Source organism: Pinus tabuliformis, chromosome 6, assembly GCF_031772625.1.
Source record: "Pinus tabuliformis cultivar Carrire ecotype Pingquan chromosome 6, CPIR1, whole genome shotgun sequence".
NCBI classification, from domain to species: Eukaryota; Viridiplantae; Streptophyta; class Pinopsida; order Pinales; family Pinaceae; genus Pinus; species Pinus tabuliformis.
The window spans coordinates 1,884,310,856-1,884,382,944 of record NC_142292.1 but is presented as its reverse complement, the minus strand read 5'-3'; positions in this window follow the sequence as shown (position 1 = coordinate 1,884,382,944).

The following is a 72,089-nucleotide window of genomic DNA, read 5'->3' as shown; positions in this document are numbered from 1 at the left end:
AGAAAAATCAAATTGGGAATGAGTTCCAAGACCAATAATAAAAATGATATGAAAACCATGTGTGTATTTAGAATCAATTATCTGAATGAAGATGGAAATCTAGTGAGAAGTAAAGCTAGACTGGTCTGCAAAAGGATAAGTCAAAGTTGACGGAGTAGAATTTGAAGAAACATTTCTCTTGTTGTAAGATTGGAGATGATAATAATGTTCTTAGAATTTACCTTCCATAAGAAGTGCAAATTTTATCAAATTTATGTGAAATCAACCTTTATAAATGGAGAAATTAAAGAGGAATTCTATATAGAATAACCTAAAGGGTTCTAGTTGTTAGACAACATAAATGATGTGTGTAGACTTAAGAAAGATGTGTATGGGCTAAAGCAAGCACCAAGAGCATGGTATTCAAGAATAGGCAAACATATACAACAACAAGGTTTCAAAAAAGGGACAATTGATAGTTTGTATATCAAGTCTGAAAATGAAAATTTTTTAGTCATTATTGTTTATGCTGATGACATAATTTTTTGATGTATTGCAAAGTTTCTCAGCCAAAAAATTTCATTTGAAATGAAAGTTGTGTTTGAAATATATTTGCAAGGAGAATTATTCATATTCTTTAGTTTGCAGATAGCACAATCAATCAAAGGAATGTTTATTTCTGAAATAAAATACCTCAAGGAGATGTTGAATTTTTTTGGAGTGTTCACCTATTATCACTACCAGGGTCATTAGTTATAAGCTGAGCAAAGATGATGATTCACCTATGCTCAATCAAACAATGTTTAGATCGATGATTGGAACCTTCTTATATCTAAAATCCTCAAGGCCAAATATAATGTAGCCTATTTTTTTGTAACAAGTTGCCAATCAACTCGTAAAGAGAGTAATGTATTAGATGCAAAAATAATTTTTTAGATATTTAAAAGCCACAATGGAATTTGATGTATGGTATCCCAATGGTTATAATTTTTCTTTAAATACATATATGAATGTTAATTGGGCTAGTAGTGTAGATGATAGGAATAAAACAAGTGGTGGTGACTTCCTTTTAGGAGACTATTTGGTTTCTTAGTTAAGAAAAACATAGACATCAATATCAATGCCTTCAAATGAATAAAAGTACATATAATATTCTACGTACTTCACTCAAATTTGATGTAGGAGTTGGGGGTTATGTCTCCCTCACCTCATCAATAGTTTCCTTCATAAGGAATGAAGGAAAATGTCTAAAGAGTTTGAGATAGTTGTATTCCAGGAAGTGAATAAGCTTAGGGGGAGCTACAAGATTAAGAGGTGTATCATGTGTTTAGTGAGTGAATTTTCATTTTATCTCACATGAATTGTATTATCATAATGACAAAGGGGCAGAATTTGGCTCTTGGAATATCCATTAGTATGCATTAGTTCAGTTGTATAGTAGAAAAAATACAACTTAGTCAATTGGCATATGTTGGGGTCAGTTCTGAGAACAATAAAATTCAAAGAAATGTCAAAGTTTTGAGGTAGTTCTAGAAGAGTGCATAGAAAGGTGGATCAGAAACAATGTAGAGAAATGATGCGTAGTTTTTTCATAGAAATAGGTGTGCACAAAATTGGCACAAAATGGCAAACCACACAAATAGGTGCATCGTGAAAAAGTGAAGGATTCATAATGGTTAAGCGTGACTACATATTTGAGCTTGTTTTGATTTGGTTCAGATTAGAAAGAATAGTGTTCATGCCCATGGTAATGCCTACATTTATTGGTTTCTATAGTATTTACCATGGTATCCAATTCTATGTAATTATGTGTAGAAGAAAAAGGGATTTGGGTTGTTGGTTGGTTGTAAAATTCTCTATAATTTTAGAGGATTAGTTGTTGATTCCATATTGGTCGATAGGTTGAGTAATTCTAGTTGATTTCAGTATCTATGTAATGCTATGATTAGACTGGTCAACCTAAGTGAAGTAACTTTGAAATGTTGTAATCTTGGACTTAATGCCCAACTTTATGAGTAAAAGAAGATTCTTGGAGACTATGGTGTTCCATTTTCTATGTCATATAATATATTTGCATGTTTTGTTAGTTATGTTTGACTATGGCTAACCACTTAAAAAAAATATGTTTGGTGGTGTTTTGATAACTATTATGAATATATGTAATTAGGGTTCACATTTGAATTATAGGTTGGGTGTTGTAGAATGTTTGTACATATTGGATTCCAATTCCCCTTGTTGTTGCAGAAGCCTATCCTATAGCCCCCATAGGTGCCTTAGGTGAGGGTTCACCTATTTTATAGGTGTTACAGAAAGGGTAGGTGTCTAGAGGGATTTATTGGTCACTTTTCACACATCAACCTGGGTCAGATCACATAAAAGTGCCAAAAAATGGTTCTATTACCTAGACTAGGTTTCAAGATTGAAGGGTGTCTAGAATCCTAGCAACGAGGAAATCAACTAGTGGTTTAAAGAAAAACTACACGAATTTAATGTCAGTGAAATGGAGAGTCAACATACCATTGTTAATGCATGGTTGCAATGATATGTGTTCATTGAAATTTATGAAATCTCTTTTGTTAAGTTTCTAGGATTATTACTAGAGTGGATCCAAAAATTTAATTACCAAAATAGAGACTAGCAACCAGTTAAGCCTAGAAGGTAGAATCTCGAGCTAATTCAAAAATTACAATTTGTTGATAAAAAAATTTCCTATGCATTCAATTTTTAGTTTGAAAATGTTCTCAAAGGGTATATTACTGAATTTGCAATTGAATATATAGTCTCTTATAACATTGTTGAGAGAATGTTTTTGAAGGGCCCACAAGAAGATACATTTCATCATTAGCTTATTTTTCCAAGATGTTGTTTTGTGATAAGGGTGCTCTAAAGATAGAGTTTGACACTATGAGAAACTAAAACCCTCATACAAAAAGGGTGAGCAGGGGGGTGGCCAAGGAATAATCTGAGGGAATAAGGTTAACGTGATGCGGGAGTAGAAGGAAAAAGAGGATGAAGGAGTTCTTAAAGAAATATGAGCAAGATTATGCAAAGGTATGCCACAAAAGCTAAGATATATTGTGCATGAAAGGAAAAGTATGACAAATTTTCAAAGTGGCATCTTGCAAAATGGAAGTAGGATTTCAGGTAACAATGACCTAAGAGAGAGATTTCCGTTATTACTTGCAATTGATAAAAGTATAATGAAAGAGATAAAGAGATGCCATAGGAGAAGTAAAAGTAGTAGAGACCAGAGAAGCCTTGAAAGAGTATATGTTGGAAAACCATGTGTAGAAGGAGAACATAGGACCTTCGTATTCTATCCCAAGTGTAGTAGAACATGTGCATCTTGACAACCCTACTCAAAATACATGATTTGTTGAGCCCACAACCTTGTGTGCACCAATTGATACGAATGTAAGTTTCCCAAGTAGTGTTTTACATACTTTAGATAACAAAGTGAGTGAAGAAAGTCATACTAGTAATAAGGGTCAGTCTAGTCACCTGAAGGGAAGAATACCATAGATTCCTCCATTGAATCAGATTGTGCAGAGTGTGCCACATCATAAAGTGATTGTACCTAGTTGACCATTATCATAAGCTAGTAGGCAGAAGAAAATGGTGGATACCTCCAAGATGCCTGTGTTTCATGGTTTCGAGACCAAACATCTCAAACAACATTTATTTGCGTGTGAGACAATATGGGCTTCCAATAATGTCAAATATGATGCCACCAAGATTATACAATTGGAGGTTTCTTTCAGAGACTAGGAAATGATTTTATGTATGAAGTATACGAACAATTATCTAGCTAGACAACCAACAACCTTAACAGATATCAACTAAGTGATGGTAAAATAATTATGTAGGCCTATGTTTGCATAACATTGTATCACATAGATTAAGGAGATCAAGCAAGGAAAAATTTAATCTATTTAGGATTACGATCAAAGATTAAAGTTGCTGTTAGGTCAGCTGGCCTTTGAGATCTCAAACGAGTGACATAAGGAGTGGTTTATTGTCTGACTATTGTCAGATATCCAAGTCCCTTTAACTTAGTATAGCATTCAAACCCAGTTAGAGGCCTTGAATATTGTGTTAACGTTAGAAGCATATCCAACAACAACAAGTGGAGATTTTTTTGTGATAGCCTAGATTGAATTGTAGATGGTCACTCTTATAGTCCAACTATAGGATTTAGCAAAATTTAAAGAATAAGACTAGGATATTTGGTGTAGTATTTTCATAAATGACATGCTCCATAGAAATGAATTCCTAGTGATGAAAAATTACATGGTGACTGGTGCATCCAATCCACTTGCATAAGGAAGGGGATTATGGTGTGAGATTTGTAGAGTGCAAGGACATTCACCCCCAAGTTTTCGCTTGATGCAAAAGTATGAAATTTTTGAAAGAACTTATTTTGTGATTTTTACAATTCCATTAATGGTCATGGCATCCATCATTTTCAATATTTATAATTGATGAGAGATCAGACAATGGGATCCTACAAGGTGTAATAGGGATAGGAAGGGATGCCAAAAAAGTATAATCAATGGGGAAGAGGTAAAGATATGACAGTGACATGACTTGGAGGGTCAGGCTGAGGACGAGGAGCATTTGGACAAGGAAGAGGATCAATTGTTTGTTATAATTATTGGAAGCTAAAACATCTCACCATAAATATTTAAATTCGTGTTTGAAATGTACATATTATAGAGCTTTGGATCACACAATAGAGGATTTCCTTTAAATGCTTGCTAAAATTTAGGAGAGGAGGAGGAAATATAATTAGAATATTATTGTAGAACCATGCGGGGATCAGTCACATGTGAATTTTGTTACACATGGAAGTACCAATACTGGGATAGATGTTTCTAAACAAGCTAACACAAACCAATAGTGGGTGAGAAAATTTGTAGATCCTCCAAATTTCGATCCATAGAAGCATAAGACTACTTATAAGAAGGTGCGCAGTGTGTTTATTGTATCAAAATGGGATATTCCCAAGGATAACTTGTGTATGAGATTCCTAGAGTATATGAGAGAACCGCTACTAGAATTCCTAAAGTAGGAGAAGGTCCTATCAAAGGATTTTTGGAAAAGGGTCTGAATTTGATGCAGAATGATGACACCTTGAAGAAGCTTTATAGAATGATTAATAAATGTACTAAGGAACCAGAAGTTGTAGTATCACATTCCCTAGAGTGTGTAGTTCATAAAGTTAAATAGAATAAGAGAACAAGATCATAATTTAGGTTTGGCACGTACATAGGATATTACGATATGGATAACATCATTATTGACTTGGGATATAATGTGAATATTTTTCCTAACTAGACCTAGGAGATGATAGGGAGCCATAAACTGACCTTGTCTGCCACCTGGCTAAGATTAGTGAATTCGTACATGATATTCCCTATTGGAAGGTTTTAAAATGTAGAAGTCAACATTGATGGGGTCAAGAATATTTTGAAGCTATAATGATAACCGTTGACACTGACCCATATCTAGTGCTATTGGGCATTTATTGGGCCTTTGACAATCATGTTATTATTAATTCAAATAAAAGGTGGATGATCTTTAAATTCAATGATGTGCGACTAATTGTGCCATTAGATCCAAGGGAATGAGATAGATATGTAGAGCCTATTCAGGAGAATCTAGATGCAAAGGAATTAAAAAATATCTATAATATAACTACACAAAAGGAGGATTATGTTAACCCAATTATAGATGGTGTATGCAGTTGGTGCAAAATTGGTTTCTGTTTGCCAGAATTTGAAGAGGGACTAGAGAATTGGAAGGATTGGTTGCACGAATTATCTACCAGGAGGTGTGTGCATATCACTCATGCATTGCATTATATTAGGACAGAAGTGCTAGATCCACCTAGGTATAGCAGTTTAATTTATGTTTTGTATTTTGTCCAAGAATTTGAGCAGAAAGTATCTCAACATTTAACGTTGCTATCATTATATGTTTCTTTTAAGGAAACTCTAGTGCAATCGTGGACCATGCATACGTCTATTGTAGACACCTAGTCAAAATGTAATAATTTGTTATGTGTTTAGTTTGGTTTGATTTAGAAGTTAGAGTGGTTAAGTATACTGGGTTGGATTATCCAAAAACCCAGACCAAAAGTTGTGTTCTGGCATGGAATAAGAGGATGGTGTTGTAAAAGGTATGGGTCCATATATTTTTGCACACTTTTGATATCATTCCCAGGAACTGCTACATTGAATTACAAGTTCACATAGTCATAATACAATGGGAGGATATGATCTAGATATTTAAGTATACGTTCAATTTTGCAACTGACAATGATTCACTATATCGAGTACTCAAAGTTTTAAAGGAGAATATATTTTCATCAAAATTTCATACTACACACAGGATGGTACTCATGTGTCTAGCCCATCAACATTTATGACAAGTAAAAGAATATGGAATGTTACAAAATTACAAATGACATTGATGGCAATGAGGATCCAACTGACCTACAAATCCAAGACTGAAGGAGAGCAATTCATAATAGGACTTGAATTAGAGATGGAAGGCTATTCAAAGCCTATTAAAATGATGAAGGAAAACATTGGAGTGAAGAGATCGCAGTGATGACTTTTATAGGGTATTATTTGGATGAAGAGATAGTGGAAAATATATAAAATCTACTAGGAGATTATAAAGAACTATTCCCCAACACCTTTATGGATATCAAGGGCATAACAAGAAAACAAGGTGAAACGAAGATTCCTTTAAAGCTAGATTCTAGGCTTGTGAAGCAAATACTCTATAAACTGAATCTAATCCATAAGTAAGAGATAAAACAAGAATTAGATTGGATTTTGGAGGTAGGGATAACCAAACAAATGGAATACTCAGAATGGGTCAACCTCATGGTGGTGCATAACAAGAAGATGAGAGACATTTGAATTTGTCTCAATTTGAGGAAACTCAATAATGCATGTGCACAGTATCCATTTCCCACCCAATTTACGAATAAATTTCTTGATAATGTTAGTAGCCAAGAGGCATGTTATTTCACCGAGGGATTTTTAGGATACCAACAGATCCTAATTTCTAAAGAAGTTGATCATGAAACTACCTTTACTAATAAGTGGGGTTGTTTTCTAGCTATATTTTGCAATATCATTGTAGAAAAAGTCAAGGAATTTATACACAAGTTCCTGGAGGTGTATCCGAATGACTAGAATGTGTTTATATTGTTAAATAAGCATATAGAGGTACTACATTTGATGTTAGATAGGTGTTGATAGCTATAGATTTCATTGAATTTGAAGAAGTGAATTTTTTGTTCCCCATTTGGCATTTTATTGGGCCTCATTGTTTGTATGCAATGACTATTAGTGGACCCTACTCTGATTGCAATCATATTAGATCTTCCTCCTCCCACTTCTGTTAGGTAATTACATGCCATTTTGGGTCATATTGGGTACTGTTAGAAATTAATTAAGGGATATTCTCGTATAACCACATCCATGCAGAATTTGTTGAAGAAAGATGTACCTTTTTTCTAGACTGATGAGTATCAATAGGCCCTCGATACCTTAAAGGAGAATATGGTCAGTGCACCAATTTTTATTTTTCCTGACTAGATAAAGTAACTTCATGTGCCTGTGGATGCTTCATCTATATCTTTGGGAGCCATTTTAGTGAGGCTAGGAGAAGGAGACTTAGAGCACCTGATTAATATTTCTAGTAGAAAGTCATCTACAGTAGAACAAAATTATACTACCATGAAACACGAAGGATTGGCCATGGTTTATGCTTTGTAGAAGTATTGGCATTGACTCCTAGGGAATAATTTTATGTTATATATAGATCATTTAGCATTGATGTACTTGGTGAACAAGCCCATTTAGGGGGGAACATATGTCAGTGGTCCTTTTTGTTCCAAGAGTATTACTTTGAGGTTGTCATTAATTAAGCTTGGGCTATTGAATGCAGATCCAAATCATTTATCCAAGACCACTACATCAGAAAATGATAGGAATCTAGAGGATAATATACTTGATGCATAATTATTTTCAGTTAGAATGGTCAATCATTATTTTGTCGATCTTTCCTATTTTCTCAGTACAAGGATTTCTCCAACCGAGTACATGTCATACAGGAGAAGCAGTTGGTTGTGAATTCTGTGGATTACCAGCTGATTGCAGGATGTTTGTATATGTTGGGAGATGATGTGATTTTGGACAAATGTTTATTATGACATTAGAGACTGATTATTATAATAGAGATATATGAAGGAGTTGAAAATGTAGTGACTACAATTGTTTGTCCTATAATCCTGATAAGTGAACACCATACACATTTCTTAAATATAATGATTGTTGCATTGACTCATGAGTTTGATATATATCACCAAAGAGTAAACCCTATCATCCTTAAGCCAATGGAGTTATACATGCTTTTAATAGAATCATGGAATTTTCTTTGACCAAAGTTTGTAATGTAAATATAGATGGTTGGGGCCTCAAGATACTTGTAGTTCTTTAGGCCTATAGGAAAAATTGCAAGAAATTAGCTGGATAGACACCTTTCAGGATGTTATATGGAAAAGAATTTGTGATACCAATGGATTTTTGCATACCTATTATGCACATTGCTACTTTTACACAAACAAATGAATTCGATGGCCTAGATTATAAGCTAAAAGAATTGATTTAGTTAAAAGATGATCATATACTTGTAGGATTTCATAAAAATGTGTAGAAGACTCATAAAAGGCTTGGAACAATTGATGTGTTAAGTAGAAGAAGTTTCATCCTGGAGATTTAGTCCTCTTATATGATACTAAATTTTCTAAAACATCCATGGAAATTTTACATGTATTGTCTTTGCCCATATATGATCAAAACTATAACAGATGCATGAGAAATGCAGCTAGAGAAGCTCGATGGTGAAATTTTACAAGGCTTTATGAAAGGGAGTCGATTGAAACTATATACAGACAACCAATCTTCTATATAAAATTGAGCGGGGTCATCTACAAAAATTTCTTTGTTTATAAATAAATTGGTAGAGGTGATAATTTTCATTTGGATTGCAGATTAGATCATCTTAGTGATTTGATGTAGAAAGTAGTAGCTATGAGTCTAGGTGAAGAAACAAAAAATCATTTCATGGAGAACTTTGTTGTGCATAAGGGATCTTATCACGTGTATTTTTCACAGTTGTATGCAATGTGCAACGTTGAGGGCTAGTGCCATACTAGAAGATAGTTGTCAAGCACAAGGAAGACCCATAACAGATGTATGGGGAGTTGATTGGTAACTTTAGCAACACGTAGAAACCCACCAATAATAGAATAGGAAGATGAGCATGTAGATTATGTTAACGAGTTGACATGCTTACAAAAGAAATGGTATCTTATCTCCTCAACTTTTCAATGAATTCAACAAAAACATGAAGGTGTCTTTGTGATTTCAGATATGAGCATTATGGTTATGGATTCCACGACTACTAGATCTAAGTATGTGTCGGTTGAGCCATTGCCTTGGTGAACTTAATTCTTATAGTGGTTCAGATCAAGGGAGTTGTAACTAACATCATTTTGTAGTGTGTTCAACTATCTGTATAACACAGGGTGGTAGGTTTGGTATTCCATTCTATCAGGGAGGTAAGTAGATTTGTCTAAGAGGGAAGGGAGTTACCATTGTTGGGAAATACAACATAATGTACCACTAGATTTTTTAAGTTGTTTTAGAAAAGAGAGGGTGGGTGTATATGTATTGAGCATTGAGATGTTAGGAGTTTTAATGGAGTGAATTCCATTTGATGAGGAGATTTTGAAAATTCTGGTTGTAAGTGAGACAACTTATAGAGATATTTTAGATGAGGAGGTATCATTGAGTTAGAAAATTTATTAGGTCACTTCCCATAGCCCACATTTGAGAAAGGATTTCAAAAGGGAGCATCAAATTAGCCAATTATGTGTAGACTGTAATTTCTAGAAGGAATCATCCTTGCATGTGCTGAGATGTGGCATGTAGAGGTTTGTGAAGGAAAAGGAGGCCTTGACCTCTATAATAGACCATGTCACACAAAGAAGCAACAACATTGGAAAGATAAGTGTGAATATTTAAGTAACATAAAGGAACACATTCAACATGAAATTTGGAATAGTAGAAGGGTTGAGTGGCTCAAGAAAAGCCACAGGTGAGTGTTGGGGGCTTATTGGGCCAGTTTTGAGAAGAAGAAAAGTCAAATAAATGTAAAAAAAAAATAGGTATATTTGGAAATGTGTGCAAAAAGGTGGAGCAAAAACAATGCAGAGAAATGATGCACAATTTTGTGGCAAAAATAAGTGCACATGAAATTGGCACAAAAAGGAGAACCACACAAAATGGAGCAACACACAAAAACGAAGGAGCCAAAATGGTTAATTTTGAATAAATCTTCGAAAATGTTTTATTTGGTCCATATTAGCAACAATATTGTGTCTTCCCATGGTAATGCCCATGATAATTATTTTCTATAGTATTTTCCATGGTATCCAAGACTATGTAACTATGTATAAATTAATAGAATATGAAGGGATTTAGGTTGGTTGGTTGGTTGGAAAATTATCTCTAAGGATAGATGATTAGTTTTTAATTCCCTACTGGTCGTCGATTGGTTGAGTAATTATGGTTGGTTGTTGTATCTTTATAATGTTATGATTATGTTAGTGAGATGAGGTGAAGTAACTCTGCAATGGTGTAGTCCTGTGCTCAATTCCCATGTTTATGAGTAATATTAGATCCTTGAAGATTGTGGTGTTCAATTTTCTTTGTCTTGTATTATATTTGCATGTTATGTTAGTTATGTTTGATTATGGCTACCCATTTTAACATTTTTATTTATGTCTAGTAGTGTTTTGACAACTATTATGAATATGTGTAATCGATGTTAGCATTCAAATTATAGGTTGGGTGTTGTATAATTATTGCATGTATTAGATTATAATTCCCCTCATTGCTATGAAAGCTTGTTTCCTACAACCCCCATAGGTTCCTAAGGTGAGAATTCACCTATTTTATAGATGACACCAAAGGGGTTGGTATCCTGTGGGGTGTCTTGATCATGTGTCGCACATTAACCTAGGTCATATAACACAAAAGTGCCAACAATATAAGAAGGGAAATATTTTGTTTTTGGACTAGCCATTAGACCTATGGTAGCATATTGGTAAAAAAAAAAAAATTTGGTATTAGTATTTAGAGAACATGCAAGAAAGGGGAGAGTGAGAATAAAGTGTAGTTTACGCAATAGGAACCCTTTTCCATTTATGTCAAAGGGGTAAATTGAGAAAACATTCAAGATGGAGAGTGACAAGACATAGAGATCAAGAATGTGAAAAATAACAGAGGTGGTCAAGCCCAAAGCCATCCATGACCATTGATATCTAGTTTTGTTTCCATCAATGCCAAATGGAGCTATTGTTGAACGTGTTTTCATTGATCTTATGTTCAAGGGGAGAATATGGAGTGTTCATGATGTCATTGATGCAATCATTGGTTTGAGTATCCATTCTTATTACTTGTTACCAAGGGTTACATCAGTTTGGGTAATTTATTTTTGCAGGAATTTTTCCTCATATTTCTTTGTGGAAAAGAGCATGAAACATGTCTAGTTAGATAGCCCTTTCAGATACATTTCCAATAATATATGTCACTTTATCTAACTCCCTAACAACAAAAATAAAATTGAGTTTGAAGTTCAAAAAGTTAGGAATGATATTAATCGCTCTTGTACACTATGTGGGTCTAAACATGATTTTCATTTATAGGAGGTGAGGGGGTCCCGGATACTACCCAAGTAGCAAATGGCTAGGACACCTGGTGACAGTTTATGAATTGCAAGGGGAGGCTTAGCAATTTTTTAAAAGCACCTTTGACTGACACGCTATACCAGTGGTTTCCTTGATGAAAAATTGTAGGTGGACCCCAGATGATGAGGATGATAAATGGAAATGGCATGGAAAATAGGTGGTAGCAATGATGATATGGACGAAGAAGCTGATATGGTAGATTGAAGATATGATATCTGGCAAGTGAAATTGTCACTTTTGATGGGCCGGATTGATAGTTGGAAAGTGACATGTGGAAGGGACATGTGAGTGAGTGGAGATGTGGCAAGCTCTTAGTGGTGCCAGTAGATGATGTGTCAAACACGGTAGTAGGTAATGTGGTAGTGGACCCCATTTGAAAATCTCAATCTTGAAGCTTTTCCTTTGGATTCCTGAAGGATTTCTTGATATCTCAAGATTTGAGAAGCAAAGAACATTAAGATTTGAGGAGGTTAAGTCCCTAGTCATCACTGATGGTCATAGAGGGGGAAGTAGGCTATAACCCATGGACTAAGAACCTATCGAGCCTATCAAGCCTATCAAGCCATTACACATCAGACCATCTGCCCTATCTCAATAATGTTCCAACTTTCTATTATCCCAACTACCAAAAAAGTTGACACACTTGGCAAAAAAGGTGGCACAAATGACATGGATATTAGGCAGAAATGTAGGTTACATGGTAGCATGAGTTGATGGCTTCTGGAAAGAAGAATGAACACTGTTGGGTGGTCAATATTCCACATGGTAGCATGATGACATGGTAGATGATATAGAAAATACATGACATGGTGGCACATTGGGGTGACACATGGTAGATGATGTGGTAGTGGACCCCATATCAAAGAATTAGCTTCCATTTTTTTCATTCTGAGTATTGGACGTTTTCTTCATACTTTATATCTAAGAGAGTCGTTTAAGCCTACTGTATCACCATAGATTTTTTGGAGCCAAGTGTTAAGCACCGTGTTGACTAGACCCATTAACAGTTCTCCATTTGGCCATAACATAGCATAGAGGGATGTGGGATCCCTGATGAACAAGATTTAATATAATCATTTAAGCCTTTAGTCTCACCACAGGACATGTGGGGCTAGCTTTGAAGTGTCATGGGGACTAAGCACATCAACCATCATCCATCAAGCCACAATAGAGTACAGATGGAAGAGGAATTCCTAATTCCTGAGATCTGGTGTTATGGCTCTAATACCACTTGTTATATATCTAACCTAGAAATATTATAGATCTGATATAAAAATATAAGATAATGCAAATAAACCCAGAAATAATATGAAATGATTCTTTATTGATCAAACCCTTAAGGTAGGGCAACACCATACATTCACTCCTTAAGGAAGGAGAACACTCCACAAGCCATATGCATGTTCATACAATAATCCTTGACAATATTCCTTGACATGGAGTCTCTAGCCTCTATATAAGCCTCATACATACAATGCCATGGGTCATTACCATGGTTGCCTCATACCATTAAACTAATACCATGGGCTGTTACATTATTACTAACTACTTGTGGTCCCTTACATGATATGGGTTAACCACCTTATTTATTACTATGGCCCATCCCATTATTACATTATTACCTTGGGTACCTCCCTTGGTACCACATATTATCCCCCCTAGGTATATAACATCTGGTAGACCTGTTAAGAATGTTGCTCTCACCATAGGTCACACGAGGATAGGCATAAGCAATTAGTGCAATTGTGAGAGGTTGAAATATTGATGTCCTAAGCACCAAATTTATTAAATTGTGCGAAAAGAGTCTGATTCTTGCATATATAAAAGGAAACTAAACAATGTAATATGGTGAAGTGTTCCTTATATATGTTATGGTATGTGAATATAGTAGATGGTTAGATAAATGGAATTTAATGAAGAAAAGAGGAAGTTGTGTTGAGGTAAGGAGATAGGTCTGAACGAAAAACTAAAATGAGGGAGTGAGAGAAGGAAAATACTAAGTGAAAAATATGTAAGTGTAGATTAAGTGTGCATTCTAAGGCCATTGAAAATTAGAGGAAACATAGATCTAATTCGAATATATATGAATTAATACAAATATGACATAGCGAGTGTAGGGGAATGTTGAGTAGATGGAGAGAGGGAATATTGCCTCAAACCTAAAGCTATTGTATGAAAGAGATGTTGTAGATCTAAATCATTGAGATATAAGGGAGAATAGACCAAAGAAAGAAAATAGATATGAGGATAAAGTTTTTGTAAGAGTTATTTTATGATAAGGGATCCATATATTTGATTATGAAAATGAATGAAAGAGGGATATAAGTGGCTAAATCAAGTTGGTTCTTAGAGATCAGGGGATGGGAGTCTCCTTTAAGTTGGTTCCTATAAAGATTAAGGGATTGGTGCCTCTAGCAGGTTGGTTCTTGCTTCTATAAAATGGGTGCTTGCAAGGAAGAGGGGTTGGCACCTTCAAAATATAATGTAAATTGAGGTTTGTGCTTGCATTTACATATAATTAAAAGAGGATTTGTGGTTTTCTCCAATATGGGTTTCCACATAAATATTTTTTGTTCAAGCTTTCTGTGACTGACACATTGTTGTATTGTTGAATGTGTTTGATTGAATAAATAATTGTTAAAATTATAAAATACTAATTCACCCCGTCTCATACCTTCCTAGTTTACAACAATATTTAAGATTTCCGCTAAGACCAAGAAACAAGAATTCAACATAATAATTGGACACAAAATTGATAGGATAATTAGCTATGATCTTAAGTGCTTTATACTCATTTAATACATTATAATTATTGCAAGTGTAATTTTAATTAAAAACATTAAGAATAATGATATAAAATATGAATTTACATAAGAAACACAAATATATTTGGACCTTCCCATATGTTTAACAAAACCAAAAATAGCAAGGACCAAAATAATTTTACATATAAAGTAAGACATATGCAAAGATTCCATCCCAAATCCTAGTAAAAGAAGAGCTTATATATTGTCTTTGATTTAAAAGGAATTTCAACTAAAAAACTTTATTTAAAACAAAAAAGGAAATTTCCATATCAATAAAATGTTGAAGATGATCCTATTTAATAGAATATTCATGAAATTTTCATATCTCTAAAGATGATGTAATTTGCGTCCTTGTATGGTAGAAAATGAAACACACCTCTGAGTTTAGATAGACCAATGGACACAACCATTGTTGGGCTAGACCTTCTTATGGAAATAGAAGAGAAAGTTATAAAAATAAAATAGAATTTGAAGGCTACTGAAGATAAACATAAAATATATGTATATAAGAGAATATTAAAAAGGGAATTTAAAGTTGGTGATCATGTATTCTTTAGAGTGAAGGAAATGCAATTTCATTTAAAATAGGTAGTTTTTTAATGTTGCCAGCTAGATATTCTTGACCATTTGAAATCCTAGAGAGAATTGGGCCTAGTTGCATATAGGATTTCATATGCCAACATCCATGCATATGTATAATTTGTTTCTTATCTTATTTCTTAAAAATTATATTCTGAATGCTCACCATGTAATTGATTGGAATATGATTCATGTGGAGCCCGATGGATACTTTGAGGTACAACGAGTGCAAATTTTGGACAAGAAAGTAAAATTCTTTTGAAATCAAGCCATCAAATTGGTAAAGGTGCAGTTGGCCCATTTGATTATTGAATATGCTACATGGGAACAAAAATATGGAATGAGGGAAGAGCACCCTCATCTTTTTAGATAGTCTATATATAGATATATAAGATGGAGGAGAATGTAACTCCCCATCTTGATCCTTAGATTATAAATAACATGTACAAACAAAACTTAGGCTTAAGAGATGGTACATATTAATTAGGTTGGTGAGATGAGGATTACTTTTGGGGTTGGTTTTCCAATGTGCATGCGTATTTATTTTCTTTAATAAAATACATTACTACTGTAGATCAAGTCGGGCAAGAAGAGTATGGGAGCATTACACACCATGAGTATTAAAAAGGGGGATTTGTATGACTTTAATTATCAAAGTGGACATTTTTTTAATTTAAGTAAATCAAGTGACTTTACGGGATTCCATGTGTCAAAGGAATGATTTTCACATAAAAGTAATGTTGGCTTATTGGGGCCTGACCCAGGTTCAGAGTTAATATAGCCAAACAAATCACAGTACTACTAGCCCTCTCAGCAACATTGCAAAGAGCGCGGACTGAGGTCTCACCTGAAGTAGTAAGGAAGAGTGATAGAACCAGGTTTCTGCACCTTGGAGATGTCTGATGAGTTCAAGTGGTCCACGGCTTGACCCTACACACAATTCCCTACGCGCACTTTCCCGTACCTCACAGCCTGATATACTGCCTTCATGCAGCCCTGCTGAGGGGCTGAACATCATGCTCTGTGTTATTACCGAAGACCTCAATGGTATTCCAACATTATTTAATTAACTTTTCCTACTTGAGTGCTTTAATTATACTTAACAATATAAACCATTCATACAGGTGAGCACAGTAAATAAATAATATATTTGCAAATTATATCAAACATGCATTAACCCAAGAACAGATACATAGAATTATGATAAAACTTCTCTTTATTAATTCCTTCCTCGGTTACAGACTCAACTCTGCCCTATGCACTCAGCTGCAGGGCTCCGAGCACTCAGCTGCGGACTACTAGACCTTTGCGCACTCAGCTGCATAGCCTTCTCCTGCTCTACGACACAAAGACACACTTTACACTCGTGACTCAATCACTTAGACTTGTTATTATTCTCTACCGTTCTCCCTTTACACTTAGAGCCTCACTCTATTTATACAATCCCATGGTCCGCATACCATGGGTAGGTCTATCCAACCAACATTACATTACAAAACTAGGGCACACAACCCTATGACTCTATTATACTTTTACGCCCTGCGCCCGCAATTCGCAGAGCTTTACAACAAAATTCGGTCAAAACTTGGGCTTTGAGCCCCAAAACATGCCTTGCGGCAATTCCATGCCTAACAGGCTCCCAACACAAACATCGTGACTCACCCTCGGGTCACTCTCTCAGCGCGACGATCTTTGCACAGAGTCCCTCTCTCTCGAACTGCGTAGAGGTCAACAGTGCACTAAGCTACTGCTTGCTGGATCTATTGCATGCGCTCTTTCGAGACCTCTATGTCTGGAGTGCTTCTCTACATTAATGTGTGCATCCCATGTATGTGCACAATCTTTCCTTCGATGTCTAACGTGATGGTGAAGGCCTCGTCGATCCAAGGCTAGACGTGCTCTTTGAGAACTTCCTCCTTGTGTTGTGCCATGTCCACCTGCTCCTTTAGTGCTTTAGCTTGCTTCATCCTTGCAAGCCGCTAGGTGAGGACCACTGTCTGCACAGTTCCTCAGACATTGGCATACTGTTGTTGCAGTTCTCATGCCTCTGTCTCTAAGCGCTGGATGTTGCGGTCCTCCTACAAAGTTATGAGGACTTCAAGTGATTCTTCCAACATGCTAGTGCAGTCTCACGCTGCACCTACGATTTCCTCCAATCCCATTGTGATAGCGCTAGCGCGTTGTTCTCTGACTTCCAAGGGAGTGGATGACTATGCATTTAATTGCAACTTGACAATTTGAAGAATCTGCTCCAGCTGAATCTTTGTCATTTCTTCCCTGGCCTCACGGACTCCTACTGCTAACTTGTGGATCCGCACCTCCGCTAGTAGATCTGTTGTGATGGCCAACTCCAGGATGCTTCGGCGAGTTTTTCCTATCACCTGCACCAGTTTTTGATTTTGCAACACCAATTCGTCGCGCTGCGAGCTGAGTTGTTCCATGTTTATCTTCTGCTCACTGAGGACTTGGAGCACGCATCTCTCCCTAGCACATAGCTCTACCGTTATCCCATCCTATAATAGATATAATGTCTCATACGGAAGGGTCGCTAGATTAACCCTAAGACCTTTCATCGTGCTAACCAAAAGCATGTCGTCCTCATTTGATCTCACTAGAGCCCCTTCTGGCAACACGATGGTGTTCATCATCCACGCGTGTAACATCTACCCTGCTGCCATGATCTCACTGTGAGGTTGGTTGAAAGGGTACCAACCTGAGGGGGATGTGCCTGTAAGTCCTGCAACTAGACTCTGAGGGCCCCCAACATAGTCTGGTGCTCTTGCATGAAATATTGAAGAGTCTCATTTGTGACATTGTGTACCGTCTCACCGATGTCATGCAAATCACCCTCAATTAGGGTGATCAAGTCAATGGACAATTTCGAGGTCTTGGCCTTCTTCCTCAATCCTGCTCACTTTGTCGGGTGTTGGCACTTCAACTGTGTGGACATGGTCCATGGGTCCGCGCCTCCTTCTTATATTTCTGCTTCCTTTGCTGCCTGCCCTTGCGAAGGCATTCCTTCGCCCTTGCCTGCCTTCACGACTGCTTCCTGTGGTGGTGCTGCTACTGTGGACTTTTCCTGCTTGGCTGCTTTCTGTGCCACTTCCCGCGCTTCCCGCACATCTATTGCTACTATTTCCTTCCATTGCTTTTTAGCCAACTGTGCAATGAATAACTTGGCATCGTCTTTCTTCTTTTGTGTTGCCGACCTCTTGAGTTCTGCAATGTCTGGGGCGCGCCATTCCGGAGGCCATGCCTCCAAGACATTGAAAATGGCATCGTTAGTGGCAAAAAAAGGTAGCTTCATCCACTAGTTCGTCGGACCCTTGTGCGCCCTGATATAGATGTTGTGCATGTCTACCTTGAATTCTGCAAAACTCTGCAGACTGTTGTAAACCGTGGGTGACAACCATGGCTTACGATTGATCCACATTGATATGTTCATCTCCATGAGCACCCAGAAGATATTGTTTTTGCGTATCCTTGTAGCATCCTTTGTGCCCCAGAGCGAAGCGTACTTCGCGGCCTCTGGTAAATCTTTGTCAATTATGGGGAGTTGACTATCATCCAGTAATTCCCCATCCATGAGCACTAGGGACAGCAACAGCCATGCATAGTGGAAGTTTATACCCTGCTCCTAGGCTTTTCAAAAATTATTTAAGAATTCCATGCAGAGGAATTCAGACCAGTTAAACTAGACCCCCTCCGCGCACTGCTTTGCCAGCGTGACCACTGGCACAGGTACCTCGTCTGCGCGACATTTGTGCATAAATTTTCCTACGAGGATTTGGGTTTCCATACGTACTAGTTTGTCCTTGATGCTGGAGATGGCGTAACCCCTCTTCTTCTTTTCTAGATTGTATTTTGTCTTCATGGCCTCTGCGAGGGCCAAATCACTACCCTTTCCTTCCGATATGGTCACGGGGTCATTTCCTTTGTATGGAAGTCAGGAAACACAATGAATCAGTTATGTCATGATGGTGATGGGATCCTCCAGCCATAAATACCCAAATGGTTATTGGGATGTGGTGGAAATGCGGCACCCAAAGTAGGTTTACCAGCTCGACCTTCTCCACTCCACGCAAATACTTCGGTGACTCTAATGCTATCATCACCCCCGTGGTGTTATGCTTCATGAGGTTTCCAGTCTCAAGTTGATGGAACTTCTCGTGGTCAGCGAGGTCCCAATATTCGATTTTCATGGTTAGTATGTGGCCCACTTGCGTGCCTTCAAACATAATGCCATCTGGGAGGAGTGGGGTCTGGAGCAAGCTCTTAGTTTCGTCCAGGTCCTTGGGCAATTTGGCCTTCCATTTTCGCAGGGGGACATAGGCAGGTAGTTTTGTTGTAGAGTGCCTAGACTGAGTATCCACCTCCATGCCTTCATCTTCTTCTTCTACGATGGTAAGATCCTACAAATATTCTTCTTCTTCGTCTATTTCTATAGTGATAGCTTTCCCTTTCTCCTCCATCGACAGTTTTCTGCGCAACGGGTTTCGCGGGGACACACATATGGGAAAGATTGCTTGTTTATCCTTCTTGGATCTTGGCATGTGCAGTGATTTTGGGATTTCTGCCACAATCCCGGCACCTTCTAGAACATCCCCCATAGTTAGGGCATGCACGACTTCCTTGGCAGTCACTTTTGCTATCCCCATACCATCCTTAGTTGTTGTTATTATATCTGTGATGCAATCTATCACTTGCGAATTCAAGGGCTCAATCAATGCTCAGCTCACAACACTCAGGGTTCTGCTCAATTGCTCAATTCGTAAATGACCAAGTGTTGTTTGGTAGGCAGAACTTTGTATTTTATAGTGCTTTTTCAATTCGAATAGGACTGTTCCCCCCAATTCCAGTTCATTAATACTTTCTTGGCGGTATATTTTCCCAAATCTTACCCATAAATCACATCTTAAATGCCTGCCACCCACTCCATTTGGCCTCAAGTTGAGCATCCCATCATGAATAGTGACTTCAATGGTTACTTTTTGGCCAACCCCTATGGTAGCGCAGCCCCCCATGCGCTGTCGTGGACCTTGTGACTCTTTGCTTCTGCGCACATCTCCAATATCGCGCAGCCCCTGGGAAAAATAGTTTATAGTCCCACGCTCCCTTCCAACTTCCTGGAGCACTAAGATTGTCCTTCCCTTGGCTACTTAGGTGGACACGCCACCCGTGTGGAGTTCCATCCTGTCCTCCGTCATGGTTCCTTGAGAATCCCCACCTTTTATTGTTATGGTCGGCATCGCGCACTTCACCATTTGCAATGGGCTACCCTGGTCACTATACTTAGCAATATGCGGTCCAAGACAGGGCATCTGACTAATCAATTCACGATGATAGTTCTCAAACTTGTCAGTATGATTGTATACATCTTCCCTTACCCTCCTATTTTTTCAGTGAGAAACTCTTCCTTTCTCTCGTCCTCCAGCTTCTTGACTTTTGCGTCAACCATCGTGCTTTTCTTTCTTAACCGTACCCTATCTTCTTCAAGTTCTTGGGGTCTAAGGTTTCCCTGTTGGATTTCTTCCTCAAGTCCCATGCATTCCGTTTCTTGCGGTTGTGTGATTTCTTCTTTCTGGGCTTCGCGAACCATCGTATCTATGGGTGCTGCCATGCACGGGCTAGGCTTTGTATGATCCATAGGTATTACAACTTTTGCTTCATACTTTAGCTTCAGAAGTGCTCGTGTAGTCAGGGTTTTACACATGGTCCTATAAGCCCATAGAACCGTTAGTACACATAGGTCCCAGTTAGTTCGCTTCACATGGTGGACCGTGTTCAGTACTTTGGGTACTTTTTCAAAAGCTTCTGCGTGAATATGTTTCTACATGCTTGGTCTTACCATACTTCTTGGTTGTCATTTGTGCCATTGGCTTGCCCATCCCTACTCATCGATTGTGTTTCCTATCATGCGGATAGTGTGCCTTCATGCAGGTTGCATACCATACAGCCCATCTAGACAGGTAGGCGTGCAAGTTGTTTCGTCCATCATGCTTGTGTTTCATCTACATCTAAGGCTTCCCAAATCATAGGCACATCATTCTTCTACATTCACACTAGTTCTCAAAATTCTGTTGGTGCATACCCCACCACCTTGTAGCCATAGTGCATAGTACCCATTTCAGAGCATCAAACCGTTGTTGTTCCGACACTTCTATTTCAAATTTGTTCAGGAAATCATCCACCTCTGTCAACCCCTCATACATAGGCAGATATCTTACCTCTGTTGCCATGCAACGCAGTGACCTTATCATCATGTTGCAGTTCAGCGTGGTTACCTCGTGTAACCGGTTCTACCATTGTTCTATTTCTGAATTTGAGGTGCAGGAGCTTTCGTGCTCCCACGAGAGTCTGCCATCCATTGTTGGATTCACCCAGTCCTTCTCCCACGTGGTTATCTTGTAAATACAGTCTATATCGTCGTCACTATCGTAGTCACACACCGGCTCTGTGTAGTGCGATCCTTCCGCAGGGTCTAAAGGTACCACTACGCGCAGTGCCTTTTTCTCAAAAATCATCTTACGTTGCTTTATATTTATTACTCCATTCATGTCAGTGGCCCAATCTATTCCTAGTAGCACAGGATAGTGATTGCTGCCATCAAAAATCTCTATCACTTCGAAATTTGCGAGCATGCTCGCACCTTCGATATCTACCATTATTCCCTGCAATCTCCCCATAGGTAGGATCTTTTGTTGATTCGACATTCACAATTGAATAGGAGACCATTGCAATGTAGGCCTTCCCATGCGCTCCCATGTCTACTTTGGCAAGACGTTGGCATCTGATCCTAGATCCAAAATCACTTGATCCATTTCATATTTCCCAATCTGCGCGATCAATCTCATCTCTCTTCCTATTCACGTTGTGTGCTTCCCGAGCTTCCAGACTACGTGCGATTCTCCTTGCGCAGTCCCAGCACATCTAGTTATGAGTTATTGTAGCCACTTCACAGCCTTGTTGTCACCCATCAGCTTCATGCATGTCTCCAAGAAGGTAGTGAGCATTGATGGGTCCATGTCCAGTTCCAGTTTGTCTTTACTACCTGAAGTGGAGGCCTCCGCGAAGCTCTTCTTTGCTTCCATGAATGTCTCCTTAGCGCACTCCAAATAAAATTATAGTTCCTTTGTTGGAGCCTTGCAAACCTAGGCATTCTCTTCAGGCTGCTTGCCTTTGTCATCTCTTATCGTAATACCACTTCGAAGCACGATATTTACATTCGGGTATTCCTCGCATGGCTCAGACCTTATCGTTTGCAGGTTCTGAGTTAGGAGAGGTTTGAGTGTTCCTTTATCGTGCAACCTCGTTATCAGCATGGGATAGTCCTCTATCTCATGATCAAACTAGGTTTAATATAAGCATGATGGTCTCGTCAAATTTGTATAATCGTTGGCATAATGCCCTAGCCCTCCGCAATTGTAACATATCATTTGTCTGCGATTTCTTCCTGGTCCCATTCCACCTCGACCTCGTCTGTGTCCCTGAAATCCAGTGCGCACCATCCTTGCATTTTGATCAAGGGCCTGTGTTTCGATTTGAACCCTGTAGGTAGGAGTCTGATCCATGATCAGTTCATAACTTCTACAGGTACGCTCATCGTGGCCTACTAACCTATAGAAATTACAAAACAACTGTTGGGAACTCTGTGTATACTTCTGCAATAGATGAAAGTTATCTGTAGCATGCTTCTCTCCTATCTGACAAATCACACACAATAATTCAGGCACCATGCTCGGTCTTGCTTGTGCCTCTAGTCTCAATGGCATTAGTCCTCCTCCCATCAGGTAGTTCGTGAAGACTGGACAATGGTCCTTATCATGTCCCTGGCCCTTGCATTTTACGCACCATACCTCCTCACGTGCTTCTGGGTGAGTTGTCATGTCTTGTTTCAAACTCTACATCAGGCACAGTTTTTTCAATTTCACGTGGATCTATTGAACTCCCAGGTTAGGATCTTGTATTGAGGTCTCGTGCAGTCTCATTGCAATCTCCAAGGCCTCGACCTGAGTGGGTAGCTTTTGCTGTGATATCGCATTTCTTAGATGTGGCGTTAGCAGCACTACAAACCATTCACGGTGTTGCCCATCCATCAAGTTCATGTTGGCTTCATGAATCATACCCTTCAGTCTCTGATTATCTCCCAGGAGGTCTCGCCTAGAAGCATCATGATTTCCTTAAATCCGATGATCAATTGCGTCTTTGACTTTGGTCTGCTAAATTCCTTGTTTAGCGCAACTTGGATATCCGAGATCCCTACATTCAGATTGCCATTGGAGTTCTTAATATACCAAGTCAGTTCACGATCCTGCAAAGTGATGACCAGTGTTTCTTTCTTTACATTATCATCTGTGACTCCTTGCACTTCCCATACAACCCTTACCATGAACCAAAACTAGTCTAGATCTTCCTTCCCTACTCCTTTGAACAGCAACAATTTTATCGCGCTTTCCATATTGAACTGTGGTGGTGGCGAAGGTGGTGTGAGCGAAGACAGGGGTGAAGATGGTGAAATTGGCGGTGGTGTAGGTGGAAGTGGTACGTGCGAAATTCATTACTTTATCAAAATAACTGCACTTCTTGGTGAAACCTTTGCGAGCTCTTCCTCGCTTTATCGCAGAGGTGAAATCAAGGAGCTAGTTTCTAGTTCTGTGCTACCTTCATTTCTGTAGATCCTCCCACTTCGCATAGCCCCAAACATCGATTTATTTACATAACCCACTTTTCACACAGTAGTATTTTAATCCAAGTGTTCAAATATTTAATGTACTTACCTCACAGTCCTTTGAGGAAGCATCGTTTCGCCTCGCTATAGCTGACCAAAGTATGTACCATGAACTCGGTGATAAATCCCCCTATAATTCAATCGAGCGAGTGATCCACAACATGCGATCTTATCTTTTGATGCCTCCAGTCTGCGCACTAACTCTGGAGTCCACACAATAGGTTTGTCGAGCCTACACCTTCCCTGACTGTCTGCTAGCTTCGCGATCCACTCGTATAACTCAGAGGGGAAGGATGCAAAGAAAATTTGGTGGATTTCCGTATATAAGTAGCAATCTAACCACTCTTCCTTCGATAATTGCATATTCCTATTTTCCTACGCCGTGAACTTGTGAATCTTCCTATCCAACCACTCTTCAATTCCTTTCTTTATCGGATTCCAGTGATACGACATCAAGCATATCTTATGTAGATCCCGGTCCTGGCAACGGAACCATTTTTTGTCTTATTGGGGCCTGTCCCAGGTTTAGAGTTGATTTAACCAAACAAATCCTGGTACTACTGGCCCTTTGAGAAACAGTCCATAGAGCATGGACTGACGTCACCCGAAGTAGAATGGGAGGGTGCTAGAACAAGGTTTCCGCACCCTAGAGATGTCTCATGAGTTTAAGTGGTCTTCAGCTTGACCCTGCGCGCAAGTCCCTACGTGCACTTTCCCATACCTCGCAACCTGATATACTGCCTTCTCACATCCCTATCGAGGGTCTGAAGCTCGTGCTCTGCTTTATTACCCAAGACCTCAATGGTATTCCAGTGTTAGTTAATTAACTTTTCCTACTTGAGTGCTTTAAGTATACTTAACAATATGAACCATTCATACAAGTGCACGTAGTAAATAAACAATATATTTCAAATTATATCAAACACGCATTAACCCAAGAATAGATACATAGAATTATGATAAAACTTCTCTTTATTAATTCCTTCCTCAGTTACAGACTCGACTCTGCCCTGCGCACTCAGTTACAGGGGTCTACGCACTCAGTTGTGGACTACTAGGTCTTTGTGCACTCATCTATAGAGCCTTCTCCTACTTTATGACCCAAAGACACATTTCACACTCTTGACTCAATCACTTAGACTTGTTATTATTCTCTACCATTCTCCTTTTACACTTAGAGTCTCGCTCTATTTATACAATCCCATGGTCTGCGGACCATGGGTAGGTCTATCCAGCTGACATTACATTACAAAACTAGGGTGGACAACCCTGTGACTCTGTTATACTTTCGTGCCCCGCGCTCGCAATTCGCAGAGCTTTACAACAAAATTCGGTCAAAACTTGGGATTTGAGCCCCAAAACATGCCTTGGGGGGATTCCATGCCCAACAGGTAAGGATGTTTGTGCTATGGAACAAATATTCTAAAGGATCTTATGAGGGGAAAAGGGATTGGACACCTTGATAGAAAATGGGGGACAACCCTATGAGAGATGGGAAAAGTTTCCTAGTTTGGGGGCCTAAAGGATACATGGAGACCCTTGAGAGTAGAAGGAACTCCTAGAAAAATAGGAATTGGATACATCCGTGGATGGCAAAGTTCAACACCCTAGACGTAGTAGCAAACCCTAAGGGATTATAAGTGCAGTGAAAGGGGTGCTCTATTTGGGTGTGGGGTTAATGGGGGATGTGAGCTTGTTGGTTGGAGGTTGTTTGGGTTTGGTACATTGGCATTATTTATTTATGGTACTAGATATGTACTTACTTTTCAGTAAGCTATTCCCCTATGGATTTGAATCCTCATCTTGGGGTTGGACCACTATTGAGAGAAAATGAGTAGTGTGCTATATGGCTGGGAGGAACGTTTGTTTACAAGCAATTGGAAAATTTTATGATATAAGTGTTATTGTTAATATTTATTTTAATTATGTTGTAATTAATTATGAATTATTTTAAATTAAAAAATGTTATTATGTAATTATATCCCTGTAGGTGGGAGCATTGAATTATAGAGTGTATTAGACATGCATAATATATGTCACTAGAAGTAAATTAAATTTCAAATTGCCAAAAATATAGTATAGAGTGTCACATGGGTATGATAATGTCCCATAAGGTGGATGAAAGTCATCAACATATGGTTGGGGGTGTTACAAAGGGGAAAGGGTATGCATATGCCCTCACAGATGGCTAAAATGCACTAGCAGGTGGCTGGTGGCATTACAACCTGCATCAACTATACGATTTTCTCCTCCTAGGTATCACTATATACCAATATACCATCCAAATAGAAAATAACAAATGAATCTATAAAATTGGGAAACATGTCATTCATTAAATTCGTAAACATAGTTTGTGCAATGTATAGGGTGAATGACATGAACAACCACTCATAAAAACCTTATCTAGTTCTGAAGGCAGTCTTCGAGGTATTTTCTTATCTGACCCAAACCTAGTAATATCCTAAATTTAGGTCCATATTGGTGAATTTATTGGCTTGTTGAAACTAAAACAACAAATCATCTATTCTGGCTAGGGGTACCTATTCTTGAGTGTAATTTTGTATAATGCCCTATAATTCATACATATCCAGTAAGTCCCATACTTCTTTGGCACAATGATGATGGGCATCTCACATAGTGAGGTGGTTGGTTGATGATACCCTATTCTAGTAGTTGTTGCAACTACTTCTTCACCTCACTTGGTTCTATAGTGTAATTTTTATGTATCCCAATCTTTGGGAATTGAGATTCCAACAATAAATGGATCTCATTCTCCACTTCTTGGGTGGTAGCCCTTTAGGCTTACAGAACACACCTCTTTATGCCTATATAAACTCTTCTATTTGTTGTTTTTTTCCTTCATATACCCCTGAAACGATGAATTTACTCTCATTGACTCTTCTATAGACTAATTATCCCCTAAAATTAGTAAAACATACTTCTTGTTGGAACTAATTAGTTTCTTGGCTTGGTTATACTTTTTCAGTGAAATTTTGGACTTTCCCTCGTGCACATTGATTATCAAGGATTTCACATCTTTGGTGAGGCAAAACTTGTTGGATCTTTGCATGACTATTGCATCCTACATGTACATATAGGGACTCCCAAACACGACTTCACATAATTAAGGGGAACTATGTCTAATTCTACTTCTTCTATAAAATAAACATTGATAGCTAATATGACTTTGAACTATTTGGTTACCTTTATTTCTGCATCCTTTTTTACCCATCCTAATGGATATGGACTTGGATTATCATGAACTTCCAATCCCAATTTTCTTATCTATTCTACTACAATGAGATTCACTTGTGATCTTGAGGAAAAGCCTCATTTTTTGTCTTTTTGGAATGTGCATTTATATGGAAGAGTCTAGTCATTTCCTTCTCTTCTTGTTGTCGAAGACTGATCAAATTCACCTCCTTCTAAACTAATTTACATATAATATCCTCATCCACATCTAAGATAATTTGCACTTGATTTATTGAACTAATGGTCATGATATTTTTCTTCTTATGATCATTATTTTTGTTTTTTATGTTGAGCTCTGTCTACAACTTCCAACACATCTCCTTTTTATGACTGTAAATGTTACCATGGTTGCTGGGATATTTGAACTTGTTTGTTGTGATTGTTGTATATTTTTTCCTTCCCCAATTTTCACTTATTCTTCCCCTCCTTGGCAGCTTCCTAGTGATCCTTTTACTTTAGCCTACTTGATTTCCTCTTATGTTGGCTTTTGTTCTCTAGGTACTACGTCGGTACACAAGTCATTTCCATTGATCTAGGTTTGAAAAACATTACTTATTTCCATAGATGGAAACATAAACCCCTAAGATACTTGAGGATTATGCCTAGGTTCTTTGGGGAGATACCCAACATTATGGCCATATTTCTAAATCTAGAGAGTACTCCTATACACTCTACCCTATCTCTACTTGAAGTAATGCCATTGAATTTTCTCATCCTCTACATACCCAACAAGGTAAAATGATGGCTTTACGAGGGTTTTTAGATCCTCCCACATAACCATTAGAGGAACTCCATTCAATATCAGGGTCCATGTGTCGATTTTTGACTAGGTCATTGAATGACCCTCTCAATTTAGTTGAGAAAACAAAGTATTTTGTTCTTCGTCTATATGATGAACAATAAAATAAGCTTCTAATTGTTGCAACTAATGATTTAACATCAGTGTTAATATCATCTTGATACAACTTTATTTCAACCTTCTCTTCCATTTCGAATAGGGACTATGAATGGTTCACAAAAATGGAACTAGATTAACCCTTTTTGGGTTCTTTCTTACACTAGCTCTTTAAGCTCTTCTTGATATGTTAATTTCCCCTATGCTCTATGATGAGCCCCAAAAATGTACAATTATTTGGGCTCATTCAACCTCCTAATTTGACTTAATCCACCATTATCATTGGTTTATTGCATGTTTTTGATTATTTTTATGTTAACAGAGTGAATTTGGTTAGTCATTATGCCAACAAGTCTAATGGGTGCTTTATGTAGCCTTTTTGGTCAATTTGGAGACAAAATTGAAGGTCTTAATGAGCACTTGGCAGCCAAATTCGTGGGAGAACAAGCTAGAGGATTTGTAGGAAGGTTTCCCCCTCATTTATGGGCCCTTACCTCGAATTCTCCACCATCAGCTCGGAGTTCAAAGGCCACCAAATCAATGAGCACAAGGGCAACCAAGCAAGTCAAGTAGGACTGCTGTTAACTACAAGTTTTGGGCAGCCAACTCCCTAAATTTTAGGAGGACTGTTGGGTCCTCAAATTGTATAAATAAGAAGGTTTAGGGCCTCATTTTGGTTATCTAGTGGGTAGTCATTTTGTAGCCAGTTAGTCATTTTGTTTTAGTCATTAGTTAGCTAGTTTGTAGTTCGATTTTTATGCAATAGATTAGCTTTGCTTTCAGCTCATGTTCAAGTTCTCCTTGTGGACAGTTTTGATGTAACTCTTCATTCTTGATTAATAAAGATGAATCCAGCTTCGCACCAGCTCTAAATCTCTCTTGGGAGGCTGTAGCTCTTGGGGTTGGGCCCATCTCAAGCGCTCAGTACCTCCCTTGTTTATCTTTATGTGTTTGCTGCGTTCTCAAAATGAAATCTTCTCTTTAGATCTTGCTTTGTTATTTTGGTTGTTTTTTATGGTTAAAGTAGCTTTTTATGGTTAGAATCGATTGGTAGGAGTTTGTCATGCATTTAGATCTTTTTGAATGTTCTTACTCACGTGATGTACATGGTTCTCTTTCCAAACAAAGCTGTTGTTTATTCATTTCATTGACAGTTGGATTAAGTTAGCTAGGACTTGGTTTGTTTGCAAGGATTCATTGATTCATTTGAATGAGCATTGTGCAGGGCATCCCTATCAACTTCATCACCTCCTCGTTCATCTGAGCCTCATCCAGATCAGCTCCTCCATCACCAAGTCTGTTTCCTCATCTCCCATCTGCTCTTTTGCCACGTAACCCTACCTTCTTGCTTTTCCATTGCCTACACCTTGATTGATGCAAGTCAGCCTTCCACATCATCTCACCACTCCATCCATCAGTTCCTGGGTCACTTCAGACCCCCATCCCACCTCCATAACCATCCATGCATCTTCCATCAACCATCCATCCTCAACCATCCCATTTCGAAACATCCTGTAGAAGAATTGCAGAACATCCTGTAGAAACCCCTGCAGACTTCATGTAGAAGTTCATAAACACGGTTGCATGTCATCCAGACTTTGTGAAACTCTCAGAAAGAATGTTAGGGATCCCTTAGACCCTCTCTGTATCATCCCAACCTTTCCCGAAGCATTTCATCCCTTGATCCATCCCTGCACAGTGGAAAACTAGTTAGAAGCACATGCATGATAATTTCAACAACTTAAGCAAAAATACAAAAATATGTTTTCTTCAGATAGTAATAACTTAGACACATGCATTTTACCTTCTTAGAAGTAATGGCATCTCTTTCAGTAGTTTGCATGCTCTCCTTTGCATCGGTAGGACTAGCTAGTAGAATTAGGGTTTACTAGGGTTTTCATGTTTGGTTGGCTTTCAGTTCGTTTTTGCAAAGTAGATTAATTTCCTCTGAGATAGCCTTCGTCCATCATTTAGAAAGCTTCTTCTGAGAACATATAGAAGTTGGCTTGAGCCCTAGCGGACTTGTGCCAGCTGACCAAGTGATAGTTGCGACAAGAGCTAGTACTTGTGCATACAGCACCGTCGCTTCCAAGTTTGTACGAACTACCGGGTTGATAAAATTAGAGATAGGAAGCCCCAGGAGTTGTAGCATTATTGCTACAATATTGGAGCCCACCATCTTTTTGGCGCCGTTGCCGGGGAAGCGTCAGAGTATTAGTAATTGTTGCTTTTCTTCTATTTTCCACCACAATCTTCTGCTAAGTAGTTTATTTCATTTCCATTCTGCAAAAGTAGCATAGACATTTCCTTCTTTCATAGATTAGCATTTCCTGCTTTCATAGATTAGCATTTCCTACTTTCGTAGATTAGCCTTTCATTTCTGCAAGCGTAGACTAGCATTTCCATTCCTGCAATTTCATTTGAGAAAAATAGATTAGTCTTTTCCTGCTTTCATTTCAATTCTGCATGTTCATTTTAGCGAGATAGTTAGTTGCAGTTCAATTTATTTCAGTTTTGCAAGTAGAAGTAGAAAAAAAAAAAGCAAAAATCAAGCAAAAAGATTTCATTTCATGCCTTGTAGGAGTAGAGATAAGTTAGAAAAATGATTGCAAAACACCCCCACTGCTTCACACAGCCTTCTCTCTTCTTCGATGGCTGTGATTGAAGAACCCCTAGGTGGACAACAAGACATATTTGAAGAACCTCAAGGGGAGAAGAAGAAGAAACCATTCCTCTGGAGCGAATGGCTACAAGCAGAAATGTTGGGAGCAACATCTTGTCCAAAGATGAATTTGAAAATCAGCTGGAATATTTCAAGAGTGATATGAGGCTGTTTCTTGCCATGCAACTAGATACCTTGCGGATCCAAAAGAAGCAAGAGGAAGCCAAGAGGGCTTTGGTCATTTTTTGTCCTAGGTGCACTAGAAAGCATCCTAGGAACGAATGTCCAATGCACTCCCTAGAAGTGTGTTTCATCTGTGAAGAATACCATCCTACAGATCAGTGCCCTTCCTTACCCAGATTCAAAGCTGCATATCAGAGAGCCAAAGGAGCCACTGAATCACTCTATTACATGAACCAAGGTTGGCCGCATGGACCTAGATCTTACCAGCAGGAACTACAAGGGACACCCAAGACCTATTATGACCCCTATCAAGCCACTTTCATGCCTTCTTGGGGTCCCCTGCTCATCCTTCCTGGTTCACACCTCCTCCTTGTTCCTTCACAGATCCATATTATGCCCAACCAGCTGCTCATTCGTTTCACTCTTATGCTCAGCCACAGCCTCAGTGGAATGCACCTTATCAGGAGTGGAGGCCCCAGTACAACTCTCATCCCGCTCATTTTCCTCCACCACCTGCTCATCCACAACCATTGCCTCCTCCTCCACCAAGGCAACCCCAAATGCCTACCCAACCACAATGCCATCCATCTCCATCTCAAACTCACACCTCCACTCATCTACCCGTACCATTTCAAAAGCCATACAATGGAGTAGCTCAACCTAATTGCAAAGCTGAGGCACAACATGTGCAAATGACTCCTCTTGAGCTCAATGATCTTCACCATAGCTCAGGGAAAGCATTGCAAAAAAGAGATCATCTTGAAAGCATTGAAGGATCACATCCAGCAAAAGAAGATTCAAAAGAGGATATCAAAGAACCATGGGCTGCACTTGATGAAGAGAAGACATCAGAAGCAGAGATAAAGAAAGATCCCTCATGGTTACCATCAAATCTTCCATGTATTCAAGAGAAAGATCAACAAAAAGAGGAAGATGAGAAAGTCATGTTAGAAGGTGACATGAAGAATGATCCAGATCAGCAAAACGACCAAGGATATCAAAGCTATATTGAGATATGGTTTCAGAAGGTGACTAAATTGCAGCAGTACTCTCTTCCTCAGCTATGTTTGATCCCTTCAGAGTCAGATCATTTGGTCTCTGAGATTTGGATACCTATCAAAGCATGCATTTCGAGCCTTCACATCATTTTGTCTCTAATCTCGATGTGCACATGGCCCCATTGGAAGTATTCTTATACTTGAGAACGATTTTGTTTTTCAAGTAGGGTAGGGTAGAAAAAAAAAAGAAAAAAGAAAAAAGAGAAAAAAGAAAAAGAAAAAAAAATGAAAAAAGAGGAAAATAGAAATCTAAGGTGAAAACCCCCTCGGAGGCGCCTTAGATTGGCTCATTGATTGAAAACCTCCATGAGGCGGTCAATGGGTTGGAAAAAAGAGAAAAGAGAATAAGATCTTTGGGTGAAAACCTCCCTTGGAGGCGCCCAAGGCAGGCAATTAGGGTGAAAACCTCCATGAGGCGCCCTAGTTGTTTCTCAAAAAAAAAAAGAGAAAAAAGAAAAAGAAAAATAAAGCTAATCTCCATTGAATAAGTTCATGTTGCAGCAATGACATTGCAGGTTAAAGAAGGACGTTTCATGACAGGAGGAGCACTCAAATCAAGGTCAGAGGACTCTTTCTTGTGCCTTCTACAGGAAGCTCTGTATTTCTACAGGAAACATCCTGTAGAACCTTTGGACGAGCCAAATCCAATTTCAAAAGTGAATCTGATGGTGGGAATATGTTTATTAGGCCTACAAGCACTTGTGTGTCCATCCCTTGCCTTCATCCATCATTTTTTCACCTCCTTGTGCTTCTCATTGTGCTTCTACAGGAACTTCCTGTAGAAATTGTGGGAAACTAGGCATGCATTTCAAAAAGTGGTTTGGCGAACATGGTAGCTTCCTCAAGGGTTCAGAAGTCCTCATGCAATCTTCCAACTCCTCCTCCATCATCTCCATACCTGCATCACAGCCAAAATTCATTTTGTCATCCCATGCAACCAAAATGCAAAGTGCCTTGAAGCAAAAACACATAGAGCAGAATTTGTTTATGCCATAACTTGAAAACCATGCATCCATTTGAAAAACCGTTTTATGGGGAATTGTACAAGGTTGATGACAACATGCCTGAGCAGTTTCATGCAATTCCGGTGCACGGTTTCCAAGAAATCAACCTCCATCACCATCAGCCATTTTTGCATTTTCTCCATATCCGTGCATCCGTTTCAAAACCTGTTTCATGGGGATATGCATATGGGTGATGGTAGCCTACCCAAGCAGCTTCAGCCGATTCCGACGCACGGTTTCCGAGAAATCGAGCTCTGAAATATTCAGCTATTTTCCATTTTTCTCGAAATCCGTGCATCCATTGATCACGATTTTGCTATGGGAGATGCATAATGATGATAGGAACATGCTCAACGAGTTTCAGATCAATCCGATCTACCGTTTGGGAGAAATGGCAAAAAGAAGTTCTGGTTTTGTGACCATGCAGCAGCAGCAGCTTGAACGGGCAGAGTTGAACGTGGAAATGATTGCATGCAGCTCAGATCCGGCCAGAGGACACCTGCACAAGGAAAAGCAATCAAAAATCATTAGCCAAGCCTCATGCAATCAAAGGATCCAAGCATGCAGCAGCAGAATCAGAGCATGCAGCAGCAAGAAGCTTCACAAGCAGCCGTTTGGCTTCAGGTACGTGACAAAACCTATTCCTCTATTGCGTGAATCTAATTCAAGAACTGCATGAACGAATGGAGTGATGGAATTAAGCCACGAATTTAGGAAGGTTCACTTGATGTCCAGTTCTCTAGCAAGTCACGCAGCATGCATGGGTCAGCCATGCACGTGAAAGTCAAAAAACGGACAGTATGGGCAGTCTAACTCCAGTGCAACGGAATCGATGAGATTTCAAGTAGAGAACGAATAGTGACCACTGCAGTTCATGATTGCAAAACAGTCGCATAAGCCAGCACACGTATGTGCCACCTCACTCCAAAAATCACGCAGAAATCTGAGCGCTCAGCTGAAACTCACGAACTGCTGGTCATCTGCACTTGCCACATCGTCAACTGAAGTTTCCACAATCTATTAACTTTTCATCCTCCACCAATCTTTCTCGGCCATTTTTCAGAACCCTTCGGCTTATCGGCATTCTACAGGGAGCACTGTTTCGTTCTACAGGAAACGAGAGCCGCCTACAGGAAGGCGTCTACAGGAAAGGCAGAGAACAGCTCTGCGGAAGGAAAACCCATAATTTTCATTGAATTTGGAGCTCCAGACGAGATACTGTGATTGTCTGCATGAAAGCTTGGGTTGCGGAACCTTGATATCAATTGGAGGATGACCTTGAGAAAGGGGTCTATCACCATATTGTTGGCTTGTTTTAGATGTTGTGACTAATTTCAGCAGGACCAACAAATACAAATGGCCTATTAACATTTTGGGAAACTTTATCACTTCCTTTTCAAGAAAAATATCACAAGTTCAATTCCATTACTTCCTATTTCATAAGAAGGCATTCTTTCACCTTTGATGCTGAAAATTCAAGGATGTCCAGTGTTTGGTCTTCTTTAAGTTCTTCGATGTTTCAAGTTTGAAGTGAAAAACTGGTTATCAAGCATCCAAAGTATTAGAAAGATGACAGTTGATGATGAAAATTCAGTATATGTTGGTGGCCTTCCATATGATTCTACTGAAGATTCCATTCAAAGGGCCTTTGAGATTTATGCCACTATTATTGCAGTAAAGGCTCTATCCAGATATTCATATTCCAGATTTGCCTCATCATGCATCCTTATCCGAGATAGTTGGGCTTCTACACATGTGAATTTGACATCAATACACATCTCTTCTCAAAACGATTATTGCTTATCAACGGGAGTTTTTTGCTCTAATATCGCTCTTAGTCCGGCAACATATGGCTTATATTTATTTGAAACGTGGTACTTCTGGGCTTTCATCGATATATGTATACTTCATTACTGTTGTAATTGTGCATTATTAGGACTCTATTCTCGGCTTGAAGAGTGCGGCGGTGTTATTGTTGGACCTAATCAGATATTGGTCAGGTCCACTAGTGGTCCCTGGTGCCAGACCTAATATCAGAGGCATCATACACTGCATTATAAGAAATTATCAAGGTGCCAATGTTTCAGGAAATCTTGGGCAGCAGACTTAATTGTCAAGCTTTATTGTTTATGATCATTACTGTCTGGATTGTGATAAATTCTATGCGGAGAGCCTGATGATTGTGAATGACCGAGAGTTTGGGGGTAAATGCTATGGATTTGTCACTTTTACTAATCCCAGAACTGCAGTTAATGCAATCAATGACATGGATGGAAAGGCAATTGGTGGGAGGACTGTAAGAGTGAATGAAGTAAAGAGTAAGTCATCAAGGGCCACATTTGCTCGAGAAAATCACTTTAGGGACAGGATCAGAGATAGAGACAGAGACAAAGTACAGGAGGAGAATGAGCTGCTGAAACAGTAGTTACAGCTATAGGGAAGTCATAACGAAGATAGGCCCTCCATTTTGGGAGAACAACAGCAGCAAGAAGGGCCTCCAGCAGACAAGGAAACATCTGATGAACAGCAGAGAGAGGACAAGCAGGCTAAGACAGTGCTGACTGTTTCTACAGGAAGACAGAGAACTGTTAGCAGACTGTTTCTACAGGAAGTTAGCAGACTGTTTCTACAGGAAGCCAGCGAACTGTTTCTACAGGAAGTTTGAAAAGAGGGAAGCCAAAGGAGAAGTCAGCCGAGATGTTAGCCAAAGAAGCCACCAGGGCCATCAAAGATGAGGGGAGAGAGTTGGTTGCTCAGAGGATGAGCAACACTTTCAGTAGGGGGGTGATGATGAGCCCCAAAAATGTACAATTATTTGGGCTCATTCAACCTCCTAATTTGACTTAATCCACCATTCTCATTGGTTTATTGCATGTTTTTGATTATTTTTATGTTAATAGAGTGAATTTGGTTAGTCATTATGCCAACAAGTCTAATGGGTGCTTTGTGTAGCCTTTTTGGTCAATTTGGAGACAAAATTGAAGGTCTTAATGAGCACTTGGCAGCCAAATTCGTGGGAGAACAAGCTAGAGGATTTGTAGGAAGGTTTCCCCCTCATTTATGGGCCCTTACCTCGAATTCTCCACCATCAGCTCGGAGTTCAAAGGCCACCAAATCAATGAGCACAAGGGCAGCCAAGCAAGTCAAGTAGGACTGCTGTTAACTACAAGTCTTGGGCAGCCAAGTCCCTAAATTTTAGGAGGACTGTTGGGTCCTCAAATTGTATAAATAAGAAGGCTTAGGGCCTCATTTTGGTTAGCTAGTGGGTAGTCATTTTGTAGCCAGTTAGTCATTTTGTTTTAGCCATTAGTTAGCTAGTTTGTAGTTCGATTTTTATGCAATAGATTAGCTTTGCTTTCAGCTCATGTTCAAGTTCTTCTTGTGGATAGTTTTGATGTAACTCTTCATTCTTGATTAATAAAGATGAATCCAGCTTTGCACCAGCTCTAAATCTCTCTTGGGAGGCTGTAGCTCTTGGGGTTGGGCCCATCTCAAGCGCTCAGTACCTCCCTTGTTTATCTTTATGTGTTTGTTGCGTTCTCAAAATGAAATCTTCTCTTTAGATCTTGCTTTGTTATTTTGGTTGTTTTTGATGGTTAAAGTAGCTTTTTATGGTTAGAATCGATTGGTAGGAGTTTTTCATGCATTTAGATCTTTTTGAATGTTCTTACTCACATGATGTACATGGTTCTCTTTCCAAACAAAGCTGTTGTTTATTCATTTCATTGACAGTTGGATTAAGTTAGCTAGGACTTGGTTTGTTTGCAAGGATTCATTGATTCGTTTGAATGAGCATTGTGCAGGGCATCCCTATCACCTTCATCACCTCCTCGTTCATCTGAGCCTCGTCCAGACCAGCTCCTCCATCACCAAGTCTGTTTCCTCATCTCCCATCTGCTCTTTTGCCACGTAACCCTACCTTCTTGCTTTTCCATTGCCTACACCTTCATTGATGCAAGTCAGCCTTCCACATCATCTCACCACTCCATCCATCAGTTCCTGGGTCACTTCAGACCCCCATCCTACCTCCATAACCATCCATGCATCTTCCATCAACCATCCCATTTCGAAACATCCTGTAGAAGAATTGCAGAACATCCTGTAGAAACCCCTGCAGACTTCCTGTAGAAGTTCATAAACACGGTTGCATGTCATCCAGACTTTGTGAAACTCTCAGAAAGAATGTTAGGGATCCCTTAGACCCTCTCTGTACCATCCCAACCTTTCCCGAAGCATTTCATCCCTTGATCCATCCCTGCACAGTGGAAAACTAGTTAGAAGCACATGCATGATAATTTCAACAACTTAAGAAAAAATACAAAAATATGTTTTCTTCAGATAGTAATAACTTAGACACATGCATTTTACCTTCTTAGAAGTAATGGCATCTCTTTCAGTAGTTTGCATGCTCTCCTTTGCATCGGTAGGACTAGCTGGTAGAATTAGGGTTTACTAGGGTTTCCATGTTTTGGTTGGCTTTCAGTTCGTTTTTGCAAAGTAGATTAATTTCCTCTGAGATAGCCTTCGTCCATCATTTAGAAAGCTTCTTCTGAGAACATATAGAAGTTGGCTTGAGCCCTAGCGGACTTGTGCCAGCTGACCAAGTGACAGCTGCGACAAGAGCTAGTACTTGTGCATACAGCACCGTCGCTTCCAAGTTTGTACGAACTACCGGGTTGATAAAATTAGAGATAGGAAGCCCCAGGAGTTGTAGCATTATTGCTACAATACTGGATCCCACCACTCTAACCTTCATGTTATCACCACCATATTCTCAAAATATCCAAATACTATTGATCAAGCCCACCATGAGGAGTCTCACATTATGATTTATATATGTGACTTGTGCTTCCAATCGTGTGAACCTCTCCTCTCTTGGGTCTCAAGTGTTATTCACAATTTCATCGGTCATGATTGGGGTTTTCTTACTTTTGGCTTAACTGATCTAGATCCCTTTCTATTCCCCACAATATACAAAAATAAAAATTATCTTGTACCAATACAATCTATAAACTATTGTGGATTTTCCACCAGATAGTTCATCAGAATAGATCTACTAAAATATATTAGGAAATATGAAATCTACACTATGAGGGTTTTTTGTCCTTATATTTATGGATCTATTAATTACTTATTGTGCATGGATGCAAATTATAATTATGTATAAAATGGAAAAAAAAAAAAATAAGCCACTCACAAACCACAATAACACAATATATGACCTCGGAGACCCTCCTGGGAGAAAATGAATCTAAAAGTTGAGGCCACTATGCACTCTCTTTCTCTAAATGGAAATGGGTGCAAATACAAAGAACTAAGACATGTGGCATGTGGGATGATATAGATCACAAACCCTCTTGTTTCCTCTATCATTATCCACTCTTGGCTACTCTACATATTTATGGAATAAAACACACTTGAACAAAATGGAACTCTCTTTTCTCCTATTGGCCTAGTTGTAACATTGTTTGATAGCCTACTAGTGGTTAGGTTTGTATCCTTCAACTTTTAACTAGAGTTGAAATACTGACTCTTCTAGAGTCTTCTTCATCATGATCACATAGCTGACCCCTTTTCCATGAATAATGGAGGTTGGTGTCACATTCTCTCAAATTATGGTGATCAATTTTCATAGATAAACTTCCAAATGGCATAACTTTCTCATACAAGCTATGTTTTAGGTGATTATAGTGTTGTTGGAAAGGTATTAGCATGCATATTACATAATATAGGTTCATTGTATGTTTAGGACCACAAAAAGTGTTGATTTAAGGCCTCAAAATTCATCTTGATGTTTTTGACCTGAAATTTTCCAAACTAGGGTCGTTGGTAAAAATGGTCCTATGCACTGATTCCTCCACTTTTTCCACCCTAAAACCATAAATATGGATGAAAAATAATATAATGATCTATGATAGGTTTGATCCCCAAAAATTCTTGATCATATTCATGTCACACTTATCTGCCAAGGATTAATTTAAGAGATCTATGTTGCCATTTGAAGCCTCCATTATGGTATACTAATGAAAAAATCCTAATTTTAGATTAATTCCCACCCCCACCAACCCACCAATGCTTTGAGATCCACACATAATGCTCAAAACATTATATTGGCACCCATATTCCACTCAAATGTCAATAATCTTATATATAGGGAATTTTTTTATGGCTTATGGCCTTATTAATTGTCTTTATTCCATATAATCTCCATTAATAGAACAATGGAGACATTTTCCTCCAATTCCCAATATCAACTCCTTAAGGCTCATCTCTACTATCTATGCCATTATAGGAAAAATAATATTCCATTTAAGTGCACCATGTGTTGGTTTGAAGCCTTGTTCATTGCTATGAACCCCAAAAGCTTCATTTATAGCCTATTCTAATTTTTTCCTTACAGTGATTAAGTTCTTGAAACCCATATGTCATGTGAAGAACCTCTTAAGTGAACCTATATTACCATTGGTTCCAAAATACCCCATTAGAAGGGCTATGTAGTGATTTGCATTATCAATTGTTGCTCAAACATTAATTTTCTATTCTTTTGAAAAAAATAGTTACCTTGGGAGAAACATAAAATATAATAAAATAAACATGTAGAAATCTGCTTGAACTTTCCAATGACCTAAAAAAACCTTAAAAATTTAATGTTAGGCTAGAAAGTTATTGCAAAATTACTTAAATTATATTTTATAACAAAATTTTTAAATGCATGTTATTAGCACTCGCCCATTATGCAATATGTGTGTTGTTGACACCCACTTTAAAAATTTCATGATTTTGTAATAAGCTACAAAATTCCTACTTCTGTCATGCTTGATCGGCCATCAGAAAACTTGTTTTCGCCATCCTCGAACTTTTGTTTTACAAAAATGACCGAAAGGGGAGTACGACTCAGATTCTTTATATTTGATATTACAGCCACTATTTCTACGATATATATTTATGGCTATGTTACTTCATTTGAGTAAATTTGTTTGCTACATATTTGTTATGCTTTCCATTGTGAGAAAATTTTTACTCCACTTTGAAGTCCTTCACGACTCAAGGGACTTTATGAAGCTTTATGGATGCATCAGTAACATTAAAACAATTATATTTTAAATAGTTTCTATGTATAAGGTTCAAACAATTTGGTGCAGTTAATGCATATCGCAATTTTGTATACATCAAGGCCTTAAAATGGATTGAGCGTTATAGTGTTAACAATGGTGCACTTTCTATATGGCCATTATATGAATCTTTAATGTAGTGGTTGCATTTATTGACATAATTTTGCGATGGGACTATTGCAATTGAATATGAATTCGACATTGTATGCTGACCAAACTTTGCTATTGTAACACGGTGAATATGTTTGTGGATTGTTCAATGTGACTTTTCTCCTATGCGATCACAATGGTTCATTCATTAATGTTATAATGTTCGTAAATCTTGGTGAATTGTATGTACTAGGAACTTATGTAATGTCAGACGTTGAACTTCAAACATTGGTGCCCTTATCATATCATTTTGTGATGAGTTGATTTTATATGTTTTATGAGATAATGAAATGGGAACTATGTTGAGTTGAATAGAATATGGTTTTGGGATTGTGCATGGCATGAATCTCACTGCAAAAGCTTCTGGTTGATTTTTAGGTAAATAAAATGTATTTTAAGTTGAATGTTGGGAAAAACTTAGTGACGGGGATCATTAGAGATTAATAAATGGCTATGGAAATTGGCAAAGGCATTGGAAAAAGGAAAAGTGGAATTTATTTGCATTTTATTTACGAAAATAATGGAAAATAGGAGGAAAGGGAGATGAAAGGTCACATAATTGCATGAGAGGAAAATTGAAGGAAAATAGAGGAAAATGAAGAAAGTAGAGCCCTTAATGATAAAAGGCTTCTGAGGATCAGTTCACAACCTTTTTTCAGTTTTATCCCGGAGCTCTCTCCCTCTTCTACTCTTGCACACATAGATAAATCTTGGAGCAAGCTTGGAGCACTCTAGTTTTCATTAGATTTGGAGAAAGATGGCAAAGAAAAGTGCGAAAGTGCAAAGGAACAGGTGGATCAATAGCTACAACCAAATTGATTTGCAGGTAATAGGTTGCATATCTGATTTTCCTTGTTGATTATGGATGCATGGTATCTGCATGTTATTATCTGGTTATGATCCATGATTGGCATGGACGATTGTTTTGATTGATAGTGGTTTTTCCTGTCCTTTCCATTTCATGGAAAACCATGGTGTTGTGGGTTTTTCCATTGGATTTTTTTTCTAATTGGTGCTTTTAATTCATTATGGTTGTGGGTTATAACAAACACTCTAGAAGCCTTGGAACAACTTGGGTTAAGTTACTAGTCCTAGAGCCTAGCTTGTAAAAATGCTCTTAAGCCCTTGTTGGGTTAAATTACTAGTCTTGGGGACCGGTTGAACAAGTTCTGTAGATCCCTGGAAGGCTATGAGTTGAGTTAATTGTTCCTTGATCCCTAGACGACTGAGCTAGAGACCAATCTAGTTGGTGTTAGTAATGTCTAATCATGAGTGGAATCATTGGTTGAGGGTTGAGGGTGTTTGGCCCTTGCAAGCCCTGGTTTGGTTTTGTTTGATTTATTCTATGAGATCTCTGACTGATTCTTGGAATATGGCACGAGGATGATTGGAAAAAAGAGATATTTGGTTCTATCCAATCTATGGTCGCGTGGTACATGTAAGTACCTGACTTGGTTGGTATTTTCCTGTGTTAATAAGATTTATTCTTCCATTATGATTCATGTATATTTATTGGAAATGTGTTGGTGATATTATAGCGGAGTTACCATGGTTTATATGATGGTTATTTTCTGGTTATATGATTTTCATATGATATGTATCTTCTATGGATATTTTCATGAAATGTTTAGATATTGATGAGTGATGCATGTATGGATTGATCAGTGTTGCTGCACCTATGTGGAAAGGGCACAAAGCCTTCTTGGTGATTCTCGGTTGAATCTCATAATTTTATGATCAAATATGCATTTACAACCTGTAGCTTTCTTGTTGCAATACGTTTGATGAAATGTTTGTCATGTTCTAGGTAGTCTAGGTCAAATTCTACCTCTAAAATTGTATATGTAGCATCGTTCTCACACCATTATTGATTCTAAGAAGTTACAAGAAGTTATGGGAAGTGGTATGGAGGTTGATCTGGAATCTAATCTCAAAGCGCGATATCACATGCTCCTAGTTGAGAAATTTAGGTTGCAACCACATGGATGTAGGCTTGTGCATGCAATTGGAGGCTTCCAACCACATGGAGGGCTTGTTGTGGGAGCAGTTGGGGACCAAAGTCAGAGAAAAGGGTATCCATCTTAGATTTGGCCACCTCAGGTCGTTACTCAGTCTCTGAGTGAACTGATCCTATAAAATGTTATGAGATTTCATTTTGTCTTTCGTGGTCAACCCACTTCATTTATGGAACCTAGGAGGTGAACTCATGTCATAGTGGTTCCTCTTATCATGTTTACCCTGTATGTTTGTGAAACTAGGTAAATGTGGGAGGGATGGGTTACAAATTGATATCCGAGCTCTCAGGTTCAACACTTGGATTGGATGGGAGTAATGTGTTTTTCATGCATCCATGTTAGTTGTATATGTGTTCGTTATGCATGCAATATGATTCCATTGTTGTAAGTAGCGTCATCATGTAGAAGTTGATGATGTCTATGTTGAGATGACCGATATGTTGATTTCATTATATATATATACATATGTTTTGCTAATCTGGATTGATTTTTCAGATGAGATAGCCTCCTTGAACTTCACCGAGGTATGTTGATTATGGATATTTTTTTATCTCACATGGTATGCTTGTAGGAAGTAGAAGATCAAAGATGACAAGCCAAATGGTGGACTATAGTTCATGTGATTCTCCCTACATATCAGATGAACAAATTGGTGATGAGTTCTCCCCTCACATAGAAAATACATTGATAAGTTTGAAAGAAAATATTAGGAGTTGTATGGAAGATAATAATAGGATCATTCAGTCATATGAATGACTTGTTAGGGCATAGGAAAAGAAAGAAGAAGCTAATGTAGTCATCCTTCAAAGTCTATCAGATTTGCAGAGATAGGGACTAATTAGGATGGATTGGAGGAAATGACTAATGAGGCATATGGCAATAGGTCTCATTTAGGAAATAGGTTTGATAGGGATGATACACTAAGAGATGGTAGGTTACTGGATACACTTAACACGAAGGGTAATGATCGTGTATTTCATTCTAGTTCTGGTTCAGAGAGACAACATCGTCATCACCATCACCATCCATATGGGAGGAGTGAGAAGTAGTACTTTCCAGAGGAGTTCAAGAAAGCAAAGCCTCCTACATGTGAAGGGGAAATGAAGAAGTCACACGATGTAGAAGCTTGGTTTCTTGCGATGAATAAGTTCTTCCGATTGCATGATTACTCAAAGAATATGAAATCCACGATAGAGACTTTCAGTCTCAAAGGAATAACAAAAATTTGATGGGAAGACATGAAGAATGTTAGAAGAATTCAAGATGAAGATTTGACTTGGAGTGATCTCAAAAGACCTTTTAGGAAGAAGTATCAATCTGAAAGATACTATGATGATAGAGCAAAGGAATTATATGAGCTGAAGATGGGATCTATGACCGATAAAGAGTATCTTAGCATATTCTTGGATTTATTTAAATATTTTCCTTATCTTAAGGAGGAGAAAGGAAATATTTAGAGATTCATCATTGGGTTGCAGTATCATTCAAAGACATGATTGAGTTCGATGGGCCTAGATCATTGGAGAAAACAATCAAAAAGTTGAAGCACTATTATGAGAAATTGAAGCGTAAGACTAAGTCTAAGTAGGATTGGAAAGGTAATGAGAAGAATAAAGGAAAGTGGGTTAAGAAGAGAGGAAAATATAAATATATAGATCGAAAGGAGAATGAAATACCACACAAGAAGTTCAATGCAGCTAAAAGAGGACAAGGATTTCATTCTGAGGAGCAGAAAAAGGGTGATGGAATGAAGCCTTTACAGTGTTGGAATTGTGGCAAGGATCATCACAAGAGATATTGTCCACAACATGAAGGTGGTAGACCGTAGATTTATACTGCATAGGAGGCACAGGAAGTTGGGTATGTTGGACAGAGTATTCCTCGTATTCATGCAGCTTTCGATGATAGGAAATTTGATCATCAAGAATCTATTATTGAGATGGAAGGTAAGCTTTGTGATCAATTTCTTTATATTTCTATTGACCCTAGATCTAATTATAGTTATGTCAGTTCTGACGTTGTGGATACGTGTTGGTTGAATAAAGAACTGCATGCCGAGTCTTGGTTGGTGAAATTGGCTACAAGTACTAAGCAAAGAGTTCATCATTAGGCAAGAGCTTGTGAATTTGAGTTGAATGGCATGTCTACATCAACACATCTAACTGTGCTTCTACTGGGATCATATAGTTTGTTGTTGGGTATGGATGGGTTGTACATTCATAAGACTAAGGTGGATTTCTATGATAAGGCTATTGAGTGCTTGAATGACTATGGAGAACGAAGAATCTTGCAGGGTAAGAAGAAGTCGACATTGGCAGGGATGGTCACAACTATCTGAGAAAAGAATAGTAGCAGGAAATGATGTGTAGTGTTTGTAGTTCATATTTCCAATGATAAAGGTAATGATGTTGAGGATGTTGAGGTCTTGAAGAGGTACCCAGTTTTGCAACAATTTGCGAATGTATTCCCCTTAGATATTTCCGAGTTACCACCTAATAAGGAAGTGGAATTTTCTATTGAGTTGATTCCTAGAGCAGCACCAACATCGAAGGAACCATGTAGGATGAGCACTCTGGAGTTAGTGGAACTAAAGTTGTAGTTGAAGGAAATGCTTGACAAGGGTTACATTAGGCCAAGTGTGTCACCTTGGGGTGCACCAGTGTTTTTTGTGAAGAAGGATGATACTCTCAATTTATGTATTGATTAGAGGAATTCGAACAAGGTGACAATCAACAACAAGTACCCTTTTCTGCAGATTGATGACTTTTTCGATCAGTTGAAGGGAGAAGAGGTGCTCTCAAAGATTGACTTGAGATTAGGATACCATTAGGTACACATCAAAGAAGAGGACATTTACAAGATTGATTTTTGCACTAGGTATGGGAATTATAAGTTTGTTGTGGTTCCTTTTGGTTTGACTAATGCTCCAACTAATTTCATGTGCTTGATTGATAATGTGTTATGTGCTTATCTGGACAATTTTATGATTGAATTCATTGATGACATATTGATATATTCTAAGAATGAGGAAGAGCATGTGAAACATTTGGTAGCAGTGTTAAAATTATTGAGAAAGCATCAGTTGTATGCTAAGCTAAATAAATACAGTTTCTTTCATATATAGGTACATTACTTGGGGCATGTGGTTTCCAACGAAGGTATAATAGTGGACCCATAAAAGATCATAAGTATTATGTACTTGGAAACTCCTTGGAATGTGGATGAGGTTAGATCATTCATGGGACTAGTACGTTACTATAGGAGGTTCATCGGGAACTTCTCACAGATTTCCTAACCTATTACATCTTCGCAGAGGAAAGGAAAGAAAATTGAATGGATAGAGGAATGTGAGGAATGTGCAGCACGTTTTGAACATTTGAAGTAGTTGCTTACAAATGCTTTAGTTTTAAAGATTGGAGATCCAGATAAAGAGTTTGTGGTATGTACAGATGCTTTCAAGAGAGGAGATGGTGGGGTTCTATTGTCGGAGGGACAGGTAGTGTGTTATGAGTCAATAAAATTGAATGAGCAAGAGAAAAATTATGTGATGCATGATCTTGAGTTGGGAATGATCATTCATGCATTGAATATGTGGAGACACTATATTATGGGCAAGAGGTTCATTTTGATGAGTGATCACAGTGGATTAAGATACTTGTTTGAACAACTAAATCTGAATGCTAAGAAAGCTATATGGTTGGCTATTCTCAGTGCATTTGACTTCGAGATGAGGTACATTAATGGAAAATGGAACATGATTGTAGATGGTCTTAGCAATATAGTGTAGGTAAATCACTTTACAGCTATGAGTTCATATGGGAAAGATTTACAGGAAAATATCTTGCAAGGAGGATAGCAGGATGATAGGTACCAGTAGCTTCAACACAGGTTACAACAACAGGTTACAAGTGAACAGGATGTGGACTATCATCTCATGGCAGAGGGCTTGGTCATATTTAGGGACATGATCTATGTGGCATACAATAGTGAGCTCAAGAAGATTATCTTGAGGTAATTTCATGTTAATCCATATTCAAGTCACTCCGGATATCAGAAGAGATTAAGAGTGGTTTAGTAGCTCTACCATTGGCCGAATTTGAAGTAATAGGTGGCTGAGTTTGTTGCAATAGGTTTGGATTGTCAACACATAGAAGCAGAATGTAAACATCCACGTGGCTTATTACAACTGATTTTAATTCAAGTGTGGAAATGGGAGGTCATTTAAATGGACTTCAATACATTTTTTCCAAGGACATCTAGACACATGACTCTATCAGGGTTATGGTTGACAAGTTGACAAAGGTAACGAATTTATTCCAGTGAATTTACATGTTTCTATCATCATGGAAATAGTGAGGTTACATGGTATACTTAGAAATATTGTCTCAGAGTGAGATGCCAAGTTCACTTCTAGGTTTTGGAAAGAGTTATTTGCAGGTTTGGGGATAGAGTTGGCCTTCAATACATCTTATAATCTATAGATAGTTGGAAAAATAGAGAGGGTCAATAAGATTCTTGAGGACATGTTGAGAATGTGTCTTATGCACCAACAATGAAAGTGGGAATAGTATCGTACACTAGTGGAGTTTTCATACAATAATTGATATTAGGATTCACTGAATATGAGTCTGTTTGAGGCACTTTATGGGTGGATTTGTAATACTACTATCTGTTGGAGTGATCTAGTGAATAGGTTATTTATTGGACTAGACATGTTGGTAAAGATGGAACAAGAAATACAAGTTATCAAGAAGAATCTAAAGGTAGCACAAGATAGGTAGAAGATTTATGTAGATCAACACTAGATGTTTAAGGAGTTTTAGGTTGGGAAACAGGTGTACTTGCGCATCAAGACCAAGAAGAGATCCTTAAGGATTGGGTCATGTTCCAAGCTGGCACCTCGGTATTATGGGCCTCTCAAGTTTCTTGAGAGGATTGGACTAGTAGCCTACCCACTTCCACTGCCTCCGACAATGAAAGTCCATGATGTTTTCAATGTGTCATTCCTTAAGAAGTATGTTAAAGATGTTTATCATGTGATTGATTAGTCTATATTTCATGTTGATCCATAAGGAGAATTCCATCTAGGACCTTAGTGTGTTTTGCAGTGAAAGATTATCATGCTCCCAAATCAAGCAATCAAGTAAGCTAAAGTGTAGTGGAAGCACTTTGGGCTCGATGAAGCTACATGGGAGATGGTTGATCATATGTGGGCTATGTGTCGGGTAGTGGATCCCCCCATAACATGTTTTTGGGGCTTAAAGCCCAAGTTTTGGTCAACGTAATGTAAAGACCCCGCAAAATGCAGGTGCGGAGCGCGAGAGTCTAGGGTTATCCGCCCTAAAATAATGTAATTTAATATAGAATGTGTCGACTTACCCATGGTCCTTGGACCATGGGATTGTATAAATAGAGTGAGGCTCGAAGTGTAAAAGGCAGTCTAAGTCTTAAATTTGAGAAGTGATATGGTTTTTTGAATGACGAATTCGCTCTGAGTCTATAAGTCTGAGTCTTGGGTTGTAATAGTAGGAAGAGGCTCTGCAACTAATTGCGCAGAGGCCTGGTAGAGTCCACAACTATGTGCACGGACCCCTACAGATGAGTGCGTAAGGCAGAGTTCGGATTGTATCTAAACAGAGGATTAATAAAAGATAAGTTGATTTTGGAATATTTTGTGTCTATGCTTCTGGCATCTTTATGCATCTCTTTACAGTTTATGATTGCGCACACTTGTTATGAATGTTGAATGAGTAATGAGAATATTGGGCCCACATAATTAAGTTAAGATATATAATAAAAGCATAGTAAGGAATAAGGATCTAGACAACACCTCTTCATGCTCTTTACAGAGCTACATGGAAGCAGTTGCATAAGTTGCAAGGGACAAACGGTCGCACGAAGTAGCGCAAGCGTGCAGGTTTGGCTTGCGAACTTCCCAGACTTCATCAAGACATCCCTAGGGTGTAGAAACCTTGTTCCAACACCCTCCCATACTACCTCGGGTGAGACCTTAGTCCGCGCACCAGCGGACTGTTGCTGAAAGGGCCGATAGTTTCGGGATTTGCTTGGCTAAACCATTTCTGAACCTAGATTAGGCCCCAACAAGCCAACAAATGGTTCCGTTGCCAGGACCGGGATCTACCTAAGGGATGTCTAATGTCGTGCCACTGGAACCCAACAAAAAAGGAAATTGAAGAGTAGTTGGAAAAGAAGCTTGACGAGTTCGTGACACAGGAAATCAGAACTCTGCAGATATCTGAGAAAAGGTGGCTAGATCACTACGTGTATACAGAAATCCACGAGATGTTTTTCGCATCCTTTCCTTCTGAACTATACGAGTGGATCGCAAGGTTAGCCGAAAGCGAGGGAAGGTGTAAGATCAACAAACCGATAGTGTGGACTCCAGAGCTAGTGTGCAGACTAAAGGCATCAGAAGATAAGATCACGTGAGTTGTGGACCATTGGTTCGATCGGATAATAGGGGGATTTATCACTGAGTTCGCGAAGACACAACCATGAGCTATAGCAAAGTAGAACAACATTTTCTTAAGGGGCCATGTGGTAGGTATAATAAATCCTTGAATACCTGGATTAATATGCTAGTATGTGAAAAATGGGTGATGCGAATACATTAATGTTTGGAATGATGCGGAGTGGAAATATCTACAAAGGTACCGAGGAATTAAGAAACAACCCCTTGATTTCACCTTCACGAGAGAGCGAGGAAGAGCTTGCTCGGGTTTCTCTGAGAAGTGCAGTTAGTTTGATAAGGTAGCGCATTCTGCAGTTATCACCTCTACTTACACCAGCAACCGCTTCACCTACTTCACCTCCATCTTCACCCACCCCACCTCCACCAATCCCGCAATTCAGCATGGCGAGCACAATCAAGCTACCCGTGTTCAAAGGAGTAGGGAATAAGGATCCGGACTAGTTCTAGTTGATGGTAAGACCAGTGTGGGAAGCAGAAGGGGTCATGGACGACAACATTAAGAAGGCTACATTGGTGAGTGCACTGCAGGATCATGCGTTGACATGGTATATCAAGAATTCTAATGATCACCCAAATGCAAGAATATCAGAGATCCAGAATGAACTAAATAGAGAATTTAGCTGGCTGAAATCAGAGACACAGTCATTCATCGGAGTTAAATAAATCACGATGCTTCTAGGCGAGACCCCCTGGGATCTAGATCAGAGGTTGAAGAGTACGATCCGCAAGGCTAACATGACATGAACGGATGCACAACACTGCGCATGGTTTGTGGCGTCTTTGACACCACACCTGAGGATGACGCTATCACAGGAAAAGCTTTCAACCCAGGTCGAAGCATTGGAAATGGGGATGAGGTTGCATGAAACATCGATACAGGATCCAAGATTGGGAGTCCAACAAATCCACATGCAACTACAGAATCTATGCTTGGAGATGCAGACTTTGAAGCCGGATAGGGTGGCATGGCAAGAGCTGTTAGAAAATTATATATTACGGAGCAATGGAACACATAAAATATTGCAGAAATATAAACACAGAAAACGCACAAAACAAGAGAGACACAGATATACGTGGTTCACCCAGTTTGGGCTACGTCCACCCCAAACAGCCAGTCCTTCCTTTCTATTATCCAGCAAAATGAAGAGACACAACCTACAGCAAATCCGTTGTAATATCCTCTGTTTTCTCTCACAGTCTCACCTCTCTGTTTCTCACTCACTGAATACACATCTATATCACAGCCTCAAATACAATACCCTCATACAAAGAGAGGGGTTGCCTTCTAGGGCAAAAAACCCTAAACTAAACATAAGTTCTACTGTCAGATCATTCGCCTAATGAACGACCCAGATTGACTAGAAATTAGTATACTTTTACAAGGCAATTTTACAGCTGTTTTTAGCTTCGGGGGCGCTGCCCCCAAAACCCCTCGCCAGGGGGGGGGGGGGCTCCCAAAGGTCGCAGCCGCCCCCCCTGGATCCCCCCTGCAGCGAATATTTTACGTTTCGAACTGGGGTCCTATGTGGCGATACCTTTGAATATAGAAGATAATCAGGCTCCACACCCAACAATCTCCCACTTCGAGACTGATTGTAGCAACTCCACCGTTGCTCCATTTGCTGGGCAATCACTCCTCTTTGGACCTGGTTGTTTCTCATCTTCATCGTCATCCTTGAAGACCAACTGAAACTGAGCATATTCTCAGTTTCTCCCTGGTTACAACTTTTGTTAGCATATCTGCAGGATTCTGGCTAGTGTGTATCTTTTCCAGCTTCAACTCTCCATCTTCCAACACTGATCTTATGAAATGGTACTTGAGCTGTATGTGTTTAGTCCTGGAATGAAATGCTGAGTTCTTTGCAAGATGAATGGCACTTTGGCTATCACTGTATAACGTGCCCATATCATGCTCCTTACCCAATTCACCCATAAACCTTTGTAACCAAATCATTTCTTTACTAGCCTCTGTAGCAGCAACATACTCTACTTCTGTTGTTGAAAGTGAAACAACACTTTGGATTTTTGAAACCCAACTGACAGCTGTTCCTCCAACAGTAAATACATATCCTGTAGTGCTCCTCCTGTTATCTCTATCACCTGGCATATCTGCATCAACATATCCTTGTAGGGAGATGTTTGAACCACCAAAGTATAATGCTTGATTTGCGGTACCTTTCAAATATCTGAGAATCCATTTCACTGCCATCCAATGTTCCTTTCCTGGATTGTTCATGTACCTGCTTACAACTCCCACTGCATGTGCAATATCAGGCCTTGTGCAGACCATTGCATACATTAAGCTTCCAACTGCTGATGCATTTGGAACTTTAGACATATAATCCATGTCTTCTTGGGTCTTTGGGCACATTTCCTTGCTAAGTTTGAAATGGCTAGCAAAAGGTGTACTAACTAGTTTTGCATTGTGCATGTTAAATCTTTTCAACACCTTTTGTATGTACTCATTCTGAGACAATGTTAATTTACGATTTTTCCTGTCTCTAGTTATTCTCATACCAAGGATTTGTTTTGCAGCTCCCAAATCCTTAATTGCAAATGAATTTGCCAAGTTTCTTTTGAGTACATTTATTTCCTTCATGTTAGATCCTACAACAAGCATGTCATCCACATACAATAACAATATAATATAGCTGCCATCATTTTGCTTTTTCAGATAAACACAATGATCAAAGTGACATCTAGTATAGCCTTGTTCATACATAAACTTGTCAAATTTTAGATACCACTGCCTTGGAGCCTGTTTTAAGCCATACAAGCTCTTCTTCAACCTGCACACTAGTTTCTCCTTCCCTTTCACCTCATATCCTTGTGGCTGCTGCATATATATATCTCTTCCTCCAAATCCCCATGGAGAAAGGCTGTCTTTACATCTAACTGCTCAAGATGCAAATCTTCAGCTGCTACAAGACTTAAAATAGTTCTGATTGAAGTCATTTTAACAACAGGAGAAAATATTTCATCAAAATCAATACCTTTCTTCCGTGCAAACCCCTTCACCACAAGTCTAGCTTTATACCTCTGTTTTCCTCCATCTTCTTCCTTCAGCCTGTAAACCCACTTATTCTTCAATGTAGTTTTTCCTACAGGAAACCTGACTAAATCCCAAGTCTGGTTATGCCTTAAGGAGTCCATCTCTTCTTCCATGGCTACCTCCCACTTCTTCCTGCTTTCAACTTGCATTGCTTCTTCATAACATTCGGGTTCACCAGAATCAGTCAACAATAAATAATATAATGAAGGAGAGTATCGTTCAGGGGGTCTACTAATCCTGGTAGATCTTCTAACACCACTTTCAGGTGTTTGGGGTGCCTGTTGCTATTGTGGTGGTTGCTGTTGTTGATTATTATTATTTTCAAGCACCTTTACCTTTTCAGTGATGTCATCAAGAACTGTGTATTCCTTGTTTTCATTTTCTTTCTTCTTTTCCTGCAACTGATTCTTATACAAGACCTTTTCATTGAATATTACATCTCTGCTCCTAATGATTTGTGATTTTCATAATCATATAAGCGATAACCAAAATCATTAACACCATATCCAATAAAGGTACATTTCTTTGACTTTGCCTCAAGCTTTGTTCTATTTTCTTTATCAATATGGACAAAGGCCTCACAACCAAAAGGCTTTAAAATAGAGTAGTTTATCTTTTTACCTGTCCATGCTTCCTCTGGAACACCACCATCCAAGGAACTTGAAGGCCCTCTGTTTATCAGATAAACAACAGTATCTACAGCATCTGCCCAAAACTGTAAAGGCAATCCTGCATGCAATCTCATGCACCTTGCACGCTCCATGATTGTTCTGTTCATCCTTTCTGACACACCATTTTCTTGTGGTGTTCTTGGAACTGTCTTCTCTCTGCGAATTCCATGCTCTGAACAGTACCTATCAAACTCTTTGCTGCAATATTCACCTTCATTGTCTGATCTAAGACACTTCAATTTCTTTCCTGTCTCAATCTCAACCAAAGCTTTCCATTTCTTGAAAGTATCAAATACATCATATTTATTCTTAATACAATAAATCCAAGTTTTTCTAGTTGCATCATCAATAAAAGTAACTTAATAACGAGAGCCACCAAGAGATGATACCTGAGCAGGTCCCCATACATCTGTATGCACAAGCTCTAATTTTTCATTCTTCTTTTCTTTCCCAACTCTGAGAAATCTGACTCTCTTCTGTTTTCCATAAATGCAATTCTCACAGAAGTCCAAATCAACATTCTTCAAACTTGGCAACAAATTCCTTGAGTGAAGAATCTTCATCCCCTTTTCACTCATGTGTTCGAGCCTATGATGCCATAATGCTGCATCTGCTCCTTTGGAAGTTAAAGCATTAACAGAGTTAGAAATACCATTGCATAAATACAATGTACCAACCTTTTCGACTTTTGCTATTACCAGGGCTCCTTTGGTGACCTTCCAAGCTTTATCTGTGAAAGTTGTCACACAACCTTCACCGCCTAACTGCCCTGTTGAAATCAGATTTTTCTTTAGATCTGGAACATGCCTTACCTCCTTTAATAGCCATCGTTTTCCATTCTGCTGTTTTACAAGAACCTTACCCATTCCAACGATTTTATAGGGTTTATCATCACCCAGATGAACTTGTCCAAAATCTCCTTGAACATAGTCATGAAAGTATTTCTTATCAGGTGTGGCATGGAATGAAGCCCCTGAATCTACCACCCAGGAATCAGTAATATTTTCGAAAGAAAGAATCAAAGCATCTTGTAACACCTCACCTGTCACATTTGCTTCATGATTGTTTTCTTGTTGTGCATCTCCTTCTTTTCCCTTCCGAGATCTACAGTCTTTCTTTAGGTGTCCTTTCTTTCCACATTTCCAGCACACTATCCCCGATCTGGACTTGGATCTGCCTTTCCTTGATTTACTGCGATATCCTGAGCTCTTTCCTCTTTCCATTTTTCTTCCTCTAGACTCTGCACTCAAAGCATTTCCCGATGTCTCATCGGAGCTTTTCCATCGCATTTCCTCGCTAAGGATAGCACCGACAACATCATCAAACTTTAAAGTACTAGATCCAGAAACGGAGTTACTAATGGCCATTACCAAAACATTCCAACTTTCTGGTAATGAGCACAAGAATAACAGAGCTCTAACTTCGTCATCAAAGTTTACCCCTACAGAGCTTAATTGACTTGTAACTGTATTAAAATCATTTAAATGGTTTGCAACAGATCCACCTTCCGACATATTCATATTAAATAACCGTTTCATAAGAAATACCTTGTTTGAGGCCGAGGGTTTTTCATATAGTTTCGACAACGTCTGCATCAAACCCTCTGTCGTGGTTTCCTTCGAAATGTTGAAGGTGACTGACGCAGCAAGACACAACCGTATTGTCCCGAGTGCCTTTCTATCGAGAAGGTTCCATTCTTCGTCTTTCATACCCATCGGCATATTTGTTTTTTCGCCCAATGGTAGGTATAGATCTTTCTGATACAGATAATCTTCCATCTGCATCTTCCACAGCGAGAAGTTTTGGCCGTTAAATTTCTCGACCCTAAACTTACCATCTTCCGCCATTGCTCCCACTCAAACCAGGAACCCTTCTTTCCTACGAGTTTATCAGCCAAATAGACCTTCGGCTCTGATACCAGTTGTTAGAAAATTATATATTACGGAGCAATGGAACACATAAAATATTGCAGAAATATAAACACAGAAAACGCACAAAACAAGAGAGACACAGATATACATGGTTCACCCAGTTTGGGCTACGTCCACCCCGAACAGCGAATCCTTCCTTTCTATTATCCAGCAAAATGAAGAGACACAACCTACAGCAAATCCGCTGTAATATCCTCTGTTTTCTCTCACAGTCTCACCTCTCTGTTTCTCGCTCACTGAATACACATCTATATCATAGCCTCAAATACAATACCCTCATACAAAGAGAGGGGTTTCCTTCTAGGGCGAAAAACCCTAAACTAAACATAAGTTCTACCGTCAGATCATTCGCCTAATGAACGGCCCAGATTGACTAGAAATTACTATACTTTTACAAGGCAATTTTACAGCTGTTTTTAGCTTCGGGGGCGCTGCCCCCGAAACCCCCCACCAGGGGGGGGCTCCCAAAGGTCACAGCCGCCCCCCCTGGACCCCCCCTGCAGTGAATATTTTACCGGCGGCGTTGCCACCCCCATTTCGAACTGGGGTCCTATGTGGCGATACCTTTGAATATAGAAGATAATCAGGCTCCACACCCAAAAAGAGGCGCACGAAGAAGTGTGGTGCATAAAATTCAAAGGCCAAGGCCATGACAAAGACCATTGTCTGGTATTCGTGAACTACTTGGTAGGAGGGGGCCCAATGCCATTGAGACCAGAGGCATATGCAATGCCAAGTGCGACACCCACATTATGGTGCACAATCTGTCAGATAGGAGGAAAGCACATGACGGATAACTGTCACTTGTTACAGAAGTATACATAGACTCCCTAGCAACTGTTTTGTAATTTTTGTAGATTGGTGCCCATGATGAGCATACTTGTCGCAGCTACGAGTTAATGATGGAGCAAACCCCAGCATATAGAATGCAGATAGAAACGTCAAGCCTCGACCCAGCCGCGGGGATGGCACCCGCTGGATTTTAGGGCCGAGGTCGAGGACCAGGAGGAATGGGATCGGGAAGGGGCCGCAACTAGTTGATTTGTTACAATTGTGGAGGACTAAGGCACTATGCCCACGATTGTACAAATTGTGCAAACCCGACGAGAGTATCATGTTCATACTATGCTCAGTTTGATCATGAAATGGTAGATTGTCCTATGTTGATCACACAGATGTGTGAGAAAGGGTTACTCCAGCCTACTCCGACTCAAAATATTCAAATGATAAGGTCTAAACCACGCGAAGAAGACCAAATGTGAATATGGTGCTCAGAAGTAGCATGACCAGAGGGGAGGATAAGGGGAAGAAGCATGAGGAAGATACATGGGTTTGCGAGGCCCCTACAAAGGAACCTGAGTTTGAATTAGAATGCGCAAAGGAGACGTTCATGGAAGCTAAGAAGAGCTTCGCGGAGGCCTCCACTTCACATAGTAAGGATTAACTAGAGCCAAGAATGGATCCTTCTATGCTTACTACCTTTTTAGAGACATGCATGAAATCGTTGCGCAACAATAAGGTGGTTAAAGGACTACAAGAGTTGATCACTAGGTGTGTAATGTCGGGTGAAGCGTGTGTAGTCTAGAAACTAGGAAAGCATACATTGCGCACCAAGAGGGAAATGAGATTAATACTGCAGATTGGCGAATATGAAATGAATCAGGTAATCCTAGACCTGGGTTCGGACGCGAATGTGTTACCAAAGTAGAAATGGGAACGCATGGGTAGGCCCGCATTGCAGTGGTCCCCTATTCAATTATGAATGGTGAACCAACAGAAGATTTTTCCCATGGGAAGGTTGCAACAGGTAGCAGTTGATATCGAAGGCGCGAGCACGTAGATGGACTTTGAAGTGATAGATATTTTTTCTGACAATGATCCTTATCCTCTATCGCTACGAATAGACTGGGCCACTGATATGAATGGAGTCATCAATCTGAAGAAGCGGAAGATAATATTCGAGAAAAAGCCCCTACGCGTAGTAGTTCCGCTCGACCTAGCCGAAGGAGCGCGCTACACTAAACTCGTGCGCGACGATGGAAGGGACAATGAGCTGGATTGCATCTACAAGATAATTGTGTGAGATCAGGATTGGGTGAATCCGATTGCAGATGGAAGAATCTCATGGGAGCATGTAGGTTCCTACACGTCGGATTCAGACGAAGAAGACAAACGCTGGCACAATTGGTTGAATGAAGTGACAACGCTGAATTGAAACATGATGACTAGATCACTACATTGCATAACAACCTAGGCCCGAGATCTACCAGCATATGATGGATTGACAGTCGTGGATGACTTCTTGAGCAAGTTTGAGAGTGCAGTACCAGAACAACAGTGGTTCGATGTGTTGAAGTGGGCACTGTGTGTGACACCTGCGAGTTAGTGGGGAACACGTCAAGGAACTTTCGAAAAATGGCACGGTTGTAGGAGGATGATGTGGCTATGATTTGGGAAACCACAACTACGGATAGCAGATAAATACGATGGACGTGATGACCCGTGCACACACCTTGCAAAATGGACCAAGGCCTATGGAGAAGAACCTCAGCCTAAACGGGTACACTTATTCTACCATACCCTGGATATCATATGCATGAATAGTTATACCACGACGAAACTCCAACATGGTATGGGTGAATGGGATGTCTTACGTGAGGGATTTTTGTTAACATTCACATTTGAAGACCGATGGTCGAATACTGTTGACGACCGGCTGCAGGCCGTAAAAGCTGCCATCTTCGAGATACCACAGGAACCATGGGAAGTAGTTCAACCAGCATGGGCAACCCAGTTAAGCAGTGCCCTAGAATGTTATAATGTGCAAGTAGAGGAGGATGATGATGACCCCCGAAATGTTAATATTCCAGAAACTGAAGGGTGTCGCGAAGTTAGAGGAACATCAATTGAGGACCCCAACATCACTGCATCACTAAAAATAAAGTAGGTAAACATTGGTGCAGACGTGGAGTTGAAGTACGCGACACTTGGGGACTATTGGGATGATGCGACGGTAGATAAGGTCGCCGAGTTACTCCATGAATATTAAGATTTGTTCCCAACCAAAATCACAGACTTAAAGGGGATCATTAGTGACTTAGGGATGATGAAGATCACTCTGAAACCGGACGTGAAGCCGGTTAAGTAGCAACCTTACCGTTTGAATCTGAAGTATAAAGAAAAGGTCTGCAAATAATTAGACAAAATGCTTGCAGCCAGAATTATTGAACTAGTGGAAGAATCTGAATGGGTGAATCCCATGGTAATACAAGAGAAAAAATAGAAGGAAAAAATTAGAATCTCCGTGGACCTTAGGAAGCTTAACAACGCTTGTGTTCACGCTCCATTCCCGACACCATTTATAGATGAAGTATTGGAGAATGTTGGCGGACAGGAAGCTTACTCATTCACGGATGGCTTCTCAGGGTACCATTAGATCAAGATCGCGTTGGAAGATAGGAGCAAGACAACCTTCACAACCGAATGGGGTTGTTTTCAATACACCATTATGCCCTTTGGACTCAAGAATGTGCCAGCGATATTTTCACGTGTAGTGGTGGCCGTGTTCAAGGAATACATTGAAAAGTTCTTGAAGGTCTATTTGGATTATTGGACTATATTTGGGTTTGTTAAACACCATATAGCAAGCTTATGTTTGATGTCGGATACTTGCTGATGACACCAGATTGTGCGGAATCTTAAAAAGTGCACCTTCCTCGTCCCCTTTGGAAATCTGCTTGTCCATGTGGTCTGCAAACAAGTCCTGATGGTGGAACCTGCAAAGATTTCCATTATTCTCAATATGGAAGTGCTGCGAAGTGTCAAACAAATACGCGCCACTTTGGGGCACACTAGTTACTATAGAAAGTTTATTAAGAGCTATGAACAAATAACAACACCAATGGAACAATTATTAAAAAGGGACACTACATATTATTGGATGATGATTGTAAGAAAAGTTTGGATGTTCTCAAGGAAAAAATGGAATCTGCTCCCATCTTGGTCTTCCCAAGAGGGGACATCGAATTTCATGTACATGTTGATGCATCGTGTATTGCGCTGGGTGTTGTACTTACATAGGAAGACAAAGAAGGCGTGGATCACCCCGATCGCATTCACGAGTCGGTGGTTGTCCAAAGCTGAAAAGTACTATTCTACTACTGAGCGTGAAGGATTGGCAATAGTATATGCACTCCAAAAATACTGCCACTATTTACTTGGTGGGTACTTCAAGATGTATACTGATCATTCCAAGTTAAAATACCTGGTGAACAAGCCTGTGCTGGGGGGCCACATATGCAAATGGCTGTTACTATTTCAAGAACATGACTTCGAGGTCATCGTAAAGTTGGGACACCTAAATGTAGGACCAGATCACCTTTCACGAATTGATATTGGAGAAGAGCCAACAAATTTGGAGGAAGGACTACCTGATGCACAACTCTTTGCAGTGCGTGTCGTGGATGACCACTTCGAAGACATAATCCATTTCTTAACCATAGGGAGTGCACTGCAGGAATATTCAGTCCAGCAGAAGAAGGAATTGGTGGTATGCACGACAGACTTTTCTGTCATTGCAGGGAAGCTCTACAAAATGGGAAACGATGAGATACTGCGAAGATATGTACCTGATTTTGAATGAGGACAAATCCTCATGGAAGCACATGGCAGGGCTGTAGGAGGACACTATGCAGGACGGGTGATGGCAGAAAAGATTCTTCATGCTGGGCTATGGTGGACAGCCCTATATCAAGATTTGAAAGCATACTATTGGGCCTGCGACATATGTCAAAGGAATGTGAAAACATCACGAAGGGATGAGATGCCATTCAATCCATAGATGATGCTACAACCATTCGAAAAATGGGAAATAGACTTTGTGGGGCCAATCAAACCTCAGGGAAGACGGGTGCGTGCTACATCATCATTGCGATAGAGTACCTAACTCAATGGGTGGAAGCACAACTGGTTAAGGACTGCACAACTGCCACATCTGCAAAATTTTTGTTCGACAATGTGTTGACACGATTTGGATGCCTGAAAATTTTAATGAGTGACCGCGGAATGCACTTCCTAAATGAAACTATCAATGCACTCATCGAGGAGTTCCAAGTGTATCATCAACAAAGTATGTCGTACCATCCACAAGTTAATGGGACGGTAGAAGCATTCAACAAAATCCTAGAGACTGCGCTAACAGAAGTATGTAACGTGTAGCGAAACGACTGGGACCTGTGCATACCTACCGTATTATGGGCATATAGAACTACGTACAAGAAATTGATGGGTCAGACACCTTTTAGGTTAGTCTATGGCATGGAAGTAGTCATGCCAATGGAATACATCCTACCCAGTTTTTGGATAACAGCAATGACAGGCATGTCAGACTACGACACCCTAGAAAAGAGGCTCACGCAATTGGAAGAACTTGAGGAAGAATGGTTTCTGGTGGGATTCCATCAGCAGGTACAGAAACAGCGTGAGAAATCTTGGCATGATCGCCATATCAAGTTGCACACATTCAAGGTAAATGATTTAGTGTTGCTGTATGATAGCAAGTTCAAAAAATTTCCTAGAAAATTCAGAGTGCATTGGTTGGGACCATATGTGGTAAAGGAGGTCGCAGACGGAGGTGCGGTCTAGCTAGTCAAACTTAATGGAGAGCCCTTCCCAGGAAGAGCAAATGTTAGTCGCCTGAAGCCCTACATGGGTGGGACAACTATCTGACTAACTGACCAAAGCACAGTCTTCATGGCATGACAAGCCAGACAAAGGTGCGGGATTATAAACATAGGTACTAAAATTCGACATCATAGTAGAGAATCAAGTCAGATGAAGATGATTCTGAAGCAGAAATGGAGCAGACCTAGACAACGACAGCATGAAGAGTTGTGGACCCTCACGCCACACAGGCACAGTTGGATGGAATTCGTGCAAGGATCACCACACCAGCAGAGTGACTCAGGATGAGTCATGATGATTGTGTTGGGGGCTTGTTGGGCACCGGATCCCCCCATAGCATGTTTTTTGGGCTTACAGCCTGAGTTTTGGTTAATGTAATGTAAAGACCCTGCAAAATGCGGGTGCAGACCACGAGAGTCTAAGGTTGTCTGCCCTAAAATAATGTAATTTAATATACAATGTGTCGGCCTACCCATGGTCTGTGGACCATGGGATTGTATAAATAGAGCGAGGCTCTAAGTGTAAAAGGTAGTCTAAGTCTTAGTTTTGAGAAGTGATATGTGTTTTTTATTGAGGAATTTTCTCTAAGTCTGTAAGTCCGAGTCTTAGGTCGTAGTAGTAGGAAGAGGCTTTGTAGCTGAGTGCGTAGAGGCTTGGTATATTCTGCAGCTGTGTGCATGGACCCCTGCAGCTGAGTGCGTAGGGCAAAGTTGGGATTGTAACTGAAGAGAGGATTAATAAAAGATAAGTTGATTTTGGAATATTCTGTGTCTATGCTTTTGGTATCTTTATGGATCTCTTTACAGTTTGTGATTGCGCGCACTTGTTATGAATGTTGAATGATTAATGAGAATCTTGGGCCCACATAATTAAGTTAAGATTTATAATAAAAGCATAGTAAGGAATAAGGATCTAGACAACACCTCTTCGCGCTATTTACAGATCTACATAGAAGCAGTTGCACAAGTTGCGAAGGACAGACGGCTACGTGAAGCAGTGCAAGCACGCAGGTTCAGTTTGCAAACTTCCCAGACTTCATCAAGACATCCCTAGGGTGTGGAAACCTGGTTCCAACACTCTCCCATACTACCTTGGGTGAGACCTCAGTCTGCGCACTGTGGACTGTTGTGAAAAGGGCTGGTAGTTTCAGGATTTTCTTGGCTAAATCACTTCTAAACTTGGGTCAGGCCCCAACAAGCCAACACTATGTATCCTTCTATATTCCTTGCTTGAGTGGATGAGATATGATATATTTTTTGATGTTGTGTTTTGTTTATGTCTATATATGCATATTTATGTAAGTACTGCATCAAGGTATGTTATGAAGCTCCAATAAGTGATATGTCATTCGTGATATATTGGTTATGCTTCCAGCAGATGCATATGATGTAAATGTTGCATTGAGCTATGTTATAAAGCTCCATAGGCAAGATTGATTTGTTGGTTTATAAGTGTCATTGAACACCGAAGATGGTGTTCCCCCAAGGGTGATGGGTTTGTAACATCCCCTGGTTGATTTCTTATGTAAATAAATAAAAATAATAACCAAGGTCATAAGACATGTATTCCAAGTTGAATTTTGGGAAAGACATAGTGATGGGGATAATTGGTGATTCATAAATGGCTATGGGAATTGGAAAAGCATTGGAAAAAGGAAAAGTGGCATTTATTGGCATTTTATTTATGAAAATAATGGAAAAGTAGAGGAAAAGCAGATGAATGGTCACAAAATTTCATGTGAGGAAATTGAAGAAAAAATAGAGGAAAATGAAGAAAATAGAGGCCTCAATGATAAAAATATATTCTAAGGATCAGTTCACAACCTTATCCATTTTAGCTTGGATCTCTCTCTCCATTCTCTCCCTCTAATACTCTTTCACACTTAGAGAAATCTTGGAACATGCTTGGAACACTCTAGTTTTCAATGGATATGGGGAAAGAAGGAAAACAAAAGCATGAAACTGCAAGGGAACATGTAGATCAACATGTGTGATTTTCCTTGTTTGTTATGGATGCATGGTATATGCATGTTATTATCGGGTTATGATATATCTTTGGCATGGAGGATTTCCTGGATTGACAATGGTTTTGCCTAACCTTGTCATTTCCTCCATAGCGATGGTATTGTGAATTTTTCCATTGATTTGTTTTTCTGATTGGTGCTTATAATTCCTTATGCCTGTGGGTTGGAACAAATGTTTGGGAAGCCTTGGACCCACTTGGGTTGAGTTACTAGTCCTAGAGCCTAGGTTGGAAAAACACTTTGGAGCCCTTGGTGGGTTAAGTTACTAGTCCTAGAGTCGGGTTCAATAAAAAATCTAGAGCCTTGGAAGGTTGTGAGTTTAGTTACTAGATACTGGAGCCCTAGAAATCTTGGGTAGAGACTGATATGGTTGGTGTTAGTGATTTCCGACCATGAGGAAGAATCAGTAGTTGAGGGCTTAGGTGGTTTTGCCTATGGAAGCATTGGTTTGGTTTCTTTTGGTTTATTCCATGAGATCCCTCATTCATGCTTAGAATATGGCATGGGGTTGATTGTCTGAAAGAGAGATTTGGTTCATCCCAATCTATGGTCAGGTAGTACATGAAAGTCCCTAACTTGGTTAGTATTTTCCTATGTTAATAAGAGCTACACTTCCATTATGATTCATGTATATTTTTTGGCAATATGTTGGTGATATTATTGTTGAGTTGCTATATTGGTTTATATGTTGGTTATTTTTTCGTTATATGTTGTTCATATAATGTGTATCTTCTATAGCTCTTGTCATGAAACGTTTGGATATTCATTAGTGATGAATATATGGACTAATCAATGGTGTTGAAGCTATGTGGAGAGGGCATAGGGCTATGTTGGTGATTCTCAGTTGAATCTTAGACTTTTATGTTCATATATGCATTTATAACCTATATCTTAGTTGTTGCAATATGTTTGATTAAATGCCTATCATTTTCTAGGAAGTATAGATCAAGTTATGCCTTCAAACTTGTATTTCTAGCATTGTTGTCTTTCCATTATTGATTATAAGAAGTTACAAAAAATTCTAGGGAGTGGTCTAGAGGCTGACCTGGAATCTAGACTCAGATCTTAGGACTTGTTGTTGTTGCTACAACACTATCCAAAATTTTTCCCTGTGCCAAATATTGGAGGATACTTTTGTATTGCATATTGTCGTCGTGAACATTAAAATCCATTCCATGTGTTTTCTCTAAGTGTTTTGGTCCCTTTTGTGAGAAACGAAAAATGTCATATTTCCGCATCTTAAGTGTCACATGATGTATATATGATTTATTTTGTGGTTTCAAGGGGTTTTATTTGGCAAAATGAGCTAATATTATCATGTAAACATCTATCACACTCATTCCTAATATTTTAAGCATTGTCGCAAAAGTGTCGTCACAGTCGTCGCAAAGTGTATCTTTCGTGTCACACTTATCATAGGTCATTGCAAAGTTGTCACACTGAGAGAAGTATGTTGTTCATGTGTCCTAGATGATATATGTTATTGTTTGGTCAAGTGTTCTAAGTGTGTGATCATAGTCAAGTCTAATCATTGTTCACATCAACTTCATCGATCCGAGATTTAGTCAAATTCCAAAACTTCTGACGAAGCAACATAGCCTCATCTAGCCCTCATGACTTGCACATTGTGTAGTTCCAGCCCTCAATATGTAACCCTACCACTTGATAATGTTAAATGTGTAGTTCCTCCTCCCAGGACTGCACACTATGCAGTTTTAGTGCTCAATCCCAAACCTTGACCTCCAAAATTATGCAATTCAACCCTCTAGCTTTGCCCCAATTGTGCATTGCATAGTCTCTAAGTTCAATCCCAGCCCTTGAGCTCCTCAACTATGTAATTTTGCAATCACCAGGTCTAATCTTCCTTGCAGAACTACACAGTAGCTTGAATCAATGCTCAACCCTTCATCATGTCTCAATGAGCTCCCAAACTATGCAATGTTTTTCCTCAGTCTATCTTGAATTTCACATTGCATAGTCTTAAGGATTAAGCTTCACCCCTAACTACCTAAGCTGTGCAATATTCATTGAGCCTCTCCCTCAGCCTACAACCTAATTCTAACTCAGTCAGTGGATCAAAATGAAACAACTTAGACTAGGGGTTTATCATACCGATGTCAGCTTGTCACGACTAAATTGCAGATGCAGGTACTCTATTAGTCCATAATAATATGGTGAAGAAGGATATGGAGAAGGGAATCATGTTGAATGACATATTTGTAGCTGAATACGCAAGCTGATCAATTAAAAAAAAGCAAAGGGACACCAGTTTATGACTGCAGCTCAAGGCCTGATATTGTTGAAGACTTCGCACCTCTAATCTATATGGAGGTGGATAGAAGATCATTCCTAATGATACACATAGAAAGAAGTAGCAAGAATGGCTTGAAATTGCCATGTCATCAAGAATTCCATGTTAAAAGTGTCATGTCATGTCATGTCATGAGTCTTCATATGCCACATCATTATTGTAGATTATGTAATTTATTATTCAAAAATGTATTGTAATGTGGAACTCCAAAAGACATGTATAAAATATGAAGACTCACGTAAAGTTGAAAAGTCAGAGGAAGTCAAACAGTCATGAGAGTATTCAAAGAGGCACAACAAAGGTGAAACATCACCTCATTGGTTATATATACACCCTCATTGTACAAGCAAAGGAATTTTCACCTTGGCTCCTCCCACAAAGCATTAGAGAGGCAAGCTAGTTATTTTGAGAAGCAAGTGGTGGCTCCAACACTCCACTATTGGAGATCATGGTGCTCGATGTATACATGTGTCTTGTCACTTTTAATTAATATATGAAGCTTGATGGCCAACACATTCTTCATGCATGGACTATGAATGTTTGCAATACCTTTTTTTGAATGCTTATGATTAATGTTTGTTTTCATTTGTACTAAAGTAGTTGAACTATTCCGGTTATTTTAATGCTATCACATTGAGAATGTGGTATAATGGTTTCAATTTCTGTCGCATATTTGTGGACTATTATGTTGGATGTTAGACATGTAGCTCTTGTTCGTGTGTGTTTCTACCAGAGTGGTACTATCACCTCTCTCTTAGAGGCTCAATATATTTTCCCTCCACAGTAGAAGAACCTCGACACACCTACAACTGAACACTCACAAAGCACACTTACTTGTTTTTAGAAGGCACATTTTCACTTTTCTCTCTTGCTGACAATTAGAGCCGAGGAAAATATTTCAGAAACTAACAACTAGGCCATATTCCTAATAGGGATCCTATTCTAAATGGCGTGAGGTCTAATTGGGACCACATATTAGGGAGACACCTTGAATGTTGGTGGGTCCAACACCATCTACATTTCTAGCAGTAGAAGGAGAGAAGTTAGGTTTTTATGGCTGATAACCTCACCCACCCTAAGCCTACTTCCTCTTGTCAAGGCAGTAATATTCCCAACACCTCCCTTGCTCATATTCCTGAAGTTGGTGGATCTTCTCAGCCCAAGCGTGTACAAACTTGTGAGATATCTTACGACCAGATCTAGGCCATTCGTCCTATAACCCATAAGTTTGCAAGAGCTATTGGATTGATTCTGGGAGTACATAATCTTCTGTATTTTCCAAAAAACAACCCAACCACTCCTAAAGGAATAATTGTTTCTATAGTTGAATATTTGGTTCTCGCCACCCTTGAAGAGTTAGTAGAGGCTGAAAAAAACCCTGAAAAGCCAGAGAAGCCTCTGTCCTACAATGGTGGTGACAGAGATAACATTGTATTCTCTGACAATACTTTCTGCAGGTTAGGTGGTGAAGAAGAAGAAGAAGATCCATCAAATTCTAATGAAGTGGAGGACCACAGAGAAGAAGATATGGTAGACCATGATCTAGATTGGATGTCCAAGATTCCACTGCACTGTTGAGTTTTTTGTACAAGATGCCAAGGCACCCAGATAAGATGTTAACAAAGTATGACCCTAACAAGGCAATGAAAGCAGAGGACCATTTGGACAACTTCTACTTGCATATGCAAATGCTAGAAGTATGTTATGATGATGTTGTATGTAGAATATTTTCATATACCTTAGATGGAAGAGTGATTTTATGGTACTGTATTCCTCCAAACTCTATCTAGAATTAGAATGGGTTTAAAAATATTTTTCTTGAAAAATTCACTGATGACAAAACCCCCGCTATATTATTAAGAGAGTTGGGAAATATTGAGATGGGGCACAAATAAAAAGTGAAATATTTTAATAAGAGGTTTAGTCAAATCTTGAATAAGCTCCCTGAAAATACGAAACCTCATGATCCATCACTATTGATTACTACATATTTTCCTTACCAACAAGCATCACGTAGTTCGTGAAAAGAACTAAAAATGAAACTTTAGCAAAAAATTATGAAGAAGCAATCGTAGTTGAAAAGGAATTCTATGTGATTACAGTCATCATAAATTATGAACCTTATAAAGAATCCAAAGAAATGGGCAAAAGGTCTCAAGCCTTTGTAAGCAAGGCCAAGGAAAAAGAAGTTGTTGATCTTGAGAGCTTGACCCGCACCATCAAGTCTTTGTCCAATGAGTCAGAAAAGATAAAACAAAGGTCAAGAGAGACCACTGTGAGTAGCAAGCCTCCTAAATTCAACTTTTTAAGAAGGGAGTCCAACTCCGAGAGTGGAAGCAACCAGCCGACCATGTCTACGTAGAGTTCGAATGTTGTGCTAAATGTTGAGAGTAGAGCATGGAACAATACTACTCATTCCATTAAGCATACCATTTAGAAAAAAACATGCCCACAATGGAACCATAACATGAACGATCTTGTTTTGCATATCATTGATACAATAGTTTCTGATGAGCAGACTGAGCTAGCGATAGAAAAGGAAGAAACGAATGCAGCTGAATAAGTTGTGAGTGTTGGACACACAATAAATACACTCAGTTGTGTTTATGCAGCTAAGAAGAAAAGTGTCGAAGAAAAACCGCTAAGTGAGGACCTGACCCAAAAGAACAACAATCGATACAAATTGAGAAACCAATGGTCGGTGTCTGGAAAAGTGTTGACAAAGAATAAATTGAAAGAGAATTTTCTAAGTAATATCACGTCGCCCATCAACTCAGTCCAAAGAACTTAGAGAAATTATGAAAATATGGCTACAATGAAAAGTACTTCTACAAACAGCAAAACTAAGCCCATCATTCTAGAAGTAGAAGATAAAGAAATTCATCCAGACACTTCTGAAATATCTCTCACTCTTGATTATAAAATCATCAAATACATGAAGAAATCTCACATGAGCATTTCTCTCTTTGAACTTACAAGGATCACGAGGTAGCAAGAACTGCTTGTTCTCTCTCTCAAACAACCCACCTTAGGTAACAATGATTCTTCACATAAGGGATCTAGTAAGTCCTCTAATCCCCTAGAATCTATACTTAATTCTTTAACATTGGATGAAAATACACTCAACCCTTCGTTTTTGTTAACGTTCAAAATTTTCAACTGTAATGTAGACAATTTATTAGTTGATTTTGTTGCATTTATAAATGTAATGCCCCTATTCGTAGCTAAGAAAAATAATGAAAATTGGGATAAGGTAGATTCACAAATCATTCTACTGGACATGACCCTTGTTCATGCTATAGGTGAACTCATAAATGTGCTTATTCTCTTATCGTCCGACCAACAAGTTCACCAGTGTATAAATATGGTAAATGTGGACATTCCATAAGCGTATGATGTTTTTTGAGCAGGGATTGGTCCAACAAACTACAAGGGTAATTTTCTATGGACTGGTCACACTTATGGCTTCCATACAAAGGAAAAAACAATCAAATATGGGTAAACTCAAAGCCTTACATGAAATATACTATCACTCCCTTTGAGGGAAAAAATGAACCAATTTCTTTTGAGACCTTATCTTTGGAAATTTATTTTTAGAAACTAATCTAGGGTGCTATATTTCTCAGCTTTCCCTAGTCCCACCTAACACACAGTTGGATCTCCTTCCTAGTCCAACTTGAAAAAGTGAGATTTGTACAGTAAGTAGTAGTAGTAGTAGTAGTGTAGTGCATAGTGCTTGTACATACAATGTTTGGATTTTATATTTTGACGGTTCAAATATGTAGGAGGGATCTGGAGCTAGTTGTGTTTTAGTAGTCCCGCGACAAAGGAAACACTTGATCTCGAGCCACTTGGAATTCAAGTGCACAAACAACACTGCAGAATATGAAGCACTCATTTTAGGCTTATAAAGGGCCATTGACCTCAATGTTGGGATACTCAAAGATGTAGGTGTTTCTAATATTGTTGTATGACAAGTACACGATATTGCTCATTGTGTGTCACCACATCTAAAAGGTTATCAACAAGAGGTATGGTGTTTGATTTCTCATTTCCAAGCTTCAATATTATATATTTTCCAAGATTGTTTAACACAACTGTGGATGCATTAGCAAATGTTGCTACTAGGTTATCACTACTGAGGGATGATTTATCTATAGAAAATATTTGTAAACCATTCATCCATGACACCATCACTAACTTACACATTTTCAATGATGACCAACAAATACTATCAATGAAGATGACCATGAAAGAGCATTGTAGGATGAATCTTCCATAAATAAAGAAAACCCCATGTTGAAGGGCGTGGTATCATTGGAAAATTTGTATGACTTGAAAAATCACTTCAGAGGGCCAATCAATGCATAAGCACATAGTTCAACTCTGTTGCACGAGGAAATAAATCTTGGAATAGAAAAGGATCCAAAATTTGTCAATTTGGGTACTTATTACACACCACAAAAGTGACAAGCCTTCATCCGCTTATTCAAGAAATACTGAGATGTTTTTGCATGGAAATATGACGAGCTCAAAACTTATTACATGTAAATAATCTAGCATGTGATCCCAATCAAAGGAGGGGCCAAGCCTTCTCAACATAAGTTTTCAAAAGTAAATCCAACACATGAGCCCCTGAATCAAAAGGAGTTGAGAAAAATACTGGTTTCTTAGATGATATATAAAGTGTGACATTCCACCTAAGTATCGAATTTGGTCCCAGTGAGGAAGAAGTCTGGGGAAATCCTCTTGTGTGTTGGTTTCTGAAACTTGAATCACGGCTCGAACAAAGATAACTACCTTCTGTCATCTATGAAACATACTCTACAAATAGTGTCAGGGTCAGAGATGTTCTCCTTACTCTATTGAACTAGGAGGCTCCAGAGAGACACATAGGACAAAGATGGCTCAAAAAAATTAAAGTGTTTGAAAATGACTTCGAACTAGGACTAGATCGAAGACCTTGTCGTACCGATCATGGTGGTGTGAATGGTTCGTCAAACTGAGCTCGTATGTGAAAGATAGAGCTCTTCAAATTTTGACATGACAGGGGGGAATTAGGGCCCATAGTATGCCACATGGCATCCCAATAAGCAAATGGGACTCACATGGTAGCCCATCAACCATTAAAACTTGGCATTTTCTCATTTGTGTCCTAAAATTGCATAAGAGACAAAATCATGGGAAATGGTTATTCATTTTAATATATAGTTATTAATATAACTATATAAAAGCAATAAGACCTTTAAACCCCCAAAATTGCATCAATATATGGTTTTGGGGCCAGCAGCAACAACCCCCACTGAACCCTTTAAAACCATCTTATATATATGTTTAAGGCCGATAGGCCATAACCGCCGCCAGCCTTACCACAATCACAACTCATAACCATATATATATGATGGGATCGGCAGCCACAACCTCTGCTGAACCCTCAACAACTGTTGTCACCCGATACCACATATCCCACATATATATTATGCCATATTATATTAATGAACCAACATATACATATACATATACATATACATATATATATATATATATATATATATATATATATATATATATATATATATATATATATATATATATATATATATATATATATATATATATATGCCACACATATCACCGATTATTGCACTTATATTATATCGCCGATAGGTATATTGGCGAAGTCCCGGAAATCGGGCCGATATATGTGCCAGCACCCCATGGTAAACACCGATTGTGATTTATGCGCACTGATATATGAATAAATATATATTAATGCCGATAAGGTGTTAAGCGCAAGGTTTGTGGGGTAGGCCACCCAAAGTGGACCCGACCCCTGTTTCAAAGACATTGTGCTTGTAAAAGTGTTATATGTGGAGAGGTGGGATTTGATCCCCCGACCTCTCCTCAACCATTTGCCTTACTTGCCAATGCGCCAACCACTTTACCTTGGTGAATCTGCCCAAGGTTTTATTATTTAAACAGTCATTTTTACCTCTACAAATAGTTCGAGGAGGGAGAGACTTTAGGCACAAATTTCGAGGTAGAATGTAGGCACAAATTTCAAGGCAGAAGATTAATTAATATTTTAATGCAGGAACCATGAATTTTGCAGGAGGGAAAAATTCTCACTTTGTCAAAATTTGACAAGTTTTATATGGTTTTTACACCTCTCATCGCCATGAACACAATGGTGTTGTTTGTTTCTTCATCAGAGGTTTTCATTTTCCAGCAAATTCCAGAATGCACGTGGAACCATGATTTCAGCAAAAAACAAGGAGCGAAACCATGAGCTATGAAATTTTCCCAAGGAGGTAAAATTTTGACATTTCAGAGTATAGTCAAGTTTATACTTGTTTTTTCATGGTTTTCCGCAGGGATCGATTTGGAAAGATCAGATTCGCCATCTGAGTTGCATGTTCCCAGTCCATCCATGGAACATAATCTTTGAGAAATCTGGGGGAATCTAGAAGATTCCTTGAGCCCAGAATTCTCAACTTCTCAGAATTCGGATTTTGGACAGTCAATTCAACACTACTCGACACCACAAATTTGATGGTGGCTTCATATTTCTTATTCTCTAATTTATTCTTCGAGTCACTTTTCCAAGTGCCAGTGCAGATGTCCACATTCATGTGTGAGCAACCATCTTCATGAGATCGATGCCTTGAGACCAATGGTCCAAGCAGCGTTAGCAGTGTGACATCCACTTCTTCAGATGGCCCTTGGTTGTGAGGTATATGATGTTTTCATGTACTTCTTCTTTCTCCATTATGTTGTACAGATCGATGATTGATGTTGATGTAGGATCTTGTTTATTACATGTTGTCATGATTCCTTGCTTGATTTGATGCAGAATATTTCTATATGATGTACTTGCTATCATAACTCTTCATGTTATGCTTTGAGATCCCTTGTTGTATGTTGTTGGGATACTCTTGTTGTTTTCATGCATGTGTTTTGATTTGACATCGCTTTTGTGCCATGTTGGCGGGATGTGCACCATGCATGTTTTTATGTCATTCTAATAGGATTTTTTGATTGAGAGTTCTAGTTGTGGAACATCTCTTAGAGCCACTCCTGAGTGAGGGAATTATTCTTTGTATGATCGAGACACCATCTCTGTGTACATCATCTTTATTGATAGCACATAATGCAGCGGTGTACACCATCTTGACATCGGGGCCCTAAGACATAGTCCCTCCTGGACAAACTCCATTATCAATGGCTTTTGTTTTCATGCGCTGATTACTTTTATGTTCCTATTCTTTACAACATGTAGATGTATTCATTAATGTTCCTTTAAAAGAAATTTTAACACATCATGAAAGTAAAAGGTATTGGAATGGTCCTTATTCACACTCAGACCTGGATCAAGTGGTATCAAAGCAAGTCTTTATGTTGATGTGAATTGCAGCATGAACAATGACAGAGGATAAAAGAGCAATGTACGAGACCATGCTTAACATTTCCAAGAAAGTGGAAATTGTACATGAAACTCTACAGAAAGAAACAGAGGAAAAGAAGTGATTACAGCTTCAGTTGAAAGCCACAGAAGAGGCCATGGAGGAACTGAAGCAAAACAAGCATAATCTTCAAACAAATCATGATGAATTGAAGATGCATCTACATGAAGAGAAGGAGGAGAAACAAAGGTTTCTACAAAAGC